General features: G+C 36.0%; 1 protein-coding gene and 1 long non-coding RNA gene across 2 annotated transcripts; both read left to right on the forward strand.

Moving 5' to 3' along the window:
• Positions 1-5,207: 5,207 nt before the first annotated feature.
• Positions 5,208-5,861, forward strand: LOC141398317 (uncharacterized). Its single transcript, XM_073975600.1, has one exon. The coding sequence runs from the start codon at positions 5,208-5,210 to the stop codon at positions 5,859-5,861; it is 654 nt and encodes a 217-aa protein (XP_073831701.1).
• Positions 5,862-31,201: 25,340 nt separating this feature from the next.
• On the forward strand, positions 31,202-60,484 carry LOC141400163 (uncharacterized). Its single transcript, XR_012412094.1, has 2 exons — positions 31,202-31,653; positions 60,142-60,484. It is a non-coding gene; the product is annotated as an uncharacterized lncRNA (long non-coding RNA).
• The last annotated feature ends 4,937 nt before the right edge of the window (positions 60,485-65,421 follow it).

A 65,421-nucleotide genomic window follows, 5' to 3' on the forward strand; every position in this document is an offset into this window, starting at 1 on the left:
GTTACATTTCATGATGTTACTCATACGTTTTGGAACTAGTACAAGGAACTAGGAACTAGATTACCCAACTCTAGTGTGAACGATAACTCTCGAAGAGAGCAACCGCTTTGGTCCCAAATTAGCACACCATATTATTCCTTCTAGATATAGATCGGGTTTGAATATAGATCCACGGCTTCGAGTATCTTCCACAAAAAATGTGGAGAAATTTAAGTTTAAGAGCTCCTCCTACTCTAGGATTATTTTGATTTTTTTTCAGCAGAAGTTTGCTTATTATTTTCAGCAGAAGTTTGCTTATTAAATTCCACGAATTTTGAAGCAAACTTGTGATACAAATCAATATATTTTATATACGGTATAATTATGGTCTTAGCTTATTTTTTGGTCAGAGGCTGATGCTATATCTCCGTCAGCACATTGGACTGGTGCTTTCTTAGTTGTTCTTTCGTCAATTCGGTAAAAATTGCCTAAAGCTATTTCAAATGCTTTTGGTTTTTTTAATACAAATTTTAAACAAACATATAATGTGTCACAATAATATAAAATCAATTTCGTGGAAAACTAATGCCCAGGGCAAGTGGTGCAGGGTATCGTATAGTCGGCCCCGTCCGACTATAGCTCTCTCTTACTTGTTTTTCGTTAATTTACACGCATACAATCCTATCGCTAAGTAAGACATCTTGGACGTTGATATTTAAATTAACTTTATATGTAATTTGGTACATAAGTGTCTACTATTCCTATTATGTTTAGTATTAAAAATGAATGTTTAGTATTATATCGGTCCACTTTTTGATATACTGTAAAACTGTAACGCTCGATTTTCGGCATTTTTAAAGTTCTAGTCACATTATCCAACTGAAATGGCAGAAATTTGGTATATATGTTAGTAAAATGCGATGTTCTGTGTATAATGTTACATTTTAATGACATTCGCAGGTCGCATACTGTTTCGATGGACCATCCACTTGGAAGTGTATTCAGATACGTTTTCTTCTTCGAAATATATTTCAGTACAATATGTTTTCTATATATTGCGCTCCTATAAAGTATTTATATATATTCTTGATCAGGATTATCGACCAAGCCATGTTCCTCTGTTGCAATAACTTGGTCGAAGATGGGCCCACGGCCCACGTTTTTATAAAGGGTGATCCATTTAGAGGTTCCAACTTTCTTCAAAGAAAAAAACGCAGAGAAATCAAATTGAATGGGGAATGTTTATTATCATTTGAAAGAACATTCGATGACTTTTATTGTTTGCTGATTATGTCTAACAAATATTGGCCGAGGCTACGTCTCAGACGGTCCATCCATTGAATTCAAATTTCAATGACTCGTTAAAGCTTTTCGACTGGTAACTGGTGAATGGCGCATCTGATGTTTTCCGCCAAGACCGGAATCGAAGCGGCTTTATCCGCATACAATTTTGACTTCACATATTCTCACAGGAAAAAGTCTAACGGAGTGATATGAGACGATGTTGGTGGCCAATCGACTGGTTCAAAACGTGCTAACCGAAGTGTTCTTTCAATAAATCCATTGATTGATGCGATGTGTGGGAAATGTCGCCGAAATTACGAGCTTCAATTCAGTTGTAGAGGTGTAAGCTTTTCCATGATAAAATGTCAAAGAGTACTAAACTAAAATAGCATGACAACGTGACACGACTCACACGTGATCTGTCAAAAGTTGAAAAAAGTACCTCTTGTTGGATCACCCGTTACTAAACAGCACGTCTTGTTACATAAGCCGAACTGAGAGAATATTTCCAAACGCACCTACACGCAGAGAAGAAAATATGATTGATCCAAAAATATTCGAAGAGCAAAATGTCTATTGTAAAGATATTGTTAAATTCCGTATGTAGTATTATGAGCCCAACAATAATTTTTACAATATTGCGGAATTTTTGAAGTTGTTTTTGTTTTCTATGTTTGGAGCAAAAGATGGAATTTTTGGATTTGCAACTACAATGTTTGAACAAAACACAAGCTCAGATAAATTACCTTCGTCCTAATAAGACAACAATTAAATAAAAATATATATTGTTGTTCCAATAAAAGCGAAAAATAATTTTTCTCTGCGTGTATCTTCTGTTTTACTCCTCCAATTATGGATGCCATGCTTTGCCATAGGCGGGGGAATCTTTATTCATTCTGCTGACATCGTCTCGTGGTTCATACGACGTCGGTATTAACCGTCAACAGTATTGGTCCATAAATCTTTTGAAGAAATTTTCTCTCAAACACACCAATTTGCGTCATACATACACAGAAAAAAACAAAACAAGTAAGAACGGCGTTAAGTTCGGCCGGGCTGAACTTGTATACCCTCCACTACGAAATGAATTGAGGTAAAATGAAAAAATTTGTTTCAATTCAATTTTAGACTCAAAGAAAATTCAATACCAAATTTCAGCCATTTCGGAGGAAAATTGAGGCCACAATCTTCAAAATACCGAAAATCGGGAGGTATCGTTCTATGGGGACTATATGGAGGCGTGGACCTATACGACAAATTTAAAGAGGAAAGTTGAGAACCCCCAACGATGTCTAAATACCAAATTTCAGCCATTTCGGAGGAAAGTTGAGAACACCAAACTTCAGCCATTTCGGTGCAATATTGAGGCCACAACGTTCAAAATACCGAAAATTCAAAATACCGTTCTATGGGGGCTATATGAAAGTGTGTACCGATACCGACAAAAATCTTGGGGGGAAAGTTTTATACCCTAAATGAAGACTAAGTGCCAAATTTCAGTCATTTCGGTGATAATAAAGCTAATACCTTCAAAATACCGAAAATCGGGTGGTACCGTTCTATGGGGGCTATATCAAAACGTGGACCGATGTAGCCCATTTTCAATACCAACCATCCTGCAAGTAATAAAAACTTCTGTACCAAATATTGACTCTCTATATTTAAAATTGCGAGCTGTATCTTGATTTCAACAGACAGGCAGACGGACGGACGGACATGGTTAAATCGACATAGAATTTTATGCTGATCAATAATATATATACTTTATAGGGTCTCCGACGAATATTTCGATGTGTTACAAACGGAATGACAAATTTAATTATACCCTCCATATGGTGGAGGGTATAATTACTGTATTTCAGGAATGGTGTTCATAAAGTCATGCCAAGAATCAAATTTCTCAATTTCAAGAAAGCAAAAAAAAAAATAATGGTTTTTCTGAGAGATTAAAAAACAATTTTGGCGAGTTTTTGTTTTGTTTTTATTGACTAACAACCACCACACCACCACCAAACAAAGCACAGACAAATGTTGTTGCCTTTAATTTATAAATTCTTTTATTTTGAATTATTGTAACTTATCGTTTCTTCTAAAGATTTCCACTGTAGTTGTTATATGTTGAGATATTAGATGTTACCTTTATATTAAAGAACTTACAAATTTGTAGTTGCGAAGTATTTGACTATACGAACTTTGATTTTTCGACACCAAACGCACTGTAGTTGTTTGGTTTGTCGGTTTGTCAGCTAACTAACAACAATTGTTGCGACAGAGGTAGTTGTTGTGTGTGTGGTGTGATTGGGAGACGATGGTGGGGGTTGTGTTGTGGTTTGTTGCTACATTGTCAGTGTGATGGTGAGGCGATGAGACCGATGAGAATGTAGGGAATAACAGGAAAGTGATTTTGCATCACATGAAAATCTTGCATAGTTTTGTAAAAATAGTGGCTTTCGTTTGGATATAAGAAACTGCACATGTATCTTATGTTAGGTACAGTACAGTATGGAAAAGCTACATCACGAACGAAAATATGTAAAAATTCTTGAAATTTTTTTTTCAGTGTATCATGCATCCTCTACGTCACCCAAAAATTGTCAACATAGGTCCACGTTTTGATATAGCCTCCATATAACAGTAATTACCGAATTTTTGGTATTTTGAGGATTTTAGCTTCATTTTTTGACCGAACGCTTGTAATTTGAAATTTGAGATTCCCAGTGATCACAAAACTTCTCCGCAAAAAATTGTCTACGTGTGTGTAAACAAACTTGTAGTTAAAAAATTGTCAACATAGGTGAATATTTTGGGATAGCCGCCATATAACGGTATCCGCCGATTTTATGTATTTGAAGGATTTTAACTACATATGTTGTCCGAGGTTCCCAGTAGTCAGAAAAACTCTCCACCAAAACTTTTCAACGTAGGTCCATGCTTTTGGCATAGTCCCCTGTAACGGAACCACCCGCTTTTAGTTATTTTGAGGACATACATTTGTAGCTAAATGTTTTAACCGAACTATCTGTAATTTGGCATTTGAGGTTCCCAGTAGTTGCAAAACCTCTCTACCAAATGTTGTCAACATAGGTTCATGTTTTGGTAGAGCCCCATATAACGTTTCCTCCCGATTTTAGGAATTTCGAGGATTTAGCTACATTTTTTAAAACGAGCAAGTTGCAATTTTACAGCTGAGGATCCCAGTGGTCACACAACTGCTTTACCAAAAATTTTCAACATAGGCCCATGTTTTGGTATATGAAGGTACCGCTAGATTGAAGAAATTTTTAGATACAATTTTTGAAATAATTTATGCATTAGCGGTTATCCGAGGACAAAAACCTTCTCCTTCTAAAATTGTGGACACAAAAGGAAACTAGTTATTCCATTTTAGTTCAGAATATTTCGTAGTGGTGGATATAAAAAGTGCGAGTATTTGCGGGTATTTTTTATTTCACATATTTTGTATTCTTCACAAAATATCCTAGTAATAGGTTTACTTTTTGGCATTTTAAAGTGTATCGTAATTCAATAAGTTTGGTCCAGGAAACAAACCTATAAAACGCATTTTTACTAGAATCAAAATATGTATACCGGGGCATCCAAACACACATAAATATCTAAGTCAAACACCAATCTTAGGAATTTGATATTGATATCGCTAATATTACCAGACCAACTCCAGGGTCATTTTGTTTAATTGTAACCTAAATATTCAAAAACACTTGTTAACTAAATCAGTTAAATCAATTTTAGCTTTTAAATTTGATTACTTATCACGTGAAGATTACGGCAAAATATATGAGGATAAAGTTGGCTTATCTGTAAGAACAACAATACGAAACGTTTTCATTCTCAACTCAATTTCGAACTGATAGTGAAATTAGTATAAAAACTCCCACTTTTTCCCAAAAGGAAGCAGTTCGAAACTTACAAAGAAACTAATCAAAATGAAAACTATTTTCGCCATTTTCGCTTTGTGCTTGGTTGCCGCCAATGCCGGTACCATTGCCCAACCCCCAGTGAACTATGAAGGTATGGTTGATGATATCTTGAGTGAAATGGGCCAAATTGCCAAGGAAACTGCTGTAGCTTTGCAACACGCCGTTGAAGATATCGTCTTGGATCCATTGCAACAAGTCGATGAAGCTGTCCAAAGCATTGAAGCTCTCCGCGTCGAAAGTGATGTATGCGTTGCCGCCGAAGAAGAAAAGGTCTCCGCCACCGTTGACACCATGCACCATGACATGGCTGTTTGTGGTGTTGTTGCTGCTCAAACTTCAGCCGAAATTATGTCCGATATCAGTGCTGCCACCCAACAATTGGTCTTCGGAGGTTATGATGTGATCACCACCTATCGCAAGTGCCAAAAATATAAGAACCAAATCTTGAAGAAATCTTGCTATGCTAGCTTGACTGTCAAGGCTACTTTGTACATGAACAATGCCCGCAAATCCATCAAGACCATCAAGAAGACTACCAGCGAACGTATCCCAGCTGTTGTTACTGATGCTGATGCCTGCACTCATACCGCCGCCGATGTTGCTGTCTATGAATTGGAAAACATTCATGCCACCGTTAACGCCTGCATTGGCAAATTCTAAATTGTTGTGTGAAATAGTAACGAATGAATAAAAAATTGATTAAAACTTAGTCCGAGATATTTTATTTGTTTGCCCAGATAATTGCAATATTAGAACAGTCACCGGACTAGTATGTCTAATGAACCTCTTAATGGGCGAAGCTGGGAAATGAAGAAAATTCAATTGACCTCAAATATATTGATTTTTGTGTCACGTTGGGCGCCATTACCTTTACCATCAGCTTTTATTCTGTTCACAAAAATCCATTGGAGCGTCCATGAGAAATATTGAACTGTTGAGGGATTTAAATAGTTAACCTGCGATCTTTATGGCTAATGAAATAATGGTTTAGGCCCTACATACACTCGAAGTTAGCAGGACTATTTCCAAATCCATACTTCCCTGTACTTAATCTGAGCTTACTTACTAACATTGTTGGCCCTCTACACACCATTTGTCCTATAAGCCGTCTTAAGAAAAGATTTCCATTCTTCCTTATTTGTTCTTCTTTTCCGTTCCGATCCGCAAAAGGAACTAGGTCGTTCAGTTAGTTCCATTTAGTAGCAACCTTAGGTTTCTTCTTCATCAAAACAAAAGAAAAAACTTTTATTGTTGGCCTCCCAAAGGAAAAATAACTTGTTTTCGGCTTTCTTGATGCAGATTAGAACTATTTGAAACACATTTACAATCGGCACGTTTTGCAAATTAAAAAATAATCCAATTGCGTTTTACTGACTATTTTATGTATTCGGTAAAGATCAGTTTAGTAAGTAATGAGAAATGAAATGACACTATAACATTTCTTATTCAATAATAGACAACTGATGTTAAATGAACTGATGGAACTAACTGAAAATGAACAACAAAGGAATGGGAGAAAAACGAACGAGGGAGCAAAAGGAACTAGCTGAACCGCATAGTCGGACATAGTACCGGTCGTTCCTTTTGTGGAGTAGTTCCTTTGAACTAGTTCGTTCCGGAACGACACAACTCTACATCAAGCATGGTCACATTTGGCACGGCGGTGCCGATGATTTTCGGCAATTTACAGGCACACGACCCGAATGCACAGAAAGAGCGTACAAAAGAGAACAGATGTTCTTACTGACACACTGTTATAAGTTGCCAATATTTTGAATACATTCACATTTTCTCCGTTCTCTTTTTGGTCATGCCTGCTCTACATCGCTCATTCTCATACCAACGCTATCGTTGTAACTCGATATGTTTACCTGTACTAATGTCGTTATAGCCGATTCAGCTCGTGGTTCTTTCGAAGATCTTTTTTCCTTTTCTATCAAGCACACCAAGCACTGCGTTTCTGCTTGAGCAAGGCTTCGGAACCATAAATTACTACTTTTGGTTCAGTATTTTGTAAGGTGTTATTTGTGTTTGACGAGATGTGGCTTTGTTTTTTAAACCTCTTACTTAAGCCAAAGTAGCATCTGTTGTCCAATACAATTCCTTTTCGTATTTCACAACTGATGATGTTTGTTGTGTTTATGGCGGCGCCGAAGTCTTTAACTATCTCACTCGAGATGCTGTATCCTTGCCTAAAACCTCTTTTAGTACTAAACTATTCGGAGAAGTTCTTTTCACTTAAGCTGAGAACCAGGTATCAGTTAATATCATCATACAAAACCGAATAAGCTTTTGCGGGAATAGCAAACATGGCTTCGAATATTTTTGAGCGTTCGGGTTATCGAACGCTGCTTTATAATCCAGAAAAAGATGATAAATATCGATTTACATATCCTGGGCCTTCTCTAGGATTTAATGCCAAAATGCCCCCATCTTATGGTAGAACCTAAAGAATACTAATTATTATTGTTTAAAAATAAAAAAATATATTTTGAACGGCTTCACCAAAAATTCACATCTCCTTTGAACGAAAAAGTGGAATTAATTATATTGTGATTTTTATTGCATTACAGTGGTAACCCTGATCTCAAAAACAATTGTTTGCAAAAAAAACTGGCTACGCCGTTGAAACTTTGTTGCTTATTCTCTTTTATGATATGTGTTGATCATGTGTGCTGCAAAATATGAGTATACGTGAACGATGCTTTTTTATTATAGCAACAATATCAAATAGCATCAGCATCGCTAGCATTTTAAACCCTGAAGATAAGAGAAAATCTTGTAGCTGTGAAAATTCTCCACAAGATTGATCTTTATCACTTTTTCCTAGGTTTTACCATTTTTGAGATATAGAGCTTCAAATTGGGACAATGCACTGACTGTATCGCCTCGTTATACGATGCGCCGCCTCAACTACATTCAAATGAAAACAGCTTACACCTGGGAAGTTTTAGTGGCTTCTGAAACAGCAATGTTTATAGATAGAAAAATTCAAAAACAAGGAAAAATCGCTGGAGGGATTTTTAAACAAACCGTTGTAAAATTTCACATTTTGATTTTTTTCGGTTTTCAGGATTTTGCATGGGAACGGCAAGTCCTATTGAAGTGGAACTGAGGAAAATAATAGCAGTGAATATTCCCTACAACATTGTCTTTAGTCCCATTTCGATAGGGCTTGCAGTTTCCATGCATTACATGAAAACCTAAAAATGTGGCCTTTGATCACGCTTTATTAAAAAATTCCTTCAGCGATCCTTTTGGTTTGTTTTATGAAAATTGCTGTTTCAGAATCTGCAAGAACTTTCCACTTGTAAGCAATCTTCATTTAAAGATTGTTGAGGGGCACCGCGCATGTCATTGTTTTATAAGGAGGAGATATAGTCAGAGCATTGTGTCAATTTGTACCTCTATATCTCAAAAATGGTAAAACCCAGGAAGGTCAATCTTGTAGAGAATTTTTACTGCTGCAACATTTTCTTTAGTTTCATTTCGATAGGACTTGCGGTTTCCAAGCAAAATTATGAAAACCTTAAAACCCTTAAAAATGTGAACTTTGATCGCGTTTTTTGATTTTTCTTATCTATGAAAATTTTACTTTCAGAATCCGCGAAAACTTCCCAGGTGTAGACACCTTCCATTTAAAGTTAGTTAAGGCGCACCGTGCACTAACTGGATCAGTTACCAAATTACCTTGCTGATCTCTACAGGAGGATGTGCCTGTAACAAAGCCATCAGTTTGATGTTTCACTCTTTGGTAGAACTTTCGGACTTCATTCTGGCTTTTTTCTCCCTTTTTTCCATTTCTCTCTTTTTCCTGTAGAAAATACGTTTCTCCTCTCTCCTTTTCTCCCGATACCTCACTCGTGCACTACGAGTTTCTACTGACTGTAGAGTAACCCTATATGCCGCATTTTTCTCTTCGGTAGCAGCACGACACTCCTGGCCATACCAAGGTTTCATTGGTGGAGGTCTCTGGTATCCAAGTATGGATTTTGCGGCTGTTTACATGGAGTGGACATTGCCACTGTGGTGATATGTTATCGGAACGAGGAGTGCTTTGATTATAATCCATAATCTGCGTGTTGTGTCTGTTCGTATTTTATTTGCTACGGGTACGTACCTTTGCTGCTACAAGGTTGTGGTCCGAGTCACAACATGATCAATTTGATTCGTTGTTTTTTGATCCAGAGACAGCCAGGCGTCCTTATGAATGTCGAGAGAGGAACCATGATAAATTCTGGTCAGGATCGGGCCTTGGTATTTTTCATCCCCTATGTCACCCGGTCACAAATTGTATCAACCAACAAGTAAGAACGGCTTTAAGTTCGGCCGGGCCGATCTTGTTATACCCTCCACCAGAAGTGGTATTAAAGTAAAATGGTACAATTAGTTTTCTTTCGTTTATGAAAAAGACTTAATACCAAATTTCAGCAATTTCGGTAAAACAATATCGCTAACCTTCAAAATACGGAAATTCGGGAGGTACCGTTCTATGGGGGCTATATCAAAACGTCGAACTATACCGACAAATTTCTAGCGTAAAGTTTTTAGACTCGAAGAAGACTAAATACCAAATTTACGATATTTCAGTAGGATAATGTGGTTAAAACTAAAAAAATACCGTAAATCACGAGGTACGCTTCTATGGGGGATATAGGAAGACGTGGAGCTATACTGATAATTCTTTTTATAGCCCCATGAAAGACTAAATAACAATTTCAATTAATTTTGGTGGGATATTAACGTCACACATTCAAAATTATGAAAATCTGGAGGTACCGTTCTATGGGTGCTATATTGAAACGTGGACCTATACTGACGAAATTCAGTCTTAAAGGTAAGTAAATACCAAATCTCAGCCATTTCTGTTTGTTGTTGCGGCCACAACCTTCAAAAAAAGGAAAATCGGACGGTACCGTTCTATGGGGGCTATATGAAGGCGTGGACCAGTACCGACAAATTTCTGGGGAAAAGTTTCGTACCCCCAACGAAGAATAAATACCAATTTCAGCCATTTCGTAGTAATATTGAGACCACAACCTTCAAAATACCGAAAATCGGGAGGTACCGTTCTATGGGGGCTATGTGAAGGCGTGGGCCCAACCAACAAAATTCTGGGGGTAAGTTTTATACCACCAACGAACACGTAATACCAAATTTTCGCCATTTCGGTGTTATAATGAAGCTAAAACCTTAAAAATACCAAAAATCGGGTGGCACCGTTTTATGGGGGCTATATCAAAACGAGGACCGATGTAGCCCATTTGCAATACCAAACATCCTAGGAGTAATAGAAACTTCTATACTAAATTTCAAAGTTCTATCTTAAACATTGAGAGCTGTATCTTGATTTCAACAGACGGACGGACAGACCGATATGGGTATATCGACTTCGAATTTTACCCTGATCAACAATATATATACTTTATAGGGTCTCCGATGAATATTTCGATGTGTTACAAACGGAATGACAAATTTAATTATACCTTCCATATTATAGTGGAGGGTATACAAATTTGGTATAGCCCCCATATAAGGGTACCGCCTGATTTCAAGTAATTTGACGTTTTTTGCTACATTTTCAGACCGGATTTACTATAATTTGGCTTTTAGGGTTCCTGGTGGTCGGCAAGATTGGATGTTATTTGGTATTTGTGGTTTCCATTGGTTAAAAACTTCTCCATCGACAATTGTAGACATAGGTCTTCATTGTTCTTGTAGGTCCTATTTCAGGTATTTTCAAGTTTTGAGACGACCGAATATAAATATTTCCGGGTATAAGCCGGGCCGACCATAATGCGTTTTAATGCGTTACTTGTTAGATTACGAGGGCTGAACGACTACTATCTGGCCTAACAATTAAAACTCGAATATTTACTATCAAAAATGGTGTTATTGTTTTCTTATGTACATAGTCTCCAGCATGATTTATACACTTTTTAGTGCGCTCAAACCTATTGGCGAACCATTTTTTCCACTCCGATTGAGACACCTCCAAAACATGATTTTTGAATGCTTTTACAGCTTCTTCAGGCAACACATCTCGTTGACCACGCCTTTTTTCTTGATGTGCTTGAATCAAATGAAGTCATTGGCTCCCCAGTCAAAGCTGTACGGCGGATGAGCCATCAATTCCACGTTTTTTTTCGGTCAAACAGGCGCTGAACACTGGTCGAAACCACTGATGTAGTCAAAAAATCGAACTATAAAATTGCGAAATATTTTCCATTGTATCGATTACAGACACTTTGCGGACAAAGATTTTGTTTTTTCATTTTTCAAATACAAGAGTTTTTGTTGCATCAGATTTTAAAAAATTGTTGCAAAATTAACTTCATATTTGTTTAAATGTTAAATAAATTCGTATGAAAATGGACAAGATATATTTTTAATTAATAGCAGAGGGTGTGATTTACATTATTAAAATTAGTTTGAGTTTTGGAGGTACTCAGTTATATAGCAATAAATGTTCAAAAAATTAAATTTTTTAGTGTTTTTATGGGTTGTACGCGCTTGTTCCAAAGAGTGCATCTTGTAAACTTGACCCAACTTAGGTCCGATTATTTTTTGGGGAATGAAATTGGACTCTCTGGATACTAAATAACCAGATTCGGGCTGCAAATATTTGCAAATCTTTTGATGACTGCAATTTTAAAATAAGGGATTTTGCATTTGTATGGGAGCTAAATCAAGATATGGGCCTATCTTGAGAAATGTTTGCAAGGAGGAGTTCTACCCCCGGAGACACTATAATACCATAATATAGCTAAATATGTTATTTAATATGGGATAACAAGTAAAAATTCAACGAATCGGGGGTACCATAAAACGGGCTACATCGAAACATAAATCCGAATTGAAAATGTTCTGCAAGAAGATGTTATACGCAGTGAGAACACGGAATGCAAAATTACAGCCAAGTTGAATTAAAAATGTGGTCATGATATTCAAAATAGCTTAAATTGGGAGGTACGGTTACATGGGGGCTATATCAAAACGTGGACCTATGTTCATAATTTTTGGTGGAAATATTTTGTGACCACTAGGAACCGTAAGTACCAAATTACAGCTAATTTGCTACGAAATTGTGCCTTAAATCGTCAAAATACCGAAAATCGGAAGGTACCATTATATGGGGGCTATACCAAAACATTAGCCGATATTGTTCATATTTGGTCCATTATTACCCACAGGTACAAGCTGAGTTTGTGCAAAATTTCAGTAACGTATCTCAATTCGTTTGCAAGTTATGAATTTCGCCCCGCTAGATCAGTGCTTTCGACCACCGTGCGCTGGTTTGAATCTTACATGAACAACTTTCGCTTGATTTGGCTCGCTTTCGATGACCCAAACGGGCGATTTCTGCTGTTGTTTAAGGCTCCTAAGCATAGATCCTAGATTCGTCGTCTGTGGCGATATTACAAACGTCGTTTGAAGCACCGCGATCTATTTTATGCACAATTTCTTTGAACCAATTCAAAGGAGACTTTTTTATCGATTGTACAATTTTGCTGTATCTAACGAGAAAAATCCATTTTTGCGGTCAGGTGTTTATGCAACATTAAATGTTAGTTGGTGGAAGAAATGCCCAAAGATGGCTCTATCTCACGGTATTTAACATGGAGATCACGCATTATCCGTTCATGTACGGCATTTTTTTTTTCTGGCACAACGACCGATTTTGGGCGACCCTCACAACCTTCGTTTTCTGGCGAGTGCCGACCACAGTTGAATTCATTGAACCAGTTTTTCATAGTCCTATAGGATGGTCCTTTATCGACATACAAAGATTTAATTTGATCGATACAATCTTGAGGTTATTATCTACGTCGAAAGTTGTGAAAAATTCTTGGACGAAAACGTTCACAAATAAATTCCACATTTTTCAAATTTGTTTTTTTCAATTCACTGAAAACAACACATAAAATGGTTGTACGACAAACTGTTCTGAGTAAGTCTATGGCTTAAAACTGTCAAACTTTCCAACAAAAAATTCAAATGGCGCCTGGCAATACGCGGTGTTGCCTAGGCCAGTTAGTTTTCGTGCAGCCCTCGTAGTAACACTATACAACAAAATGGATGGAAAATTCCTTTTGACAATGAAAACCCTTGTTGAGTATATTACGAACCCCGAAGGACAGATCCTTTTTGAGTCGAACATTTGAGTTATGGCGAGATGATTTGTTGTGGAATTTTAAGCTTCGAAATGTTCCTCAAAAACGTCGTTCATGAGATTTTGAGTAATTTGTGGCTCACTACATCAATGTTGTAATGACCAAACACGAATGTACATATCTATCATCCCATACGTCACCTGCTAGGTGACACACCTCTAAATCTGTGCAATAAGATACCGTTTGATTATCGAGATTTCAATTTGTTCCAAATATTTATTCCCAAACAAATCAGTTTAATTCTGAAGGGTTCTTTCCCAAAACTCAGACAACGGATATACAGGAATAAATTAGACTTCAATATCTAAATTAAAAGAAATGTTTTTTTAACACGTTTAAAACATTTAAAATATCACCAATACCATTTAACTAAGTCAAGTTCAATATAAACCCACCAATAATACCGGTTCCAATCTGTAAACTCAAATGCATTAAATATTTTCAAGGTTGTTGATTAACTGATTTATACCAAAATTGACATCTATGTACATAAGTATGCCGGCAACCATCTGTTTAGTCTTTCTGCAGACATTCGCACGTACCTTGACCATAAACTTTAACTGTAAAACGAATGAAATATCAAAATAAAAACAAACAATAAAAAAGTATGACCATAAAAATACGGAAACCATTTGAAAGAAGAAAAAAAACAAGCTGAGATAAAAACACCAGCTCTCTAGTAAACATTATCTTCTCAAGCGGGATGTGAAAAGTTCTGAGTCAGATTTATGAGCATTTTGTGTTTGTTCTTAACAAGACAAGCGTAAAGCTAAAAATAACTCAATAATAATTATGGCTTAAATACACCTTGTATATGTATGTATGTGTACTAAACCAGTTTAAAGAACCTCACTCAGAATACTTAAATGTTATAGAGACGTCATCATGGGCAAATAACCAAGCAAGCTTCCACAAGAACAGTTCTAAACGTTTTTATAGGTAACATGTAAGAACGGCGTAAATTTCGGCTCGGAAATTGTTATTCCCTCCACTACGAAATGTATTGAAACTGAACTACCAAATTGCATGTAATTTAGCATTTAGGGTTTCCAGTGGTCAAACAACTTTTGCACCAAAAACTGCGGACAGAAGTCCACGTTTTGGAATAGGCCCCATATGACGGTACCGCCCGATTTCAGGTATTTTGAAGCTTTTATCGACATTTGGGAGCAACATCTTTTTATATAGAGTTTTGCTCCAAATTGGATGTAATTTGGCATTTAGGGTTCGAAGTGGTCAAAAAACTTCTGCAGCAACAATTTTGGATATATGTATGTAGGTCGTATTTTCAGGTATTTTGAATTTTTAATATATACATTTTCGGCCCAATTTCGAGTAATTTGTAATTATCAATAGCACTGAATGATTAGCGAATAACTTTCAAATGCTTGAAGACCCACTTAAAAAAATGCATCTTCAATCAGCAATGTCCCAAACAACAACTCCTATACAACTCCTTCCCCAAGAAGCGCAACCTCTCACTGAGATTTATTGTATCCAATGATAACGTGAATATTTAACTTGCTTCTGTGTTTGATGATCTTATGTAATGTTACATATGTATATGTGATTCTCAGGCTTGTGTTCAATAAAATATCTGCTTACAGTGACTTCAAAAAATGTCAAGAAATATAAATACAAATTTTAAAATCATTTTCTGATTAAGGTTTTTGTGTCGATTCAATATTAGGGATATAACTAGGGTTTTGGGTTTTCTCGGTTTTTATCATTCCCGGGAAACGGGAATCAAAAAATCGCCATTCCCGGGAATCCGGGATTTCCCGGGAAATTTTAAAATACGAGTGTGGATCAATATTTCCGTGATTTCTTTATCTTCTCATAGTAATTTATATGAAATACAATATTTTCAAAGAGTTGCGGACTCAATAATGGATGACACGTTTTCGCCCACACTGGCCATTTCCATTATTCAAAGCTAATGAAATCGCTCTATGCAATGGGATTTGGCTCAAACAAAGATTGAAAATCGTATGTTTTATTCTTATGCTTAAGATTGCTTGAAACAAGTAAGAAAGTATCAGTCAACTGTGCCGACTGAGATATACCCTCAGCCTCGGACCTAAAGATAAGAATCAAACACAATACTTCCGACGTTTCTAGGGACTTTTTGAGTTTTTGAACCAATTTCTTAGGAAGTATGGATTTCACCCGAAAAAAATTGTACCGTTTTAACTAGGGTCGCACACAAAAGATGTTGCCAAACATTTAAAAGAGAGAGTGTGGGAGATTTCTCCCTTCGAAGGCTATCATACGTACTACCCAATATAGTTGGTATCGGCAGGCTTTTTTTTTTTTGAAATTTTGTGCCTTTACCTCAGGAAGCGTGGACATGCCCTCCCAACAAAAGTATAACTTTTTGGAAAGAATTTCAAAACGATTCGAGATGAACTGTTAAACTGCACTTTTCTTAAATTTTGTGTTGGAGGTATCCGAAGGGCTGGACCGAAATAGTCCATATTCCAACCTGATACATGACTACATGAAATAATACCATATGCAAAGTTTGGACCAATCAGATACTTCCTGTCTTGAAGCTTTTAAGACATTATCCCAGGAAGTATGGACTTGCTCCCGACAAAATTTGTACTGTCGTAAAAAGGGTCGTAAAGACAAATTGCTGAAAAAAATGTCAAATCGACCCGAAAAGAGCTCTAAAACTTCACTTTTTCCGAATTTTGTGTGGAACCCGTTCTATGCCTGGAACTAATATTACCATACGCAAAATTATGACCGATTCGGTTATTCCCTTCAAGAGTTATCGTGCGCACCATTTCAGCGATAATCATTGAACTTTTGTGGGGAAGGTACCGGAAGTAGTGGACCACCGATATGGTCCATCTTCGAACATAAAACTAAGTTTGAAAAAATTCGAATGCCAAATTTTTGACCTGATCGTTCGAAAGTTATCGTGCGCACCAGCCAGCAAGCCGGGCCCTCTTTAGCCCAATGGCTGAGGGTATAAAAATGGGACTTTAAAATATAAAATATTCTTTCGCACTTTGGTGCGGCTCTTATAACTTTTTACCTGAAAACACTTTTGTAGATTAAAGTAATTTCCAAATATTTTGTAACTTATTGATTCTGTAAAACTTAATCGCATTCTGATTCTATGGTATAAAAGTGACGGGCATAGTTTATTCATTAATTCAATATAAGTTGTGATTAATGTAAAAAGATATTTCCCGATTTCCCGGGAAATATGATTTTGTTTCCCGAGAAAATCCCGTAACCAAAAAACCGAGAATTCCCGGGAATTCCCGGTGCGGGATTTCCCTACCCAAAACCCTAGATATAACCAAAACAAGTAAAAAAGCATTAAGTTCGGCCGGGCCGAACATTTCATACCCTACACCATAAAATATTCTGAACTAAAATGGAATAATTACTTTTTATTCCTGTCCCCAACTTTAAGTGGGTACGTTAAAATGTCAGATAATGTTTATGTACATTTATGCTTCATTCGGGAGGCGCTTTTTTATGGTGCCTATATCTAACTATGTATGTTGACAATTTTTGGTGGGCTAGAAATTGGGAGGTACTGTTATATAGGGGTTATAATAAAACATGGGCCTATGTTGACAGTTTTTGATGGGAGCCTTTAATGTCAAATAACTCCCAATTCGGTTAAAAAAATTTAGCTAGAATCTTCAAAATATCGAAAATCGGTACATAACGTGGGAACTTCAAATGTCATAAACAGCTAGTTCGGAGGTATCTGGGCTATACGAAAATATGAACTTAAATGAACCGTTATATGGGGGCTATACCAAAACTTGGACCTATGTCCACAAGTTTTGTGATATAAGTTTATTGACATTTAAGAACTTTAAATGTCAAATTATAGCTAAATCGCTCTGAAAATGTAGCTAAAACTGTCAAAATACCGTAAATCGGGGGGTACCGTTATATGGGGGCTATACCGAAACGTGGACCTATGTCCACAACTTTTGTTATATAAGTTTATTGACATTTAAGAACCCTAAATGTCAAATTATAGCTACATCGTTCTGAAAATGTAGCTAAAAACGTCAAAATACCGCAAATCGGAGGGTACCGTTATATGGGGGCTACACCAAAACGTGGACCTATGTCCACAACTTTTGTTATATAAGTTTATTGACACTTAAGAACCCTAAATGTCAAATTATAGCTATATCGGTCTGAAAATGTAGCTAAAAACATCAAAACACCGTAAGTCGGGGGGCACCGTTATATGGGGGCTATACCGAAACGTGGACCTATGTCCACAACTTTTGTTATATAAGTTTATTGACATTTAAGAACCCTAAATGTCAAATTATAGCTACATCGTTCTGAAAATGTAGCTAAAAACGTCAAAATACCGCAAATCGGAGGGTACCGTTATATGGGGGCTACACCAAAACGTGGACCTATGTCCACAACTTTTGTTATATAAGTTTATTGACACTTAAGAACCCTAAATGTCAAATTATAGCTATATCGGTCTGAAAATGTAGCTAAAAACATCAAAACACCGTAAGTCGGGGGGCACCGTTATATGGGGGCTATACCAAAACGGGGACCTATGTCCACAACTTTTGTTATATAAGTTTATTGACACTTAAGAACCCTAAATGTTAAATTATAGCTACATCGGTCTGAAAATGTATCTAAAAACGTCAAAATACCGCAAATCGGAGGGTACCGTTATATGGGGGCTATACCAAAACGTGGACCTATGTCCACAACTTTTGTTATATAAGTTTATTGACACTTAAGAACCCTAAATGTAAAATTATAGCTATATCGGTCTGAAAATGTAGCTAAAAACATCAAAACACCGTAAATCGGGGGGCACCGTTATATGGGGGCTATACCAAAACGGGGACCTATGTCCACAACTTTTGTTATATAAGTTTATTGATACATAAGAACCCTAAATGTCAAGTTATAGCTAAATCGGTCTGAAAATGTAGCTAAAAACGTCAAAATACCGCAAATCGGGGGGTACTGTTATATGGGGGCTATACCAAAACGTGGACCTATGTCCACAAGTTTTGTTATATATGTTTATTGACACTTAAGAACGCTAAATGTTAAATTATAGCTACATCGGTCTGAAAATGTAGCTAAAAACGTCAAAATACCGTAAATTGGGGGGTACCGTTATATGGGGGCTATACCAAAACGTGGACCTATGTCCACAACTTTTGTTATATAAGTTTATTGATACATAAGAACCCTAAATGTCAAGTTATAGCTAAATCGGTCTGAAAGTGTAGCTAAAAACGTCAAAATACCGCAAATCGGGGGGTACCGTTATATGGGGGCTATACCAAAACGTAGACCTATGTCCACAAGTTTTGTTATATATGTTTATTGATACATAAGAACCCTAAAGGTCAAATTATAGCCAAATCGGTCTGAAAATGTAGCTGAAAACGTCAAAATACCGTAAATCGGGGGGTACCGTTATATGGGGGCTATACCAAAACGTGGACCGATATATCCCATCTTCGAACTTGATCTTCCGACGGCTAAAAAAATGGTATTCCCCAATTTTCAGCGAAATCGGTCAACAAATGCGACCTGTATGTTGCGAACGGACGGACGGACGGACGGACATGCATAAATCGACTCAGAAAGTGATTCTATGTATATCCCTAGAAGGAACTATGGGTCTATCTCGCTTCCTTTTGTATGTTACATACAAATGCACTAACACATAATACCCCTTACCACATAGTGGTGTAGGGTATAAAAATACCACGCCAGTACTATGTGCGGAATATTGTCCTTATAACGAATACGCGTGTTTTAGTTCGATTCGGTGAAAAAAGTTTCCCTTTTGATATTTTTTCTATTAAAAAAATTTAATTCGCTTTGTTTGAATAAATATATATAGAAAACAAGTAAGAACAGACTATAGTCGGACGGGGCCGACCATGTGATACCCTATACCACTAAACGCGTCTTCTTGGGATAAAGTTATAAGATGTGCATTAGAAATTTTACCAATTTTCACACAAAAGTTTTGATCAATTTAACCCGCTAAATATTATCCGATCATACCGTTGACTTGCACGCTACTTCTTCATCTCAAACCAAAACTACGTTTAAAATTTCGCGCCGATCGGACTATTATTGCGACCTACAGAGCGGCTACAAAATCGAGCAAAAATTTTGTTTTTGGTCCATTTCATCCCTTTAACATTTCACGATCATCGCCAAAAACTAATCAGTTCTATTCTGGTCCAAACCCGACCTCCATACTAAATTTCGTGACAATCGGTCCATAATTGCGGCCTCTAGCTTGATTACAATTTTTAATGGACGGACAGACGGACGGACGGACGGACGGACACACATCGCTAAATCGCTTTATCTCGTCGAGATATGAAGTTTGGTATACCACATGAGGGGTCTACGACGAATATTTCGCGGCGTTACATGAATTTTTGGGAAAACAAACTTATTATACCCTTTTCCACATTGTGGTATAGGGTATAACTAGGGGACCCGGCGAACTTCGTATCGCAGTCTGTTAGAAGTAGTATTACTGAAGTCGGTGGCTTTGTTGTCGAGTTCAATTGCAAATATTTCTTTGTTTTGAACTATTTAGGGCGATCTTTGACGCAGATGCCCATTAGACAATTGTACTTTCGATAATTGTCAGTTTGTCGAAGAAAGAGGCTACTGAGAGGCAAAGTGTTTCTATTTTCCTCGAATCTCTGTCCCAATAAACTGACAATTGGGTAACTGTAAATATATTTATTAAGCAAATAACATATTTTGCGACGCACAGTTGAAACAAAGTAGTATCGTAACGTCCCCATTCGTTTCATAATCGATGGTTTCTTCTTATCAGTACCTCCTACTTCTTGCTTTTGATACCCTCAGCCTTTGGCTAAACATAGTTTAAGTTCGAAGTTGACCCATATTGGTCGATTCCTTCGGGTACCTCCCCCACAAAAGGGCGCAATAGATTTGGTCCAAGCTTTGCAAATCGTATAACTCCTTGCGGATATAGATCGGGTTTGAATATGGACCATATCAATCTACTCCTTCGTGTACCTACCACACACCATACATGAAGTTTAGGAGCTTCTCTCAGATAGTTTTGAATTTTTTTCAGCAGTCCATACTTCCTGATATACTGGCCTAAAAACTCCAAGAAACCCTGACGGCATCATCTAAAATGCCAAAACCTGAAGATAACTCTCGCAGAGAGTTTCTGATTGGTCCAAACTTTGCACATCGTATTATTTCACCCAGTCCAGTCGGTCCAGTCCTTCGGGTATCTCCCAAAAAGTGGACTGTGAGGACTCGTCTCGGATCTATTTGATTTTTTTGCAGAAGGTTGTTTTCACGATTCCTATTACAACGGAACAATTTTTTTCCGGAGTAAGTCCATGACACCCTGCCGGCACATGCTTAAACTTCTAGTATAAAGGATAACTCTCAAATTTTTCAACAATTTTTCCAAACTTGGTTTAAAACTCGCTGTTTAAACTTGTGTTTGCTTCTTTTTTGTTTTTGGTCAAACGCTGAGGGTACAGCTGACTGATACTTTCTTATTTCATTTTTTTTCAATTTTGAATATCATACTTTTTCGATATACATACATATGTATGTATTTGACCATTTGCATTTGCGTTCCCGCTCTGCGGGAACTAAACTGATTTTCAGTGGGGATATAATTTGTTAGTAACATGACAGTACCAAGACAGTTTCAATATACATATATCTGATACTACTCAAATTTTATACGACATAAATCGGAAGTTGATCTTTCGAACATGTTTTTACTTACGGTTTAAAAGTATACATATGTATGTATATGCCACAAACTCATTTCCAATGAAATTACCTCCGAGCTCCAGATTTTTCAAATAACTCACCAATTCTGTGGATTTTGTACTTTTTTCCCTCAAAACTGTGGGAACCATTTCCTGTGTTATTATCTTCATCTTTTTGATCGGAATCTGACCGAAACCACTACTAATCTTTACAAACTTTAAACTAAACTCTCTTTTTTAACAAAGTTTTCGCTGTTAATATTCTAAAAAGACTCTTAAAAATAAATGAAAATCGATTTGATTGTTAATAAAAAATATCTATACAACTTTTCGAAATTGATAAAACAGAGTAGTACAATGGACCCTGACAGTTGGTGCATATACAATTTTCACCAAAAACTGTCAAAAAAGTGTCACGGTATACTCCTAACAAGAAGCTACATAGAAATGTGTCAAAAAATATTTTTGCAAAATTTTCTCGATTTTTTTAAGTTTTATCCTTTTCTGCCATGTGTTATGTAACTAGGACGGAGTGTAAAGGGGAATGAGGCATACCAAGATGTCGCTGGTATACACTTGCCATTGAAGAAATTCGGTCTAGCTCAGTGGCCACTCCTGACTAGCCATAAACAAAATTGATTCATTATTAATTCCCAATCACAGACAGGATGCTTTGATATGGGTACCCAAGGTGTTTGTTGGGATACCATGCCCTCCCAATGGATTTTCTACAAAATCCCCAATGAGTCTCATCGATGATGATGACTCCCAAAAATTTGGCTTGGCTGACCCTTACCTTTACCTTACCTTATATTGTTCAATTAGAACCTCATGATGATTAATTTCAGAATTCAAAACATGTTTATTTATAAATATTCGTTATAATAAGAACAATCAATAAATGCTTAGAGGTAATTTTATAATTAATCACTATTTGATTATTATCTAACTGATATTAAGTTCCCAAAATCAGTAAAAAAAACAATTCAATTTATATTCAGTTCAGAAATGTATACAAAATTCAAATTTGTTTTTGCATGTCATTCCCATTCGTGCCACTGTGCACCAAAATATTTAATACTACCCTCAATTTTTCTACCAAATGAGCTCACTGGATAAAATGCTGAAGGTGAATATCCAATAAGGATAGATGGACGGAGATCATAAATAATGGGATTGACATTATATAATTATCAGGTAAAATTATCAATTAGAACATATGCATATATATACCATATGCAGTACAAAACAAAAAAAATCGGAAATGTCCGCATCAACAAAAAAGTATCATTTACTGTTTTGGTTGACCACAGGTCAATTTAACGTCGAAAAGATTCTTAAAATTGGGTATACATATGTCTATATATGCGTATATTTTAACCGAGGTATGCGATTGATATGATTTATAAATAAAGATGATGTTTATGGATCGTAAACATAATATTCTTAAAGATCGAAATTCAATAAAAACATCCAATAAATTTGTACGGTATACGATAATCACAATCTGTCGACCTGCAACGTAGTCTCGACGTATAAAAATTTCTTAAATGCTTTTTATCAGAAGGCGCGGAGTTTTAAACGAAGTTTCCAAAGATAGGAGAAATCTGTTGTAGGTTCTTTTGTTTGCTTAAGAAAAGTCGCACTCGAAATTATTTAACCAAATAACAGAAAAAAACTTCGAAATATCCATCCACAAGAATCACTATTGTAGGAAATAACCGTCAGTAAAATATCGAATACTAGATTTGTTCAACAAAATTCGGATGAAAATTGTACTATATCAAGTATCATGTTCTCAGGGACCTAAATATTCTGACCGGACTACACTGGGTAATCACGGGTTATTTTCCTACAATAAGCAATGGACAACAAGTGAACAGGCATACGCCGAATATACCCATAAATTTGGAAAAAGAAACAATCTCGAGCGCAGAACAAAATGAAGATGAAATTTGAAAAGCACGAGAAATGCTAATAGAAAGAAACTACAACAGTTGTTGATTTAGCCGACTATTTCTCTTTCCCAAAAAAAAGAGATAAAAAAATCATCAAAGAGAGCAAGAATTTGTTTTCTCTCACTAAAGTGAGTTGGATTTATCGTTGATAGAAAGAAACAGAAAGATGTTGTTGTTGTAAATTTCTTATTCGAAAATGGAAATGAGAACAATACAACAACAACGTACACTAAAACGTTTCTGTTAAACCGTTATTGCAAAGCTTTCATGATTATCTTCATCTTCTTTTTGCACGCGGAGACGAACCGTTACAGGTCCAACAACAACATTAATTTCTTATATACATACATACAGGGCTATGGCTATGTATGTGTGCATACAAAGTGCAATGCCAAGAGAATACTTAAAAAGAGAAAGAAATAAATAATTTGCTCTGCTGACGTCGAGGGCTGGATGTAGGAACTGGTTTCCAAAATATAAAGATGACTACTCGGCTTCACCGTCGAGGAAAACAGCAAAAAAAAGACTGATCCCACACCTCCCGGTCTGTAACTGGTTGGTATGGGTTACCAGGAAGGAGCAGGATGGTTGCACCGACTATATCTGTGTGTTATATTGCGTACTTACAGTTGGAGGGTAGGCATTACCCTTAATTTGGATTAACATCTCCTCTCTAATGCCGATTGAAATTGTGTATAAAATGGCGGCAATCACAATGTTGTTAATGGATGCTTTTGTGTGAAGGTGGTTCTGTGAGTTGTGGCTTCCTTCTATTGTGTCGCAAACGGGAATGCTGGCAAAAAGTTCCAGAAAGTTCTATTTTTCGAGGTGGTTGTGGTGGCTTAATGTAACGTTAGTTACACAACGTGGATAATGGCCGACAAAAAAAATTCTAGGCTGTGGTGGCGGATTTAATTTTCCTTTTTATTGCAAATTGTTTAATTGTTCCATAAAGCGGGCTAAAACGATGGTTGGTTTTCCTCAACTAATTTGTTCGCCGTTGCACTAATTAAGCGAGGTTATCTGCCGGTGGTTGTAGTGCACGAATGCGGCAACACGTGTGATTATGAATTTCACAACTGCAATCAGGAAAAAAAACATGAATTCTTTATAATTGAATTCAACAAATTTTCTTTTCCACTAAACTCACCGTTTCTTATGGTTTTACCCTTATTTGGGGCTATGAAACAATTTTCCAATTGGAAATTACTTATTCGTTATGCGAATTGAGTGAGGTTGGGATTTACTTCCCAATATTCACGAATTACACTTTGTTAATTTTTTTTCCTTTTCAGGGATGTTGCCGCCACCACAATTTTATTAGAATGATTGCAATTTGTCGTTGTCTTTGGTGCCTGACATTTGCAATTAGCAGTGATGCCACATCGACAAAAAAGAAAAACAAAAATTGTGTGAAGAAGAACACACGATGACTGTGTGCTGTAATGCACACAATCACGACGTCGTATACGCAGCGGCTTACGCCGTTGTTATACAAGGTTAACATAACACATGAGACCATTCCGAATTGTCAAAATCAGTTCAGCGGTTCTTGAGTTATAAGTGTAGTAACTAAGATAATTTCCTTTTATATACATACAATATCGACAAAAATGTCTAAAATTGTATTTTCCATTTCAAAAAAATAAAAAAAAAAATGATACTACATCTATGATTTTTGGTACATAGATTAAGAAAAAAATCGTCATTCCAAATCTGTTTTCGTTACCAACTTTGATCGTTGCGCGCATAAGATATGACCGTTTTGATTATGCTAATTAGAAAAAATTATAAAAAAATCGCGGCTTAATATAGTAAGGTGTTATATCCTATTATCGTTAACAGAATTCGCACGCTTTGAGAATATGCAAAAAAAAATTCAAAGTTTCAATGGATTCGCGAAAAATTAAATTTGTTAAATAATTTCACGTATTTACAAAAATTTTTGCAACAATAGCGCTTATACTTACATAAAATATATATAAAAAATTATAGCAGCATCCAGACATTGTGAGGAATAAAATGAAATCTAAGTCGTGAAGTTTGGAGCTATAGTATTCATGTTATTTGCAAAAATACAAAGAAAATATGACGAAAAAAATAAAAATCATGTTATTCTAATTTTATTTTTTATGGTTTTATAGGAATGGTTGAAGAAAAAATGTTCCAGTTCTTCGTCATTTTCGTCCAAATTTCACGCAATAATGAAGATATTCCGTTGCAACAAATTTTTCGCTTATAGTTTTCCTATTGGCGAATATTTTTAGAACATTATATAAAATCATAAGGAACTCCAATTGTGGCATAACATTAAAATAATGTTATATTGAATATTACAGCATTTGAAACGCATATAAATCCCGTAATAGTGAAAATGACATGATGCGCATCCGATTTTCCAACAGAGCGAATCCATCCCTTTTATTTGGTGTACAGTTTGTGAAATTCTATTTGGCGGCCAAGATGTAACTTCTGTTGCATACTAGGGCGAAAAATATAGTTAGAAGGTCATAATTTCCACGAACTTCATTTACATTTTATGCGCATCCGATTTCGATGATAACCTTTAAAAAATACATCATTTGATGTCGTTTCATGGCGATCCTTCAAGAACCGTGGATGTAGCATCGCACTTAATTTTCAAAAAAAAAAATCAATTGTATCTCCGGATTACCGATAGTTTTGAAATATATGTTTTCGCGCATTTTAAACAGGCATATAGCACTATTTATTTCAGTAAAAATTACACTTCCAAAACGCGTTTCAATGTTTCAGTTTCAACATAAGTAAATTTTCTACAAAAAGGCCGATATATATAGATAAATAATATTCTCAAAGGCAAAGTCATTAAAAACAGTCTGTGACTTTCGCGAATTCGTTGCAAATGACCAAATATTCTCTTGGCCAATAGGGAGAATAAATACAAACATAAAGTTCGCGAGTTTATAAAGAAAATCAAAAAATTGAAATATTGTCAAATGCTATAAAATGTCGCGATTTCATAACAAATTAGTCCAGAATACTTTGATATTGATTTTAAGTTAGATTAAAATATAAATAAGTTATTACAGAAAGCGTATATGTCATGATGACAAATAAATTTAAATAATGCATTCCAGAACTTCAATGCATTTGGTGCGGAAACTTTTATTGCGATAGAGAAAAAATGGCACCGTATTTCATAGTAGTTTTTCATACTCTACACGGATATGCGGTGGTATTTTAAATTTTTGCAAAAATTGCTAAAAAGTTATAACCCTATTCAACGTGGCCATAATATTGGCTTCATCTTCTCCCAAAATCTTGATGAAATGTTTTTTGCTATCTGTTACCAGGCTTTCTTCATTATCTTTGCCTGCACGCGACCCTTCATTCAGTGTGGTGTTTAACACTCTGGTAAAATTTTCGTTATTCCTTCTAATTCCGGAAGATCTCAATTTTTTCCTGCTCTTTTTGTTGCTTCTGCAAATACATTTCTCATCTCTCTTCCTCTCTTCTATTCACTCGATATTTTCCTTTGCGCTTTGTGTTGCTACTGACTGCACGGTTGACCTGTATGCCGCGTTCTTCTCTTCAGTAACCTTAGGACACTCCTGATGGTATAATGTTCTGCTCATCTTTCTCTTCGGTCGAGGCATAGGTGCAGATAGGACTGATATTGAAAACATAGCTTTTATACGGATTGAGGCAATTCATTCATCAAACGGAGTGGATCTGTAGTCCAAGGCCCTATTCCACGAAACAACTTATCAACTTTTCATTTTGCACTTAGCAATATTTTTGATAATTCGAAAATTTTTTCTGTTCACAGAACCCTTATTTTTGATAAGTTGCTAAAGATAAGTTGAGTTTGCTAAGTTTTCAAAAAATGTTTGCTGTCTTTTTTATTTCTGTTCCTCTTCTGCTTAGTGAAAAGTTTTAACTGCTAAGTGTATTTTGCTAAGATTTTGCAAAAAATTGTGCTCTTTCGTTCCACAGAAAACTTTGCATTTTGTTTTTGAAGACCAAATTTTGATAAGATTGCCTAAAATTTGCGGGGTAAACGTTCTCTTTGTCAATGTACATTGTTAAAAAAACAAGTAAAAAAGTATCAGTCGGCTTTGCCGACAGAGATATACCCTCAGCCTGTGCAAATTGAAACACTTTTTCACAAAAAACTTATGTATTTAGGAGGTTTCAAAATTTTGGTCGTATGAACCGCAAAATTTTTGATTAGGATTAAAGTTCAAAAATTTTGCGGAAAAAGGTACTTAAAGGAATGGACCGACATAGACCATGGGGGTGCCATAGGGGGTTTTTACACCCTTCGGGCTGTTTTCTCAAGAAGTATGGACTTACTCCTGAAACAACTTTTACCATCGTAATTTCTTCAACAAAAATCAAAGTGATTCAATAGCAGGTCTTAAAGTGAACTTATCCAAAATTTTGTGTGGGAGGTACGGGATGGTGTGGACAAATATAGTCCATATTTGAACCTGATCTATATCTGGTAGATATTATGAGAATGTGTAAAGTATGGACCAAATCGGTCACTCCCATCAAGAGTTATCGTGCGCACAATTTTTCCGAATATTTTTGAACTTTTGTGGGGTAGGTACCTGAAGGAGTGCACCGATATGGCTTATCTACGAACTTAAAGTAAGTTTGGAAACAATATTACGAAGGCCAAATTTTTGCCAGAATCGGCATTACCGTTCGAGAATTATCTTGCGCTTCCACCCATAAACGTGGTGTCATAGGGTTTTGTTTTTGAGGCTATTTTTTCAGGAAGTATGGACTTGCCCTTAAGGAAACTTGTACCTTCGTATAGGGGACAGTGAATACAAGATGTTACAACAAAAACCAAGGCGATTCGAGAGCAGGTCCTAAACTGAACTTTTCCGAAATTTTGTGTGGGAGGTACTCGAAGGAGTTTACCGATTGAGTCCATATTGGAACCTCATCTAAGTCTGGTAGAATTTTCATAATGTGCAAAGTATGGACCAAATCGGTTAATCCCTTCAAGAGTTATCGTACGCACAAATTTTCGAACTTTTGTGGGGGAGGTACCGGAAGGAGTGGACCGATATAATCCATCTTTGAACTTGAACTAAGTTTGGACAAAATATTACGAAAGCCAAATTTTGGACCGAATCGGCAGATCCGTTCGAGAGTTATCTTGCGCTTCAACCACTACACACGGTGTCATAGGCTATTTTCTCCGGAAGTATTGACTTGCCCCTAATGAAACTTACAGCGTCGTATAGAGGACAGCGAATACAACTTGCGTAAACAAAAATCAAAGCGATTCGAGACCAGGTCCTAATCTGAACTTTTCCGAAATTTTGTGTGGGAGGCACCCGAAGGAGTGGACCGATTGAGTCCATATTGGAACCTCATCTAAGTTTGGTAGAAATTACACGATGTGAAAAGTATGGACCAAATCGCTTATTACTACAAGAGTTATCTTGCGCACAAGTTTTGCAACAATTTTTGAACATTTGTGGGGGAGGTACCTGAAGGAGTGGACCTATATGGCCCATCTTCGAACTTAAATCGAATCTGGAGAAAATATTTCGATACCCAAAATTTGAACCGAATCGATTGATATGTTCGAGAGTTATCGTGCGCACCAGCCTGCCAGACAGACATACGGACGGACATTGCTAGATCTACTCAAAATTGTCTGAAACGGATATCGTACAAACATACTTGGGGTCTAAAACCATTATTTCGATGAGGCACATTTTTGGTCGTATCAAAGTGTAAATACCCTCTTTAGCCTAAAGGCTGAGGGTATAAAAATACTTTTTTAAAACGTTACGAAGAGAGAACTTGCGTCTCCCACTTTCACCCTCAGAACCATCGCCCTCTGAACTTCCACCCTGTGAACCACACCCTTGCGAACAACCCCATTCCGAACTTCCAACCTCCGAACAACACCCTCCGAACCACCCCACAAACCACTTAGACAAAACTATATTTCAGAGTTTTTTATTTTATTTTCTTGTTTTTATTTCATTTTTTATTTTACTTTTATTTTATTTTTATTTTATGTTAGTTTATTTTATTTTATTTTATTTTATTTTATTTTATTTTATTTTATTTTATTTTATTTTATTTTATTTTATTTTATTTTATTTTATTTTATTTTATTTTATTTTATTTTATTTTATTTTATTTTATTTTATTTTATTTTATTTTATTTTATTTTATTTTATTTTATTTTATTTTATTTTATTTTATTTTATTTTATTTTATTTTATTTTATTTAATTTTATTTTATTTTATTTCACAAGTTTCTTCCTATTTTAGTTCTCGCGTCCCATTTTTAAATTTCTAATAAAATGTTTTGTGGAACAAATAGCATCCACACTTTGCAAGAGGACGGAGAGACTTAGCAAGATGCCGGAAAAGTTAGGCAAGAGATCACAACCACTTTGCGAAAGAGAACAGTGATAGTCAAGTTTGCTAAGTACATTTTTCAAAATAAGGTTTATAAGCCTCTGATGTACCATAAATCCAGCACCTAGTTCATGTTTTGTTTCATGTTTCGTAATCGTTTGTGATCTTTACGTCTGCCCGATTCCACTTCCAGTAGCTACTCTGTAAACAGTCCTGACATTCCTGATACAGATTCGCTGATCATATTCCTTAAAACGTTTCCGGCGGTCGTCAACTTTGAAGCGGTTTATTCTTTTTCTTCTTTGTTCTCTCATAGTGCGTTGTTTTGTAAAGGTCGGTTATTAGCCCAACCCAAGCTTTTATTCTCTCCATCATAATATGGAGCGTGTAATAAAATTTGTCATTCCGTTTGTAACACATAGAATTTCGGTATTTTGAAGGCTGTGTCCTCAATATTCCACCGATATGGCTTAAATTTAGTATTTAGTCTTCGTGGATGTATAAACCCTTCCACCTGAAATTTGTCCGTATAGGTCCACGTCTTAATATAGCACGTTCCACCTGAAATTTGTTGGTACAGTTACATTTATTCATATAACCCCCATAAAGCGTACCTCACGATTTTCGGTATTTTGAAGGTTGAGCCTTCAATATCCAACTGAAACGGTTATTGGTATTTGGTCTTGATTGAAGGTGCAAAACTTTCCACCTGAATTTTTTAATATTGCTTCACGTCTTCATATAGCTCCCATAGAACGGCCCTTCCCAATTTTTCGTATTTTGAAAATTGTTGCGCCAATTCTGAAAATTGTTAATATTGGTCGATGTTTTGGAAAGAACAACAATGACGCCCCATATGAGCTATTTTAAACGGAGTATTATCATTTAAGATATTCTTTTGTTCCTGCAAGGGATATTTTTTTTTTCCTGCGAGTTCTCTTGCAGAGTTCCTCTAAATTCTACATGGCCAGAAAACTTCTTCGAAAGCAATTCTTTTTTCAATAAGTTTCCGTTATGGAGAACCAATTTGCCACACAGAAAGCTTTCTAACCTTCCTATATTTTTAAAACGGAGTTCAAGGATGGTTTTCTCAATGTGTTGCCAATGAACTGGCAAAACACAACATATCCACCCCTATATAGCATATTAACAGAGTGTATACACATAGAAAGCATGCTAGCCAACATAATAGCATTGCTAAGATAATCAATTATTTCCAGCACGTTTCATTTTACGCTTTATAAAGCATTTGTTTTTGAGTACATCTATAAATAAGTCCGACAGAGAACACTTAGAATTTTAATACATGAACGTAATATCAAAATTAAGTTTCAATTTTGAAAATGTATGCTGGGTAAAATTACACATTTCTTGAATTAAATCGAAATACAAGGGTGGAAATAAAACTAACTCAGAATTTTTAAACAGGGCCGGTCTGTTTATGGCTTTTTACCTCTGTGGCTAGACTTTTTTGAGTGAAGTTAACAATGCTAAGCTCGCTTAGAACTCGCAAACACACACACACATCCGATTAAATAGCTTAGGGTGTTTGGCTAGATTATATTATTTTTCTTTTCTTCGCAAACAATGACTTGAGTTTCGTTTTATGTTCGTTTGTATGTATGTATATCTATATGGCTGTCTGTTTTTGCCCATCTATCTGTTTGGTGGTTTATACCAACATTTCTGAGGTCGCAAAATTTAGTCATTGTTCTGACGTTGTTCATTGCACGTGAGCGTATCGTAGAGATTTGACGGTTGTTTTGAAATAAATGAAAAAGAAATATTACGATTTATATTCTTAATTAAATCGTGAATCAATTCGAAATTAAAATCGAACCGAAATTTATTAAGAAATCAAAAGCTCAAACATTCTAAACATGACCATTTACGCCATAATTGTTCAAATAATTTTAGTCTGTAATTAAGTGAATGCCTAGAACATTGTTGTGTGTTGTTAATATTGGATTTCAAGTTAACATTGAAAACAAAAAAACCTGTAAAATAAAATAACAACAACTTAAAACAATTTAAATTCAAATAAAATTGTAAAATAAAGAAATAAGCAAACATGTGCTTAAAACGGATGTCATCTATATTTGCTGAAGGGATTAGTTTACAATTAAGGGATCCAGAAGAAGATTTTGAAAATAAGGTAAGAAAATAAAGAAAACATTATGAGGGTGTTTCGAATAAGAGATGTTATTTTGGTATTCAAAGAAAAGTGTAATTTTTTGGAGTTAATTATCGGATATATATTTTATAGTAAAGTAGAAGGAAGGTATATTGTTAATAATGAAAACCAAAAATGTCCACAGCGAGCATGCTTACAGGACCATATAATTTTTATGAAATTTTGCATAACCAAATTCAATTTTTGAGGTCTTAAACAACAATAAACATTTTTAAAGAATATTATTCATCTACCATCAGGCCAATAAACGTGGATTTGTTAAGGAATATTTTTTATATACCCAGCAAAAAAAGCCTTACTAAATAAAGGGTTTTTATAGTACGTTTGGATAGTTGTAACTACTTACAGAACCCCCTACTAACCCATTATTTTAACAATTGCATGTCGCACTGAATTACTGGTTATCCCATGACCACTAGAATAACTAGTTATTCTGTACCCACTAGAAGTTCGAAATAAGCTAAAAATTGTTATATTTTTAAAACAGTTGACTTGGAATTTGTTTTCAATTTCAACAAACTTCATAATTATGCCCTCAGCATTTATGCCAACGAGGGTATATACACTTTCATACGGGTAAAATGTGCCTCATCGAAATAATGGTTTAAGACCCCAAGTATGTTTGGACGAAATGTGTTTCAGACAATTTGGAGTCGATATAGCAATGTCCGTCCAAAACTTGGCTTTCGCAATATTTTGTCAAAACTTAGTTTAAGTTCGAAGATCGGTTATATCGGTCCACTCCTTCCGGTACCTCCCCCACAAAAGTTCGAAAATGTTCGGAAAATTTGTGCTCACGATAGCTCTTGAAGGGAGTAACCAATTTGGTCCATACTTTGCACATCGTGAAATTTCTACCAGACTTAAACAAGGTTGCAGTATGGACTCAATCGGTCCATGCCTTCGGGTACCTCCCACACAAAATTTGGAAAAGTTCAGTTTAGGACCTGCCTTCGAATCGCTCTGATTTTTGTTGTAGCAACTTGTATTCACTGCCCCCCGAACGACGGTATAAGTTTCATCAGGGGCAAGTCCATACTTCCTGAGAAAATAGCCTGAAAGTTACAAAAACCCCTATGACACCGTGTGTAGTGGTTGGAGCGCAAGATAACTCTCGAACGGATCTGCCGATTCGGTCGAAAATGTGGCCTTCGTAATATTTTGTGCAAACTTAGTTTAAGTTTAAAGATAAGCCATATCGGTCCACTCCTTCAGGTACCTCCCCCAGAAAAGTTCAAAAATGTTCGGAAAAAGTGTGCGCACGATAACTCTTGATGGGAGTGACCGATTTGGTCTATACTTTACACATGCTAATATATCTACCAGATATAGATTAGGTTCAAATATGGACTATATTTGTCCACTCCTTCGGGTACCCCCACACAAAATGTTGGATAAATTCACTTTAAGACCTGCTCTCGAATCACTTTAGTTTTTGTTAAAGCAATTTGCATTCGCTGCCTCAATTACGACAGTAAAAGCTTTTTCAGGGGTAAGACCATACTTCTTGAGAAAACAGCCCGAAATTTGTAAAAAAAAAACTCCTATGGTCCATATGTAGTGGCTGGAGAGCTCGAAACAAATACTGCGGTCGTCCACACTTTGGATATTATAATATATCTTCGAATATTAGATCATATTCGAAGGTGGTGCTTATAGGTCCACTCCTTCCGGTACCTCCCCCACAAAAGTTCGAAAATTTTCGCTAAAATGGTAAGCGCGATTTCTCATAGACGAAGCAACCGATTTGGTCCAAACTTTGAATCTCTAAATATTGTCGAAACTCAGTTTATGTTCAAACATGTTCCCTATCTGTCCAATTCTTGTGGTACCACCCACACAAATGTTTAACATTTTTGTGTGGTTAAGGGTCTTTTGGAGGATCCTTCGGACAGTTTTACCGAAGGTTTTCCTAGTGGCCCTGTTTACAGGTATATTATGTTTTTCGTAGGCTAGTGTGATATCGATATCCCCGCACATTTTTGGCATGCGATCTTTTGATTTGTAGTCGAACACACAACATACTCAGCCACTCGTGCGAACATAAGTAGTTGTTTAAACGCTAACATGTGCACCACCATCTGTTGTTTATTTTGTCAACAAAAAGCACGCCTGACGACGGCGAGCGTTGAACACACAACACTAGGACTTGTAGTCGGACACACACGCTCTGTGCCTCCATACTCATAACCTAGTAAAAAGTTATATAAGTTGTTATTTTTGTTTATATTACTTTGATATGGCTTACATAATGACTAACGGACCCGAATTTTTTCCGGGATTTTTTTAAAAAATACATTTTCATCCACCATCCGTTCAATAAACGTGGATTTTTTAAAGAATATTTCTACGTCCACCTTCAGGCCAATAAATGTGGATTTTTAAAGAATATTTTTGCATCCACCTTCAGGCCAATAAATGTGGATTTTTAAAGAATATCTTGTCATCCACCTTCAGGCCAATAAATGTGGATTTTTTAAAGAATATTTTTTCATCCACCTTCAAGCAAATAAAAGTGGATTTTTAAAGAATATTTTTCATCCACATTCAAAGCAATAAATGTGGATTTTTAAAGAATATTTTTTTATCCACATTCAGGCTAATAAATGTGGATTTTTAAAGAATATTTTTTCATCCACCTTCAGGCCAATAAATGTGGATTTTTAAGAATATTTTTTCGTCCACCTTGAAGCCAGTAAAAGTGGATTTTTAAAGAATATGTTTTCATCCACCTTCAGACCAATAAATGTGGATTTTTAAAGAATATTTTTTCATCCACCTTCAGGCCAATAAATGTGGATTTTTAAAGAATATTTTTTCATCCACCTTCAGACCAATAAATGTGGACTTTTAAAGAATATTTTTTCATCCACCTTCAGACCAATAAATGTGGATTTTTAAAGAATAGTTTTCATCCAACTTCAGGTCAATAAACGGGATTTTTTAAAGAATATTTTTTCATCCACCTACATACAGATAAATGTGGATTTTTAAAGAATATTTTTTCATCCAATTTCAGGCCAATAAATGTGGATTTTTAAAGAATATTTTTTCATCCACCTTCAGGCCAATAAAAGTGCAGTTTTAACGAATTATTTTTTTTATATATATTTTATCATCCACCTTCAGACCAATAAATGTGGATTTTTAAAGAATATTTTTGCATCCACCTTCAGGTCAATGAATGTGGATTTTAAAAGAATATTTGTTCATCTACCTTCAAACCAATAAAAGTGCAGTTTTAACGAATAATTTTTCACCCACCATCAGACCAATCAATAAACGTGTTGAATGTAAACGTTGTCCAGATCGATATCGCAATCCAACCTCAAAAGGTAAAATGACACCACCAGACCATAAACCGCAAAAAACTGTCCAATGTTGATTATGGATAGGCTTCTTAACAATAACTACTGGGTTTTCCGAGCCCAGATGTGACAATTGTAGTTATTGACGTAGCCACCGAGTTGGAAATTGGCTTCATCAGTCAAGATGTTTCAGAATTTCGGATCGTTTTCGTGAGGAATGGACAAATCTGGGGTTTCTCCAAATCTTTGGGGTACAGCAGTAATATTCTGAGTTCTTCTTCTTCGGTGACAAGAAGGTGGTTTACCTTTGCTAACTCTGACTGAAAGATTTTCAACAATGGAGTTTGTGTGGCAGTCAACATGTGTGAGTGTATTGGTATTTTTCGAACTGTCACTTCTATATGTAAACGGGGGTTAAAATGAAAAGGGCAATCAACCTTGTTGGAAATTGCCTTCTTTATTATTTTTTTTATTATACCCTCAGCCTTTAGGCTAAGGAGGGTATATACACTTTCATACGGGCAAAATGTGCCTCATCGAAATAATGGTTTTAGACCTCAAGTATGTTTGGACGAAATGTGTTTCAGACAATTTGGAGTCGATCTAGCCATGTCCGTCCGTCTGTCTGTCCTGCTGGCTGGAGCGCACGGTAACTCTCGAACGGATGAACCGATTCGGTTCAAATTTTGGCTTTCGTAATATTTTGCCCAAACTTAGTTTAAGTTCGAAGGTGAGCTACATCGGTCCACTCCTTCCGGTACCTCCCCCACAAAAGTTCGAAAATGTTCGGAAAGTTTGTGCGCACCATAACTCTTGAAGGGTGTAACCGATTTGGTTCATACATTGTATAGCGTAAACTTTCTACGAGAGTAATATGAGGTTCCAATATGGTATTAATAGGTCCACTCCTTCGGGTACCTCCCACACAAAATTTGAGAAAAGTTCAGTTTAGGGTCATCTCTCGAATCGCTTTGATTTTTGTTTTAGCAACTTGTATTCACTGCCCTCCATACGACGGTACAAGTTTCATCAGGGGCAAGTCCATACTTCCTAAGAAAATAGCAGGAAAGTTGCAAAAAAACCCTATGACACCGTGTGAGGTGGTTGGAGCGCAAGATAACTCTCGAACGGATCTGCCGATTCGGTCCAAAATATGGCCTTAGTAATATTTTGTCCAAACATAGTTTAAGTTTGAAGATAAGCCATATGGTCCACTCCTTCAGGTACCTCCCCAACAAAAGTTCAAAAATGTTCGGACAAATTGTTCGTACGGTAACTCTTGAAGGGAGTGGCCAAATTTGTCTATACTTTACACATCCTAATATATCTACCAGATATAGATCTGGTTCAAATATGGACTGTATTTGTCCACTCCATCCGGTACCTCCCACACAAAATTTCGGATAAGTTCACTTTAAGGCCTGCTATCGAATCACATTAATTTTTGTTGAAGCAACTTGCATTCGCTGCCTCAATTACGATGGTAAAAGTTTTTTAGGGGCAAGTCCATACTTCTTGATCAAACAGCCCGAAGAGTGTAAAAACCCCCTATGGCACCATATGTTGTGGCTGGAAATCCACTTCCATAACGGTCAATGTCGATCCATTACTTATAGTATCTCCTCAGCTAAACTTTTTATCTTTAATCCTAATCAAAATTTTTGTCGGTTCAAACGCCCAAAAATTTTAAAACCCTCTAAATACATACATACGTTTTTTGGGAAAAAAATTGTTTCAATATACACAGGCTGAGGGTATATCACTGTCGGCCAAGCCGACTGATACTTTTTTACTTGTTAAGTCAGAAATGAAGAAAGGCAAGAAAGCCAGGCTGCGAGGCTTATTATGTACCAAGGCCTTTAGGCTAACGATACGATAAAAATGTAACTCATCGAAATTATGGTTTTAGACCCCAAATATGTTTGGACAAAATCCATTTCAGACTATTTAAAGTCGATTTCACGATAGGCGTCCGTCTTTAAGTCGATCTGGTTGGCTGCAGCTCACGATATCTCTCGTAATATTTTGTGCAAACTTAGTTTCAGTTCGAAGATGATTCTATATCGGATCACATCTTCGGCTACCTCTCTCACAAAAGTGCTACATTTTCGTTTAAGTGCACTTTAAGGTCTGTTAGAGGTACCATCGTGAGAAGGTCTATGCTGGTACAAAAGCTCTAAATACTACGATGACTAACGGAAGTGATTGTTGGGCACAATATTTACCGAAAGAAATGAATCCCGAATGAAATGACTTCCATTAGGTACCTCCTCCGCAAACTTTTGCTCTTTAACCCATTTATTTAATTTATTAGAAAAACTTAAGCATTTATTCGGAAAATCCACAATTCTCAAAATAAATGCCAGAAATTCTTCAATATTTTTGTCGGCTAGTTCATGTATCCATCCGCTATATTTTTGTACCAAGTGTCTTTTTTCCATAGGCAGGTAAATTTCGAAGATTGGCTATATAGGCCCACGTTTTGGTATAGCCCCAATTTAATAGTACCACCAGTCTGTCAATATTTTGAAGTTTTTAGCTATTTTTTTTAATTTTTTATTTAACATTTGAGATCCCTATATCACAAAACTTCTTCGCTAAAAATGGCCATCCTAGATTCGTCCCGATTTTCTGTATTTTGATGGTGTTAGCTTCATGTTTTGACTTAACTACCTGCTATTTAACATTTGAGTTCCCCAGTGATTACAAAACTTCTCCATCAAAAAGTGTCAACATAAGTCCATGTTTTGGTATAGCCCCAATATAACAGCCCTCCCTCCCGATTTTTGGTATTTTGAGGGTTTTAGCTAAATTTTTGACTGACATTTTTGACAGTGACGAAACTTCTCCACCAAAAAAATTTTCCCTATTTTCGATATTTTGAGAATTTTAGCTACAATTTTAAACTGAACGAGCTGCCTCTTGAAGTTCCTGCAGTCACAAAACTTGTACACTAAAAATTGTCAAGATAAATCAACGTTTTGGTACTGCCGTATGTCATTTATGGTTCCCAGTAGCTAAAAACGTCGCTATAAAAATTGTGTACATTGACCCATGTTATGGTATGGCACCCATATACCACGCAATTTTTTGGCTGACCGAATTATGTAAAATTAGGTATTTGAGGTTGCCAATTCTCAAAAAATTCCACATAAAATGGTGAAAATGAATTATTCCATATATTATATATACGTGTTATTTATAGAATTTGTTAGCTTTTTTATTCGGATAGCTGTTGAAGTTTTGTTTTTTTAATAGTTTGGCTTAATCCCATTGTTGTTTTAATATTATGAAACAACAAATTTATAAGTGTAGGAATTTATATTTAAATTGTTATATTTATATATGTAATTTGTTATATATGCATGTATATGAAAGAACAACGAATTAATTCATTATACTTTGCAGCAGTCAAGTTAATCAAAACAATCTGTTCGCAGTACTTTTTTTTGTTTTTTTTTTTTTATTAGTTCATCACCTTGTTTGTTATTTTCACCTCTCAGCTGATCTACTTATTTCTTGAATATCAATAAACATTGTTTGGGTTTTGTGTTTTTTTTTCAAAACCTGTGATAATCGAAAACATTGAACTTGATCTTCTGCTCAGATGTGAATGCGAAATTTTACTGTGGCCATATAAATGAACAAAAATGTTTATATTTTTTGAAATTTTTTTGTCAGATCCGTGAAAATTGTTTTAATGTGAATAATCTAAATTAGAATAGCTTAAATTTAAAAAATAAGAAATCAGACTGGGCCGTGCTTGTTGTATGAAGATGTCCACACTTTCGAAAAAAAGCGGGCAAAACTGTTGGATTTTGAAAGTAGCACCAGAAAGCTTGTATGACCGTGAATATAAGAACCCGATATCTTTTTGTTGAGGCGTACTCCGTCTGTAAAGGATAGATGAGAAACGTCTTTTCCGTGGGAAAAAGAGAGAACTGGAAAAGCGGGAATGAGTTAAAATCGACAGGTACAGAAGCCAGAATGAAGTGTGAAAATTCTATCAAAGAGTGAAACATCAAACTGATGGCACAGGCACATTCTCCTGTAGAGACGAGTAAGGTAATTTGGTAACAGATACAGATAGTGAGCTCAGTATATGGACATACAATTTTTCTAAACTGTTGGTATTCAATTCAATCCCAGAAGATGGAAGTGAGTGAATACCGCCCGACCAGGATGAAGTAAAAATAGCAATAAAGTGGATGAAGAATAATAAGGCCACAGGAGCCGATGACTTACTAACCGAGCTGTTCAAAACCGGAGGCGACACGCTAGCACGATTTGGCAGGAAGAACGCGTACTCGATAATTTAAACATGATCATCATGTGCCCCGTCCAGAAGAAACGAGATAAGAGTGGTTGCTCTAGCTATATTTACATACGTCTGCTCCCTATTGTTTATAAGATAGTGCCAGGTATATTGAGGGAGCCACCGTAGGTCAGTGGTAAGCACGTCTGCCTTGCACTCAAAAGGTCTCCAATTCAATCCCTACGAGAACATAAAAATTTTCGGCGGTGGGAAATCCCCTCAGTATACTCGTAATGTCGGCTTCCATTTCCTGAGTATTTCAGCCATGAAAAACTTCTCTACAAGTTGTGACGTAAAACACGAGGTTCGGACTCGGCGATAGTCCTGACAAACTTACCATTGACCATATACTAAATATTTACCTTGCGGTAGATCCTGGGATAATACCTTACGTTCAAAGGTATTCCAAGCCATGTTTGAATTTGGTATGCCCGCTAAGCTCATACGGCTTTGTAAGATGACGCTAACTGATACCCGGTTCTCAGCTAAAACCTTTCCAAACAGTTCACTACTAAAAGAGGTTTCCGACAAGGAGACAGGTTTTCGTGTGATCTCTTCAAGAAAAAATACCTTTACAAAGGTCGAAAGAGAATCTGCTAAAGAGGGTCCGGCGGTAAACGGCGACAAGACAAAGTTGATGGTATGGACCGCAAGGTGTTCTCGCACCGCCATAAACACACATTTTGAAATAAGGAGACGAATAGTGTTAGCCAACAGATACTACTTTGCCTTAAATAAGCAGTTTGAAAAAATAAAGCCACATCCCGACGACACCCTTGGTTTTTTTTGTGAAGTCTCCTTGTACCCAAGGTGGCTTTTGCATTTAGCAGATTATACTTTGACATTTAACGAATATTTTTTATTTATTATTGTCTTTTTAGGACGAAGGCCATTATTTATGAAGTTTTTAATTAATTAATTGGATTAATCGAGGTAACATGGCCTAAGGAGTTTTGTATTGAAAACTGAATTCTAGAGAAATACCACACACTCAACCATTACGCTACGATCGTTTCGCCTGGTGGTTTAAGCCAGGCTCATCAGGCGTATTTGATTGCTAATGGCTAGAAGACAAAGGCTGATTTTGATAACTTCTATTTAACAAACATTTTTACAAAATTGTAATTATGAAGTATTTATTGAAGTCTTTTTTCTTTATCAAGTCACCCTAGTCTTGTCTAGGAATCATTTTTTCAATACATACACAGAATCGGAGAAAAAAGTGTAAAAATTGAATATTTTCAAATGTTTTATGCTATTTTGACCCTTAAGAACCGTTCATAGACATTTCGCATGTTCCAGAAAGTTGTTCATTGATGTCTTTGCTCCAGTTTTGCAGTTGGTTGTTTTGTTGAATATTGAACGGTTTAGTATCTGTGGACCAGAACCAGAGAAAACTGGATAAAAATCCCATTTGCCTTGTTAATTTGGCCTTTAAGAACCGTCTATACAGAGTTCATATGTTCTAGAAAGATGTTTATTTGGATCTGAGGTACATTCTTGTTGTTGGTTGTTTGCTTCAAATTTGATCGGTTTGATAGCTGCAGACCAAAACCCGAGAAATTTTTTAAAAGAAATTTGACTTTGGCTATTTTGGCCTTGCAGATGAAGTTTGATGGATTATATGTCTTCACAATTTTTGTTCCTTAAGACAACATCTACAACTTAGCCTCTGAGATAAATTCAAAATTCCTAACGGTTTGGAAGATATAGTCTTGAAAAATAACCCCTTTTCACATCAAAGCCTCAAACCTTTAGAGGCCTACAACCGCGAAAGTTGATGAGATAGGGAAAAACGGCGAGACACGTGTCTTCTATTTTTTGGTCTTCTATCAAGCTGCGGTGTCAGAATATAGTTAATAATTTTCGTGTTGCACAGTGAAATTTGTTAAAATGTTTCTATAAATAGAAGTTATCAAAATCAGCCTTTGTCTTCTAGCCATTAGCATTCAAATACGCCTGATGAGCCTGGCTTAAACCACCAGTCGAAACGATCGTAGCGTAATGGTTGAGTGTGTGGTATTTCGCTAGAATTCAGTTTTCAATACAAAACTACTTAGGCCATGTTAGCTCGATTAATCCAATTAGTTAATTAAAAATTTAACGAATATCTTATCAGCATGAGGAGTGTTTCCCAATTTGATTAGTTCTACGGCTTTCCGATATTCGCTAAATTCAATCGGGCCCGAATCTTTGCTGCAACACTGTAGTGATAAGTTAAACGCATTGTCAACGTGATCGATTTGGCTTCTTGTAAGTGATCTGCCGACAGTCATACGGACTTATGTATATCCGTATCTATATCCACCCCGAAGTCTGTCATTTTCGAAAGATTCATTGTACTTGCCGAACCACAAACCCACAGCCAAAGTCATGGCTTCGATCATGTCAAGCTATAATACAGTGCGTCACCTTTGGGTCTTGTTGTGTCGCCTTTACCGTTCCATCAGAGTTTGCGTGAATCGTCATTATTCATTATTCGTTTCTTCAGTGCTTTCATAGTTACAAACCCAACACGTTTACCCATGAATTTTAACATATTTAAAGATTCGCTCCATCAACTTAGGGATCCTTTGGTCTTAGACAGTCTTTAAAAATAACTGGATGGATTAGTTGATTTGTGTGTGCCCTTTTAATGGAAGGCATCAAAATTAAACACCGTTTTACTTGTTTCTATTATATCTAATATTAAATGAAATAAACATTATTAACTAAAACTATGTCAAGTTTTCTAACATTTCGAAAAATGGGCTGTTCCTTAAAAAATAAAGGCATTGCCTTACGGCCTGTTATTAACTGTTGAAGAAACAGAACGCCAATTTATTTTCAGACAAGGGAGATTTATGTTTGTAAAAATTGTATTGGGTTATGTTGTGAAAATAGCAAAAGCCTTGTTTTTCTGCCCAAATCAATTAACGTTATTGGCAGGTAAAATTATAAACCACACAGTTATAATACAGTGAAGTAAAACCACAAAAACCATGAACAATAAATACTATCAATAATATATGTCATAAACCAATATCTTAGAATATGAAAAACCGCCTAGATTATCAAATTCAAATCCAATAGAATTTAAAAGTGTATATTTTAATAATTTTTGAAGATACCTGGAAGATTTTTGGCGCATGGATTTAGACAAAATTTCCATTATCGAATCTTTTGGAAATATTAATTTTGGTTATTGCTCACAAAAGTTATGGCGGCTATGGCGGTTCCAAACCTGATAATAATATAAAAGTCTTTATCAAAAGTGTTAATATACATTTGGGCCTCATTGTAGAAAATTAACATATGTTGAAACTGCGGTATGGGGTATTGTAACTCGCGAACAATTGTACTATACCATAATTTTTGTAAACATTTCTGTAAAATCAACTGTGTTACCACGATTCGCCGAGGGATTTTTAAAATGACAATTTGAGCGAAAGTTGTGGTCGTATTAATATAAACAAGTAAAAAGTTGTTAAGTTCGGCTGGGCCGAACTTTTTATACCCTCCACCATAAAATAGTTTTAATTAAAATGGAATAATTAGGGTCCTTTCACAATTTTAGGTGGAACAACTTTTCGACAATGGCTTGATGAGGTTTTTGCAAGAGACCCTGTAAGCCATCATGAATTAGCATTATATCTTTGTTTGTTGTTTTTGTAGAGCACCTAAACAACAGTGAACAAAGATATAACGCTAATTCCTGATGGCCCACAGGGTCTCTAACAAAAATTTCATCACGCCATAACGCAGAAGTTCGACTCACGGCGGATCTGTCCTTCGGGGTTCACAATATACTCACCAAGGCCTGTCTTCGCCAAGAGGAATTTTGCGTGCCCCTGACTTTCACCTCCATTTTGTTGCACAGTGTTATCTAATCTAATCTAATCTAATGTAAAAAAATGTGTTCAGCTAGGTGAAAGGTACCACCAACGGGGCTATATCGAAGAGTCAACCTAACTTTAAATTTTTTGGCGGAAAAGTTTTATGCAGGGAACTTCAAGAGTCAAATTGAAGGTAGTTTCATCAAAACAATGTAGACCCTCAAAAATGGACCCATGTTGACGAATTTTAGTGAAGAAATTTCGTGACTACTGAAAATTCCCGAAAATCTGGAGGTACAGTTATATGGGGGGATATACCAAAACATGGACCTATGTTGACGATGTTTCGTTGTAGATGTTTTATGACCACTGAGAACTTCATATGTCAAATTACAGCTATTTCGGTTAAAAACTGTAGCTAAAATTCTCAAAATACCGAAAATCGGGAGGTACCGTTATATGGGGGCTATACCAAAACATGGACCTATGTTGACGATGTTTCGTGGAGATGTTTCATGAACACTGAGAACCTCAAATGGCAAATTACAGCTAGTTCGGTTACAAATTGTAGCTAAAATTCTCAAAATACCGAAGATCGGTAGGTACCGATATATGGGGGCTATACCAAAACATGGACCTATGTTGACGATGTTTCGTGGAGATGTTTCATGAAGACTGAGAACCTCAAATGGCAAATTACAGCTAGTTCGGTTACAAATTGTAGCTAAAATTCTCAAAATACCGAAGATCGGTAGGTACCGATATATGGGGGCTATACCAAAACATGGATCTATGTTGACGATGTTTCGTGGAGATGTTTCATGACCACTGAGAACCTCAAATGTCAAATTGCAAATAGTTCGGTTAAAAATTATGTCTAAAATTCTCAAAATACCGAAAATCGGGAGGTCCCGTTATATGGGGACTGTACCAAAACAGGGACCTATGCCCATATCCTTTGGGATATAAGTTTGTTGATCACTAGGAACCCTAAGTGCCAAATTATAGTTAATTAGGTCTGCAAATGTGGAGAAGAACGTCAAAATACCTCAAATCCGGTGGTACCGTTATATGGGGGCCTATACCAAAGAGCCGACCGATATAGCCCATCTTCGAACTTGACCTGCCTATGGAAAAAGACCCTCGGGTGCAAAATTTCAGCACTCTATCTCAATTATTGCGGACGCTAGAGTGATTACAACAGACGGACGAACGGACAGACGGACATGGCTAGATCGTCTTAGAATTTTATCCTGATCAAGAATATATATATTTGATAGGGTCGCAAATAATTAGTTCAATGTGTTACAAACGGAATGACAAACTTAATATACCCTCCATACTATGGTGGAGGGTATAAAAAACACATCGATCTAAACCTATTTCATTGAAATCCATCTAGAAGCGTGGATGTACATTCACAATGTATTTTTGGATAATTAGAGCACAGTTCTCATTTCGTAAATTTTTAAATCTCTGTTTCCGAAAAACGAAGTTAGGCCCAGTTTCTTAAATCCGTGATATTAAATCCGTATATATACCAATACAGAGACTTCTCTTTTAATTTGTACACATTTGCCAGCATTTACTTTAGATGATAAAATGTAGCATCGTCTGCAGTTTTGTATACAAAAAACTGTTGAACGGTGATAATTTGCACAAATTGCATACACTTTTTATGCGCATCCGATTTCACTATCAACCATAAAAAAATACATCGATCTAAACCTATTTCGATAAAATCCATGAAGAACCGTGGATGCAGCTTCACAGACTATTTTTGGGATAAATCGGATATAGCTCCCATATCACTAAATTTTTTAAACCGTTTTTTTCGCAAAGACTCGAGTGATGTGTCGGTTTCTTTATTGAGAAGGTATAGTCCCCATATGACGGCACTTCCCGATTTTAGGTGTTTTGAGGAGTTTAGCTAAATTCATTGACCGAACTTTCTGTAATGTGACATTTGAGGTTTCCAGTGATCGCAAAACTTCTGCACCAAAAATTGTTGACATAGGTTCACATTTTGGGCACCACCCGATTGATGATATTTTTTGATACGTTTTCTGATTTTATTTAATCATTTGGGTATCCGTGGTCACAAAATATCTCTAATTAAAATTGTGGACAGAAAAGAAAAAATAACTAATATTTTATGGTGGAGGGCAAGGCGAATTTAAGAAGGTGATCCAAAAGGCGAATTCAGGCGAATTCAGACCGTAGTCTTGATTTGCTGTCAACATTTGTTGCGTGAAATATCCACAAAAGTTAGAAGAAAACGGTAAAATATTGTTCGCGAAGCTTAAATAAAGATGTTGTACACAGACATTCTTTATAGAAGCGAAATTTACATTTACATCTGAAAGTTTTCAGAACTTCGTTTTGCGGCTTCGAAATTGGTATTTCGTTGTACAATTAGGGCCATGTTGATTCGCTGGATTTGAGGTATTGGTATTTGTCTCTTTATATTCTTAATGTTTTGTAAACATGTTTTTTTATTTTGTTTTTCTACTACTCTGGAGTAATTGATGTCATTCACCTGTTCACAGTTCAAAACACAATTTTGACAGTATTAAAAATGTTAAAATTGTGTGCTTTATGCTTCGCTTAACATAAATTACACTCGTTTGAAAATTCGAGAACAGCATAATTTTGTAGCTAAAAATATTCAAATTTTAAACTAATGATATTGACAAAAACTTAAGATGAATGATATTTGAGTATACAAATGTAACTTCCAAACACTTGAACATAAAGTTAAGTGACCCGTAGTTCTCAAAACGAAATATATGGTGGGTTATTGACTTGTGACAAGTGAAGTACATCACGTGAATGAAACGAGCACAGAGTGCAGTGAACCGCAGAAGATGCGTGTTGAATTCATTCCCCTTTATAATGATTTATGATTCTTCAATCACAGTGCTCTTGAACCAACTTTAAATGAAAGAAGCTAATATCTGGGAAGTTTTTGCGGATTCTGGAACTACAATGTTCATAATGAACGACGTAAGGATTTTGATCAAGATAAATGTCAATCATCTTGGATAATAATAGGATAGTATTTAGCGGATGAAAATGACCATAATTTTTGTGAGAAAAATATTCAAATTTAGTTTTTGTTTCATATTTTTATGCCTTACGGGGTCCGAAGCAATGCAATACCTCGAACTGTTGGTGTTCTTATACATCCGCCATTTGTGTTTATACACTTTAATATGTGCCTAATCGAAATAACGGTTTTAGACCCAAATATGTTTGGAAGAAATTCGTTGGCTGGTGCGCACGATAACTCTCGAACGGTTCAACCGATTCGAACCAAATTTTGAACTTCGTAATATTTTATCCAAACTGAGTTTAAGTTCGAAGATGGAACATATCAGTCCACTCCTTCAGTTACTTTCCCCACAAAAGTTCAAACATTTTCTATAGGGAGCAAACGATTTGGTCCCAAATTAGACCAGTCCACTCCTTCTAGATATAGATCGGGTTAATACGGACTATATCGATCCACTCGTTCGAGTACCTTCCACACAAAATTTGGAGAAAGTGAAGTTTAAGAGGTCCTCTCCCACAGGACACCGCAAAACTCTTTTATAAAAACATTGATTCGCATGCGGTCATTTGCCACAAAACGATGCAAAATTTTTCAACAAAAAATTACCGAAAGTAGATCAAGATGTTCCGTTTCAAAAAAAAGTCCAATTAAAAAAAGCCTGATAGTTATATTGGAAAAAAATCATGAAATAGGTGTTATTGGCCTGCACGACTGGGGGTAAATGCATGACTACAGATACGTTTTATTAAATTGCAATGAAGATATATATTAATAAAATCACAAAAAAAATAAAACGAGTAAAAAAGTATCAGTCGGCTTAGTTGGCAGAGATATACCCTCAGCCAGTTTAATTTGAAACACTTTATTCCAAAAAATACTTCATACGCACAAAAGTGTGGATTAGGATTAAAGTTCAAAAGGATTGCGGAGTAGGTACTTAAAGGAATGGACCGACATAGTCCATTATGGAAGTGGATCTTTTTTTGGGAGTCATATACATATTTTCGGTAGATATCGGGCCCACTAGTCATTTCAGTTGGTCATCGTATAATTTTGGCACCAGTATTCCAGGAAGCATGGACTTGTCCACGGACCACATAATATCCCTAAGGAGAAAAAAATTTAGACAAAATATTGGGATATCCAATTTGGTTGCTCCGTTCAAGAGATATCGTTTATACCATTTTAGTGACATTCTTCAAATATTGGGGGAAAGTACCGGAAGTTGTGGACCGGTATTACCCATCCACGAGAGTTATGGTGCTCTCCAGCCACTACATATGGTGCCATAGGGGGTTTTACACCTTTCGGGCTGTTTTCTCAAGAACTATGAACTTGCCCCTGAAAAAACTTTTACCGTCGTAATTGAGGCAGCGAATGCAAGTTGCTTCAACAAAATTCAAAGTGATTCGAGCGCAGGTCTTAAAGTGAACTTAACTGAAATTTTGTGTGGGAGGTACCCGAAGGAATGGACAAATATAGTCCATATTCGAACCTATCTATATCTGGTAGATATATTAGGTTGTGTAAAGTATGGACTAAATCCGTCACTCCCATAAAGAGTTATCGTGAGCACAATTTTTCCGAACATTTTTGAACTTTTGTGGGGGAGGTACCTCAAGGAGTGGACCGATATGGCTTATCTTCGAACTTTTACTTTGTTTGGACAAAATATTACGAAGGCCAAAGTTTAAACCCAATCGGCAGTTTCGTTCGAGAGTTATCGTGCGCTCCACTACACATGGTGTCATAGGGGTTTTTCGCAACTTTCAGGCTATTTTCTCAAGAAGTATGGACTTGCCCCTGCTGAAACTTGTACAGTCGTATAGGGGGCAGTGAATACAAGTTGCTACAACAAAAATTAAACCGATTCGGGAACAGGTCCTAAACTGAACTTTTCCGAAATTTTGTGTGGGAGGTACCCGAAGGACTGGACCGATTGAGTCCATATTGGAACCCCATCTAAGTCTGGTAGAAATTTCTCGATGTGCAAAGTGTGGACCAAATCGGTTACTCTCTTCAAGAGTTATCGTGCGCACAAATTTTCCGAACATTTTCGAACTTTTGATGGGGGAGGTATCGGAAGGAGTGGACCGATATAACCCATCTTAGAACTTAAAGTTTGGGCAAAATATCGCGAAGTGCAAAATTTGGTTCGAATCGGTTGATTCGTTCGAGTGTTATCGGGCGCACCAGCCAGCCATACAGACAGACGGACGGACATTGCTAAATCGACTCCAAATTGTCTGAAACACATTTCGTCCAAACATACTTGGGGTCTAAAACTATTATTTCGATGAGGCACATTCGTTGCGATAAATACAGCATAATTTTTTGTCCATGTACATAAATATGTAAAATTCAGAACTATTTGATAATATACAACTTGCACTTTAAGTGGCCAGTGAACTACTCTACCAAACTCAGTCGACAACGTTCACGATTAGAAATAGCCCCCATATAAGAGTACCTCAATCTGAAACCTGTCGTACCAAAAATGATCAACTTAGCTCAAGGTATTTGTTTAGGCCACATACAATAGCATCACCCTGTTCAATGTATTTGGGTGGTTTTTGGACATTTTGGCTGAAAATAATTCAGAATCAATCAATATTTTGTGACAATTTTTATACGCTTCACCATAATATGGAGGGTATAATTAAATTTGTCATTCCGTATAGTGTCTATATTCTTGATAAGGGTAAAATTCTAAGTCGATATAACCATGTCCGTCTGTCCGTCTGTTGAAATCAAGATACAGCTCGCAATTTTTAAAACAGAGCTTTGTAATTTGGTATAGAAGTTTCTATTACTCCTAGGATGTTTGGTATTGCAAATGGGTTACATCAGTTCACGTTTTGAAATAGCCCCCATAGAACGAAACCACCCGATTTTAGGTATTTTGAAGGGTTTAGCTTCATTATCACACCAAAATGGCTGAAATTTGGTACTAAGTCTTCGTTGGGGGTATACAACTTTCCCCCAGACTTTTTTTGTCATGGATCCATGCCATAATATAGCCACCATAGAACCGTACCTCCCGATTATCGGTATTTTGAAGGTTGTGCCATCAATATTCATCCGAAGTGGTTGAAATTTGGTATTTAGTCTTCGTTGGGGGTATAAAACTTTCCCCCAGAAATTTGTTCGTACAGGTCCACGCCTTAATACAGCCCCCATAAAACGGTACACCCTGATTTTTGGTATTTTGAAGGGTTTAGCTTCATTATCACACCGAAATGTCTGAAATTTGGTACTTAGCCTTCGTGGGGGTATAAAATTTCCCTCCCAGATTTTTGTTGGTATGGGTCCACGCCTTCATATAGTCCCTAAAGAACGGTACCTCCCGATTTCCGGCATTTTGAAGGTTGTGCCTTCAATATTCTTCCGAAATTGCTGAAAATGGGTATTTACTCCTCATTTGCATATGAAATTTGTCGGTATAAGTCTACGTCTACATATAGCCCAATAGATCGGTACCTCCCTATTTTCGCTATTTTGAAGGTGGTGGTCACAACAAACTACCGATATGGCTGAGATTGTGTATTTAGTCTATGTTGGAAGTAAAACCCTTTCCAACTGAATTTCGTCGGTATAGGTCCACGTTTCGATATCGCCCCCATAGAACGGCACCTCCCGAATTTCGGTATTTTGAAGGTTATCGACATTGTTTTATCGAAATTGCTGAAATTTGGTATTAAGTTTTCCTTATAAACGAAAGGAAACTAATTGTTCCATTTTACCTAAATACTACTCGGGGTGGAGGGTATAACAAGTTCGGCCCGGTCGAACTTAAAGCCGTTGTTATTGTTATTAATAATAATAAATGTCAATACAAAAATTACATCGAAATATTTGTGGCCATAAATTTGGGACCATAGTGCGATGCCTATGGAGGAAAGGAAGAAGCTATCATAATATACTTCCTCTTATATTATCAAATACTTTTATTATAGAAGACTAATGGTTATTATCTTACATTTATCTTTTTATCTGAGATCACACGCAAGATTTTGACATGAAAGAAGAATAGATAATTACACACAAGTATAAATCACAAATTGAGATCATGGTAATGCTTAGCATCATGACAGGCAAAACCAGAAATTAACCTCTTGCAACCTAGTATGAATAGTTGAACCCAAAACTCAAGCAACACCAAAGCACCGGAGAAACACGGAAGCATTTGTTTTTCTTAGTTTTTTTTCAGTGGTCATAAATATTTGTATATTTTGAGCACATTTATTTAAATTATATTTATAGTTGGGCGTTAAAAATTTAACAATAAACATTAAATCATTTGGTCCATTGGTCTATTCAACATTCATATACCGGTTAATGCGGAAATAACTATTATTTTTAGAAATGAATACGGGATTGAATGAATTAATTTGAAAAATGAAACGTCAAAATTTAAGTAGTATTTTTTTTTTTTGTTTTCATCTGCGATATTGATAAAGATACGAGCATACACTTCAATTCAACTGATTAGAACCTAACCAATTTCGCCTAACAATACCGTTATATCTAATGATAGGAGAGGAGTTGCAGAAGTAGAATATGCTTCATGAAGAATATCACTCCCTTTTATGGCCTGTTTCACTAAGACGATTCGAATACTCATTCGTTCGAATTACTACCAAACTTTTGTTTTTTTAAAAAAATTTAAACGGTTTTTATTTTAATCCAACAGACATTTCCTACAACAACATGAGTTTAATAGTAATTCGAATCGGCTTAGAGAAACATACCATCAAACAAGGTTTAATTAGAATAAAACATCGATGTTACCCATTCAAAATCTGAAATACCATGTTACTGTCATTCCATTTGGACGATTGTAAATCGTGAGGTACTTTCATATGGGGTATATACCAAAATATGATTCTTTACTGATGCATGAACCTTTTCTATCCATTTAGAATCCGAAATATAAAGTTGCAGCCACTTCAATAGAAAAATCCTTCCAATATGAGAACCAGATGTACAATTTTACAGAAATATCGATAGGGAGGAGCCGTTATATGTGAACCTAAATAGTTATCGTGGCTAATACTATGAGGTGGACATATGGTGCCAATTTTTCTTAGAATCATTTCCTGACCCCTTGGAATCTTAAATAAGTAATTACTGCTATTTTTTGTATGAAGAACAAATAAAAAGGTATCAGTCGGTTTAGCCGACAGACATATCCCCTTAGCCTGTGTGAATTGTAACTTTCATCTATGGATAAATCGAATACCAAATACCACAATCGTATTCTCCAAGAATTAGGTATTCAGGGGGTTTTCAGAATTTTGTGGCCCTTTTTAGACATTTGAACTTGGCGACAAAAAGTTTTGCGAAGGAGATACTTCCAAGAATGGACCGACATAGTCCATTTTGGAAGTTAATCTTATCTTGAAAGTAAGTTTTTTTTAATAAATATCGGGCCACCTGTCATTTCAATGGGTCACCGTATAATTTAAAGCTTTTAGATCATTATGTTAGGAAGCATGGATTCGGCCACAAAAAACATAATATCGGTGTAAAAAGGACCGCAGAGAGTAGCATATGTGAGGATTTCTAAAGGATGCTCGAAATGACCTTAAACTGCACTTAAACAAAATATTGAACTTTAGTAATCTAAGGTTTAGGTTTGAGAATTCGTAGCTGCTGTAATGGCAGCCACTCCACTCGCAGGTCCTAAGGTCCATTTTGATCATCCAGATTATTGAAAGATAGTTAGTTGTAGAGATGATTTTAGGTGTGTTAAAGTTGTGATGGTGGTGTTAAGTTGTTGAGGCCAGCAGTATGTAAATGATGAGATGATGAGATTATTATGATGATGGTTGATGGTGGTGAGTTGAGGAAAAACATGGTGTATTTTGGTGGTGATAATAGTGTTGTGATGAATTGTAGAGATGAGTTTTTGGCGTGGTTGGGTTGTGCTGATGGTGATTTACAGAGATGAGATGACTGGCTATTGTATTGTTAGAATTTTGCTGATAAGGCGTTGAGTTGAATATGAGGTGATTGTGATGAGTTGATGAGGAGCATGATTAAATTCAGGTGGTGATGGTGGTGATATATGTGTTGCATGGGAGGAGTGTGAGAGGTGAAGTGATTGTAATAGCGTGTTCTGGAACAATGATCCATTGCGTTCATCCTAAAGTTAGATGAGAGATGTGGGGTAATCTAAACCAAATCGGTTGCTCCGTTCAAAAGATATCGCGCATACCATTTTAAAGAAAACTTTTCAAATTTTGCGAAGGAAGACTGACTTCGAACTATTTTTAAGATTCGCAGAAATATTACGATGTGCATAGTAGGGACCAATGCAGTATTCTGTTCGAAAGTTGTCGTGTGCTACAGCCACTACACATGGTAGCTTTAGGGATTAGCAAGTGTGTACTTGCCTCTGAAAAAATGTTTACCTTCGTAGTAGAGGCCTCGATCATGACATGTTGCAAAAAAACCAAAAAAATTCGAGAAGAGTTCTTAAACTGAAATGAAATTTTGTGTAGGATGTACCCTAAGGTAGTATGTCTGGTAGAAATATTACTATATGCAAAGTATTGACCAAGACGGTCACCTCTTTCGGGATTTATCGTATGCACTATTTTAACCCAGATAAAGCCACTGGTCGTTTAAACGCCACAAAAAATGGTTGCAAAAATTGACGTAAAACGTGTTTTTTTCGAATATTTTTGTGGGTTTTTTTGCATTTTGTTATAGTATTGTCTGTTATCTGTCATTTCACGCTTATAACGCTTCATTTGACCTACCCATTTCCACGCAATTGACCTAAAACCCAAGCTATTCAAAAAAATCGACTTTTTTGTAATTTTCGACTTTTAATGAAAAATTTAAATATGCGATAAAAATTTAATCATAAATGTTAGAATCATATAGGGTCAGGGATTTGTTAGGAATATAGTTAGAGTATTTTCTCAATCAAAAACCAAGGGATTGACATGTAAGGATACACCATATTACCCTCCAAAGTTTTTGGCACTTTTAAAAGAAGGCCCGATTGCAGGAAAACTATACGTTTTAGAGAAAAAAGTTATTTATTAAAAAATGCTTAAAAAGTCTCAAAAATAAAATATTCATAAAAAAATTTTAAGTTTTCTCGCAAAAAAAAATCTCGGCGCTAAGTGGGTTAAACAAAAATTGTTAACTTATGTGGAGGAGTTACCCGAGAGATTGGATCTATATGGCCCATCTTCAAACTTAGATCAAGTGTGGAGAGAATATTACAATGGCCAAATTTTAAACCGAATCAATAGATCAGCTTGAAAGTTTTCGTGCGCTCCTGGCACATTTTGGTCGTGTATATAAAGTAAAATTGGGCGTACCTCTTTTTTGGGGCTATTTTAAAACATGAATTTATGCCCGCAATTCTCTGTAAAAGAGTTGTATTCCAATACCGAAGACTGAATACTAAATTTCAGCCATTTCTGTGTGATGATGCAGCTAAAATCTATACAGTACCGAAAATCGAGCGGTGCCGTCCTAATCAAACCCTAGGTCCATACTGAAAAATATCTGGAGAAATTTTGTAGCCCAAAAGAACAATAAATATCAATTTTCAGCCATTTCGGATTGCTAATGAGGCTAAAACAATTAATATACCGAAAATCGGTAGGTACCGTTCTATGGATGTTATATCAGAAAGTAGACCCAAACTGACAAGTTTCTGAGGAGGTTTTTGTAGCCCCTGTAAACACAAAATTCCAAATTACAAGCAATTCGGTGGTCAAACGAGGCCCAACACGTTTAACTTTCCTTAAAGTGGTACGTCGGGGCTATACGAAATGGTGGACCTATATAAACATTTTTTTGTAGAAATGAGATCGATGATGGGCACTTATACGACATTACTTCTAACCTTAAACCCTAGCTCTCCACCAAAATGTAGCTTTGTGGCCATTTTTGCTATTTCCCCCTTATACGCATGTCTATTTTGACAGGACTAAACTAAGTCATGATGACTTACTGACAATCAATTCTTAGTCGAAACGACTGAAGCTAGAATATTGAAATTTTGGGTGATGGTTTCCATTGGCGATAAGACTGGGTTTTTGGAAATTTGCACTAGAAGGGTTCGAATCAACTCCGAGACGAAACGGCTGAATCTAGAATATTGATATTTTGAGCGAGGGTTCCCATTAAGGCAAAGGTGCGTTCTAAGTCTGCTTTTGCGTGAATTCGCAAGAGAAGGGTACGAAAAATACTAAACTGTACTACAAATTTTATGATTTGTATTAGTCGGGCGGATATAGCTAGAATTTTAAAATTTGGAAATTTTGAATATCGATGGAGTACAGATTAGTTGTATTAAAGGGTTTTTGGAAATTCGAACAATACTCCCGGTGCGTCCGAACCAAATGGAAGATGCTTACACTAGGGAAGTTTTTGCGGATTCTGAAAATACAATATTCCTAGCTCACGATTTTGCTTAGAAACCCCAAGTCCTATCGAAATGAGAAAATATTGTAGCTGTGCAAATTCTCTACAAGATTGATCTTTATGATATTTTCATAGGTTTTACCATTTTTGGGATATAGAAGTTCAAATAATGTCAACACCTTACACGTGTTAAATTTTTGCGGATTCTGAAACAGCATATAGCTGAGAAAAATCCAAAAATAAGAAAAGATTGCCGGAGGGATTTTTAAATCATTTTATTAAATCATCAGGTTTTTCAGGTTCTCACGATTTTGCTTAGAAACGGCAAGTCGTGCCGAAATGGGACTGAAGTAAATGTTGTAGCTGTGAAAATTCTCTACAACATTTTCTATAGTCTCATTTCAATAGGACTTGCAGTTTCTAAGTAAAATCGTGAAAACTTAAAAATCTAAAAATTTGAACTATTACCGCGATTTATTTAACAATCCCTCTAGCGATATTTTCTTGTTTTTGGATTATTCTCAGCTATGATCATTGCTGTTTCAGAATCCGCAAAAACTTCCCAGGTAAAAGCGGGTTTCATTTAAAGTTAGTTAATGCATGACATTGTTTTATAAGGAGGCGATACCGCCGATTTCATGTGTTTGACGCAGGAAACACAAACTTGGACAGACATTTACAATTTTATTGAAATTTGGAAAATATGACAGAATTTGGTCCAGACAAAATTCTTCAAATTATTTTTTTTTTATTTTGATATTTTCCTTACTGGTTTCTTACTGGAAAAACTGGAAGGTATATTAAAAAAAAAAAAAAACGTAATATACCCTCCTTTCTATGATGACGGGTATAACAACATAAAAATAAAAATTATACAATTTACATAAACATGTATAAACAAAAACATTTATCTAGTTATATCATTATTATTATAAGGTGATTGGCACTATCCAAAAATAAAATTAATTCCATAATTAATAAAGCAATTATTCGTATATGCCAAACATACTACTTGGACAATTATGAATAACAAAAATACATACATAAATAAGTACTCGTACATATCAACATTTATTGTAGTGAAATTTGTTGAACTTGAACTTCAATACTAAAAAAACGTACTTTAAACAGGGAAATGTAAATAAAAATACAACAGTTTATACACACGTATGAACATACAACATATGTATGTCTGGAAACGTGTTTATATACATACATGATTAATGGCTTAGCTTCAATTTTGTTATATGTTATTTCCCATATAGAGCATTTTTTATTTCCCATATAGAGAATTTTTAAAAAACTCAAAAAGTGGAGTCAATAAATTTCAATATATTTGTTTAATTTCCAGAATATTTAGTTAGTTTAAGAGGCTGTTGTTGGCATATTTTTTGCAAAAGCAGGGAACATGTATTCCATTTCTGTAGTTACAGATTCTGTTTGGTATAGAATAAAAGGCGGTTGGAATAGGTTGATAATATTTCAACCAATATTTCAGCGGGACGCACAGTGGCTCCGCCCGTGAACAAAAATCGAAAAATTTATGGCGACAAATTTGATTGCGACTGAAATAAATATTCTCTAAACATATCAAATTTTTTTAACATCTACCATTATTTTTGTAAATTTACAGCGGTTATGTGCCAAGTTAAGTCGAAGATCACAGCAAAAATAGTCATTACACATTGACCTACTTTCTAATTATTTTAAAAAGGGCATGTCATAGGGAATCAGTATTTACTTTTTGGGCACTAAAAAGTAAATAAGTAGTTACTCTCTGGTTACTTCAAGTCGTAACTACTTATTTAACTAGTTATTTACCTACTTTTTAGTTGCCAAAAATAAGTACGGATTCCCTATGACATGTCCTTGTTAAAATAATTAGAAAGTAGGTCAATTTGTAATGAGTATTTTTGCTGGGATATTGTGATTTGTATGTGAGGCTTTAAAAACGAAAAATACATCCGCAAAGCATTCGTAGGTTATGAGTAAAATTATAAAAAATTGGAGAGGTAAATGTGAAATTTTCAAAATGAAACTTGACAATGTTTTAACGAAAAAACAAATTCATAATTCGTTTTCTAACTTTATAAAAAATAATTACTTTATAAATGACTTTTTCTACTATTTTTAATATAATTACTATTAATTTATGTTGAGTTTCACTAATGTTGTGAGCATTTGTGAGTCTCGACATTTTTATACCCTACACCACTATGTGGAAAGGGTAAAAATTCATGTTTTGGTAAAAATTCATGTAACACAGCGAAATATTCGTAGGAGACCCCCAATCTTCATATCTCGGCGAGATAAAGCGATTTTGAGATGTGTGTTCCTCCGTGTGTCCGTCTGTCCATTATAAATTGTAATCTAACTCCAGGTCGCAATTATGGATCGATCGTCACGAAATTTGGTATGGAGATCTGTTTCATATCAGAATAGATCGCTATTTTAATTGGTGATGATCGTAAAATATTTAGAGGGTGAAATGGACCAAAAACATAATTTTTATCCGATTTTGTAGCGGCTCTGTAGGTCGCAATAATAGTCCGATTAACGCGAAATTTAAATAAGGATAGAGTATATGACAAAGAAGAAGCTTGCAATTTGAGATGGCGATCAGATAATATTTAGAGGGTTAAATGGACCACAACTTTTGTGTGAAAATTGTGAAAATGTTTAATATACAGTTTATATCTTTGGTCCTAAAAGGCACATTCCTTCCTCGTGAGTTATATTTGGATGACGATCTCTTGACCTTTACACTGATGTCAATTATTTTGATGTACGTGATCAGATAACAGAGTTACAGCCTAACACATCCACTTTTTTGTTTGTAGTGTAATCATAAACACACTATTATAGCTCAATTGGTCGCAATTATAGCTCAATATTCACGAAAATTTGCACGAGGTAAGAGTTTAGGTTGAAGAAAATGCCTATAATTTTGCATGATGATCTGATATTATTTAGCGGGTGAAAAAGACCATTACTTTTGTAAAAAAAATATACAAATTTTATTTTTGGTCCACATTTTAATTCCTGGAGGGCATATACCGGCAAAGTAGCCTACATATGGAAAAATAACTACTGAACTTTCCCCCTGATGCAAATTGCAATAACGTGTCTGCTAGATAATTTTTGACCAACGGTACAGAGATATCGCCTATTGGAATTATCGCATTTTTAAAGAACTATGTTCAAATAAATACTCATAACTTCTTTAATATTGGTCCAAATGGGACCATCTTTTTTTGATTTGTTTGTTTTTTTATCAGCTATCGAAAGAAATATTTAAAAGAAAAATGCACAGTGGGCTTTAATGCAATTTTCGGGATTTAATATTTAAAATCAAATTTTAAACATGATTGCACCCTTCGATTTTTTCAAAAACGTTCAATTACAAAAATTTTAAGCCCTATATCGTAATGGGATTCGAATAAATACTATTTTTGTTTTCGAATTTTTTGTTCCTGTGCAATATTTGCTAGTTTACTACATTGTACTGTGAAAAATTGTATTTGTTTCGGATCAAAGTGTTCATATAATATAAATAAATACTATTTTTGTTTTCGAATTTTTTGTTCCTGTGCAATATTTGCTAGTTTACTACATTGTACTGTGAAAAATTGTATTTGTTTCGGATCAAAGTGTTCATATTTAGTGTTCATATTTATAATTTCTTTCTTGATAATTCTGTTCTAAGTTCTATCTGACGTATTGTTTACTATTTGGAATAGTTGTCAATTCTGTTTGCTTTTAAAAAGTGAAATAAATCATCAAAAACTGTTGTAATAATTGCAACCTGATCTTTCATTTGAACAATAATAAATTGTGTGTATATATAAACAAAAATGGAACGTAAACATCGATACGATGAATGTTGCAACCCACTAAAGTTGGAAAAGCAACGGACAAAAAGGGATTTGAGACCAGCTTCTGTACAACTTCAAAAATCATGGGGCTTAAGCCGTTCCCATTATCTGTGTTCAGTTTGCAGGAAACATTTACTATCTTTAAAAAAAATCTTCCACTTCCTGTATATTTATTTATTCATTTTAAGTGTATTCCAAAAAGGAACCTGATTCGCCGAGTCCGAAAGGCGTGTCCTAAGTTGCCACTTGTAGAGACGTTTTTCATGGCTGAAATACTCAGGAAATATCGCCAACATTATTAAGGGGTATTTTGCCACCGTTGAAAATTTGATGTGGTCAGAACTGGTAATCAAATCCGGACATTCAGCGTGCAAGGCGGTTGCACATAACAAATTCCTAGAGGTAGTGGTGTAGGGTATCACATGGTCGGCCCCGTCCAACTATAGCCTTCCCTTACTTGTTTTAAAATGCAGGTGATAGTCTCTAGTTTACGATTAAAAAAGTCCAGCTGCCCCATCTGCTACCCGCTAAGTTATTCCTCTTATACCACACCTGTAAAATCGTCAAAATTCCGAAAATCGGGAGGTACGTTTACATGGGAGCTATACTGAAATTTTTTGCAAGGAGGTATTTTGCTCACTCAGAACTCAAAATGCAAAATTACACCCAAATCGGTTGGAAAATGAAATTTTTGCAAGGAGGTATTTTGCTCACTCAGAACTCAAAATGCAAAATTACACCCAAATCGGTTGGAAAATGAAATTTTTGCAAGGAGGTATTTTGCTCACTCAGAACTCAAAATGCAAAATTACACCCAAATCGGTTGGAAAATGTGGGTAAAATCGTCAAAATGTCGAAAATCGGTAGGTACGTTTATGTGGGGGCTATACCTAAACGTAGACCGATAGTGACCATTTTTTGCATGAAGGTATTTTGCTCACTCAGAACTCAAAATGCAAAATTACAGCCAAATCAGTTGGAAAATTTCGCTAAAATTTTCAAAAAAACCGATAATCTGAGGGAACATTTATGTGGGGGCTATACCAAAACGTGGACCCATATTGAATATTTTTGCAAGGAGGTATTTTGCTCACTCAGAACCCAAAATGCAAAATAACATCCAAAACGGTTGGTATATTTGGCCAAAATCATCAAAATACCAACAATCGGGCGGTACCTTTCTATGCCATACCCAATATGGGCCTACATCCACTATAAATGGTTTTCTGTCTTTTTGGCTTGTTATAAACCTACGTTTAAAATTTTGAGGCGGTAGCTTTTAGAGAGATACTAAGCCAGCTTGGCTTTTATACATTTCTATATTAATTTAAAGATGAAAGTCCTCTGAAATTTATGTATTTCATCTTCTGTAAAGGGTTCGTAGATAATGGTGCTTTAAATGATTAAGGTTCGTATACATTAGAAGCATTTGGTGTAATCACTAGGTTAGGTTTCGTTAACCACTGTTCAATTGTAATTACATGTAATTTAAAATGTTTGCTTGTGGCAAACATAAAGAACTTTTAAACATTGCACACTTTTCAAAAACTATTTTTAAATCGCTTCGTTTAAAATCATAATTACAATGCCCTATTTTACAATCACATATTACTACGTGACAGATAAATTAATATTATGTAACTCATATTTTCAAACTAATAACAATTTTCTTTACATTTTTTTTCAGATACCTTCTATAATTGGATTTCTTAATCTGGACTAGCGGGCAACATTATCGTATTATGATGTATTTATTATCGATTATATTAGTTCACCTAAATACCTAAATGTACTTACACACATACAAACACACTCAAAAGTATGAAAATATGATGTATTCAGGAATAACTTTTACCTCTTAAGCGCTCATTATGATTAAAAGATCAACATAACTAGATGGTGTACTTTAATAATTACACTTGAAATCACATGTTATGTTTAATCATAATAAAATCTCATTAGAATTATGTTTTTACTTTCTCGAAAATGTTTTATTAAATAAATTTGAGTAAAATATTATATATAAGAAATAATGTGTTTTATTTAAAAGAGTTACTTACTTAGCTGGCCCATTACAGAACATTTGTTCCATAGACCGAACTAAGAAAAGATCTCCAATTCTCTCTCGTTAGTGTTTCGTTTTCTGGAATACCGCGCCTTTTCATCTCTTCATCCACTTGTTGCGCCATTTATTCTTTGGCCTGCCAATTCTGCGTGCACCGCCATGCGGCCTGAATTTATACGCATTTTTTTAGCGGGTTCATTCTCGCTCATTCTTATGGTATGGCCTAGCCAACGCAATCGCTGCATCTCGATACGTTTATCTATACTGATGTCGTTGTATAGCTTATACAGCTAGTGGTTCATGCGACGTCGATATTGACCGTAAACGCAGATTGGTCCGTAGATCTTTCGAAGAATTTTTCTCTCAAACACGCCAAGCACTGCGTGGCTTTGTTTTTGAAGTGTTTACTTAAGCCAAAGTATCACCTGTTACCCAATACAATCTCTCTTTTTATTTCACAGCTGATGTTGTTTGTTGTGTTTATGGCGATGCCGAGGTATACGAAGTCTTTTACTACCTGAAAATTATAGGAAACAACTTCAACAGTTAGTCCGAGCTCAATGGACGCATTGTGCGTCGACACCACCAACTTGGTCTTCTCGCCCTTTACCGCCAGACCCACTTCAGCAGATTCTCCTTCGCCCTTCATGAAGGTATCGGTTACTTATTTTACTGATCGTCCCATGATGTCTATATCATCAGCATAAGCAAGTAACATGTGACTATTGGTGTAGATTGTGTCACTTCTTTTGACGTTTGCCTCTCGTATAACCTTTTGTACCAGGATTTTGAAAAGATCTCACGAAAAACCTTCTCCTTGCCTGAAACCTCTTTTGGTACAAATCTCTTCGGAGAGGTTCTTTCCTATTTTAACGGAAGATCTTGTGTCAGTTAGAGTCATTTTACAAAGCCGAATGAGCTTTGCGGGGATACCAAATTCAGACATGGCCTGGAATACCTTTGAACGTAGTGGGCTGTCGAAGGCGCTTTATAATCGACAAAAAGGTGGTAGGTGTTGATCTGCATCTCTTGGGTCTTCTCCAGGATTTGCCGTAGGGTAAATATCTGGTCATTGCCAGGTCGAAAGCCGCATTGGTATGGCCCAATTATTTCGTTGACTATAGGCTTTAGTCATTCGCACAATATCCCTGACACGATCTTGTAGGCAAACGGGAGTGGACTTATGTCCCTATAGTTAGAGCATACAGTCTTATCTCCTATCTTATGGACGGGACACAGGATACTCAGGTTTCAATCGTCGGGTACTCGTTCTTCCTGCCACATGGTGAATACCTTATCAGCGTGTCGCCTCCGGTTGGCTGGTAAGCCATCGGCTCCTGCTGCCTTATTATTCTTCAGCCGGTTTATTGCTGTCTTTACCTCATCTTGGCTGGGCGGTATACATTCAATACCATCTTCTGGGATTGGATCTGTGGTATCTTCGTCGTCTTCGCTGGATACCAACAGGTTTGAAAAATGCTCTTTCCATATCCCGAGCACACTATCTGTATCAGTTACCAAATTACCGGGCTGGTCTCTACAGGAGGATGTGCCTGTACCAAAGCCATCAGTTTGATGCTTCACTCTTTGGTAGAATTTTCGGACTTCATTCTGGCTCCTGTGCATCTCGATTTTTTCACACTCCCGCTATTCATCTCTCTATTTTTCCTTCGGAAAAGACGTTTCTACTCCCTTCTTTTCTCCCGATACCTCTCTCGTGCGCTACGCGTTGCTACTGATTGTAAAGTAGCATTTTCCTCTTCGGTAGTAGCACGACACTCCTGATCATACCATGGATTCCTTGGTGGTATCCAAGTATGGATTTTGCGGATGTTTGCATGGAGTGGCCAATACTTTGCCATTGCGCTGATATATTTCAATAAGCAATTGGGCTAGTTGAGTGGAATATTCTGTGGCTATCTGTTGTGATTGCAGCTAACCGATGTCTAACTTTCGTGTTGTTTCTGTCCGAATTTTGTTTGCTACGTTTAACCGGGTCCGTACCTTTGCTGCAACTAGGTAGTGGTCCGAGTCTATGTTTGCTCCTCGGAACGAGCGTACATCCAACACGCTCGATGAATGTCTTCCATCTATCACAACGTGATCAATTTGATTTCTTATTTTCTGATCTGGAGACAACCAGGTGCCCTTATGGATGTCGAGATGTTTAAATCTGGTGCTGCTAACTACCATGTTTTTTTTGCCGCTGCAAAGTCTATCAGTCTCATTCCATTGTCAGATGTTTCACTGTGGAGACTGAATTTCCCGACTGTTGGGCCAAAGATATTCTCCTTTCCAATTTTGGCATTAAAATCGCAAAGTATAATTTTAATGTCATGGGCAGGGCAACGGTCATAAGTTTCTTGTAAGCGCTCGTTAAATATATCTTTGGTCTGTTCGTCCTTGTATTCAGTGGGAGCATGAGCGCAAATAAAGCTAATGTTAAAGAATTTTGCTTTTCATCGAATTGCAGCGAGTCTTTCCTTCACTGGGGTGAAGCTGGAGACCAGATGTTTTAACCTCCGACCAACTACAAATCCGCAACCAAACTCATGCTTTGTGTCATGGCAGCTATAATACAGTGTGTCACCTTGTTGTGACGCCTTTCCCAATCCATTGAATTTCCTGTATGACGGTAATGTCGGCCTTGTACTTTTCAACTACATCTGCCAATGCATAAACTGCACCATCTCTATAAAGAGTGCGAACATTCCAGTTGTAGTTTCGCAGATCATAGTCCTTAAAACTTTTGCGGTGTTCGTCAACTTTAATACAGTGTGTCACCTTGTTGTGACGCCTTTCCCAATCCATTGAATTTCCTATATGACGGTAATGTCGGCCTTGTACTTTTCAAATACATCTGCCAATGCATAAACTGCACCATCTCTATAAAGAGTGCGAACATTCCAGTTGCAGTTTCGCAGATCATAGTCCTTAAAACTTTTGCGGTGTTCGTCAACTTTAGAGGGGTTTGTTTTTCTTTTCTTTCGTTTTTTCATAGTAGGCTGCTTTTTTCTAGGTGAGGGTTACTAACCCGGCGCCCAAACCCAAGTTATTAACGTTCTTATGGGTAAACGCGCGGTACATTTTAGCTCACTACCTTTAACGGGTGTTAAAAGCAGCTTCCCCAGGTGACACCACGGGAGGTCAGTGTCCACTTGAGATGAGAGTTAATTTATATTATAGAGTTTATTTATATTATATGACTAGCAGACCCCGGTCCGCGTTGCTGGCCCGTCTTAATGAGTATTAATGACAACTTTTTATAGACTTTATGTTTGACAATTCAAAAATTGGTATTTTCTACCTCACTTCTTCGATCCATTGTCAAACCGAGGAGGATTTTAAATGTATCTACACATGTTGTCTGTGACCTTTCTATTCTCATACGGACTTTGTCGATTTTTTTTTCGCCCATTGATGCTGCTTAGGATTTATTACCGTATATGTCCCCTGTATTTTTATTAAAGCAATCTAATTATAAAAGTTAAAAAATGGTTAAGTCGAATTTTCCCGCTTAGAGAGACTTATCTATATGTTTCAGTTTTTCATGGCTGATGGACCGTTTAAGAAATTTGTAAATACATCGTTTTTCTTGGTTGGAGGCGCGACCACTGTTGTCACGAAAATTAATTTGCTCTCATAAGTTTGGCAAATATAGCGATTATAAAACCGGAAATCGTTTATAAATAAAGGGCATGTTGGAGTACTGGACATTCCTGAACATTTTCTGAAAATTGCATGAAACTAGGTTCAGTAGCTTTCAAAAAATAATGTATTGAAAAGAGTGGACGTGGTCATTAGTTTTCAATATATAATATATTTAAAAAGTGGGAGTTGTCCGGTAATTTGGCTCCAAATATGTACCAAGTATACACACAACCCCATTGTCTTCCAAAATGTATGCTGAAACTTATATAATCATAGGTTTGGCTTATACATATAGCGTTTAAAAGAAAGGCGTGGGGAAGGTACCCCACCTCCTCCGAAATTCATAAAATATACATAACAACGGCAAACCTTGAGCTTTTGCTGCACATTTCATGGAAATTGGTTCAGTAGTAATGGAGATATAATATATTTAAAAAAGCAGGCATGATCAGAGGTGGAAGCGAGTCGATTTGAAGTCGGCGGCGCGCCGCCGCTTTTTTGGTTTTAAGGTTTTAGCCGCCGCCGATTACATCGGCTCAAATCGGCTAAAAATCGCCGCCGTCAATTTTTGGCTCGCGCCGATATTTTTTTAATCGATTTAACGGAAAAATCGCTGATTAAACTATGCAACACTGAAAATGCAAACAACTTCTAGTATGCAGTTTTTGAAAGTACATATTTAGACTACAAAAAGCCTAGTAGGGTTTTGTCCTGTCAGATCCAGTTCGGATTTTATGGCCGGGCTAAATCTACACTTTTTTGCATTTATCAGGCCTATATCTTGTAGCCCTAAATTAGTAGAACTTATCTTTTGAAGAAACCACATAAGAAAAATTCCATCTAGGACATCAAAATCTATAAAATATAGAAAATTGTACATAGTTGCTGAAATTCTGATCAGTATAGGCTAAACTATTGGGAGTTGAACAAAAATCTTCCAAATAAAGTCCTCAACAATTCTTTAGAACATTCTAAAACTCTAAAATGCTTACTTCATGTTGTTTCAGGGGTATTTTGCATCATATCTTTTACAAAACGTATTTCAAACACAGTTCACACAAACAGTTTATTCTCGCATTTCGTATTTCACTACATTATTGACAATTTTATTAAATCGTCGTTGAAAAATTTACTGAAAACAAGGGCATAGAGGCATTTTACAACAATGGCATGTTCTAAAGAGTTTTGTATTACATTCCAGGGAATATTTTTCCAAAAGAAAATATTCCGAAAAAAATAACGGGTTTGGAG

Source organism: Musca autumnalis, unplaced genomic scaffold (assembly GCF_047663935.1).
Source record: "Musca autumnalis isolate F117 unplaced genomic scaffold, ASM4766393v1 scaffold_3, whole genome shotgun sequence".
Classification (NCBI taxonomy): domain Eukaryota; kingdom Metazoa; phylum Arthropoda; class Insecta; order Diptera; family Muscidae; genus Musca; species Musca autumnalis.

Coding starts and splice junctions, on each gene's coding strand:
- LOC141398317 (XM_073975600.1), top strand. CDS start 5,208: ATGAAAACTATTTTCGCCATTTTCGCTTTGTGCTTGGTTGCCGCCAAT.